This window comes from Triticum aestivum, chromosome 7D (genome assembly GCF_018294505.1).
Source record: "Triticum aestivum cultivar Chinese Spring chromosome 7D, IWGSC CS RefSeq v2.1, whole genome shotgun sequence".
NCBI lineage: Eukaryota > Viridiplantae > Streptophyta > Magnoliopsida > Poales > Poaceae > Triticum > Triticum aestivum.
The window spans coordinates 178,483,658-178,555,746 of record NC_057814.1 but is presented as its reverse complement, the minus strand read 5'-3'; the positions used below and the strand labels follow the sequence as shown (position 1 = coordinate 178,555,746).

General features: G+C 45.7%; 1 protein-coding gene, 1 long non-coding RNA gene and 1 pseudogene across 8 annotated transcripts; all 3 read left to right on the top strand.

Annotated features, from left to right (window-relative positions):
* The first annotated feature begins 31,727 nt into the window (after positions 1-31,727).
* Positions 31,728-32,803, top strand: LOC123170135 (nuclear transcription factor Y subunit B-8-like). Its single transcript, XM_044587976.1, has one exon. It carries the CDS (start codon positions 31,766-31,768, stop codon positions 32,657-32,659), a length of 894 nt encoding a protein of 297 aa, XP_044443911.1. The 5' UTR covers positions 31,728-31,765; the 3' UTR covers positions 32,660-32,803.
* A 5,396-nt stretch (positions 32,804-38,199) lies between these two features.
* Positions 38,200-38,829, top strand: LOC123170281 (nuclear transcription factor Y subunit B-9-like; annotated as a pseudogene).
* Positions 38,830-43,234: 4,405 nt separating this feature from the next.
* On the top strand, positions 43,235-49,174 carry LOC123169420 (uncharacterized). Of its 7 annotated transcripts, none has more exons than XR_006484804.1 (11): positions 43,235-43,646; positions 43,731-43,804; positions 43,932-44,037; positions 44,168-44,223; positions 44,999-45,062; positions 45,231-45,283; positions 45,358-45,506; positions 46,188-46,255; positions 46,351-47,568; positions 47,651-47,870; positions 47,960-49,174. It is a non-coding gene; the product is annotated as an uncharacterized lncRNA (long non-coding RNA). The 7 variants fall into 7 exon arrangements; XR_006484802.1 differs by having other exon boundaries at positions 45,358-46,255; positions 46,351-46,411; positions 47,401-47,568; XR_006484801.1 differs by having other exon boundaries at positions 45,231-45,251; positions 45,358-46,255.
* Positions 49,175-72,089: the final 22,915 nt, after the last annotated feature.

Below are 72,089 nucleotides of genomic sequence, written 5' to 3'. Positions count from 1 at the left end.
CCTAGATATTCTCATAACTATGCTCAATTCTGTCAATTGCTCAATAGTAATTTGTTCACCCGCCGTAAATACTTATGCTCTTGAGAGAAGCCACTAGTGAAACCTATGGCCCCCGGGTCTATTTTCCATCATATTAATCTCCCGACAACAAGCTATTTCTGGCACCGTTTTTATTCTTTGCATCTTTATCATAAAAATACTAAAAATATTATCCTATCATATCTATCAGATCTCACTCTCGTAAGTGACCGTGTAGGGATTGACAACCCCTTATCGCATTGGTTGCAAGGATTTATTTGTTTGTGTAGGTGTGAGGGACTCGTGCGTGGCCTCCTACTTGATTGATACCTTGGTTCTCAAAAACTGATGGAAATACTTACGCTACTTTGCTGCATCACCCTTTCCTCTTCAAGGGAAAACCAACGCAGTGCTCAAGAGGTAGCATTGTGCCGTCGTATGATTCAATGTTGACGGGCTTGAACCCCTCGGGGAATTCGTGATCCACCACCTCGTCTGTGAAGCAGAGAGGGTGTGCGGAGCCTCTATAGCGGGCCGCATCACGGTGCAGCTCTGATGAAGTCCGTCTGCAGTATTCGGCCCTCGCGATCCGTAGATCGATCTTGTATGTCATGCTCTATCGTCTAGGATCTGCCGGAGGTCGTAAGTGTGACCCCGAACTCTTCCGTCTCTATTTTTACAAGGTGGTGGGGCAGGCTGCTGTTCGGCCTGAGCTGCCGCTATATCCCGGCCGCAGGGTGGCCGGTCCGCCGATCTATCCCGACCACGTGGTGGTTGGTCCGCATTGTGCGAGGGGGGTACGGGATCTGGTGCTTCCTCGTCGAACTGAGGTAGCCATCTACGTTTTGGGTAGCTCTTGGCTGGGCGCTTGAGGCCGTATTCTTCAGCTGTCAGGACATCAATCCATCTGTTGACGAGCAGATCTTGTTCGGCTTGAAGCTGCTGCTGTTTCTTTTTCAGGCTCCTTGCTGTGGCTATGAGCTGAAGCTTAAAGCGCTCCTGCTCCAGGGGATCCTCAGGCACGATGAAATCGTCGTTGCCGAGGCTTGTCTCCTCTTCGGAAAGTGGACGGTAACTATCGTCCTCCGAGTCATCTTCTATGGCCTGTTTGTCAGGGTTATCTTGCCCGTTGTCGTTTTCTTCCTGTTCAGATGTAGCTCCGGCAGGGTCTTCGTTGTTTTCGTCATCGCCTGGAGTTCTATTTTCTCCGGTGCCAGTGTTGCCATCTTTTGAGCGTCGAGGCTTAGAGCGGCGTTTGGACTGTGTGTTGTCCGCTTCTGGCTCTTCTTTGTCGTCGCCAGATCCTTTAGGTGTATCAATCATGTACACGTCGTACAACGAGTTGGCCGTCCAGCGTCCAGTAAATGGCGGGTCTTGGCCTTGCTCCTTGTTGGCATCTTCGTCCATATCATCGATGTCTTCGGAGCCATAGTCAAGCACGTCGGTTAAGTCGTCGACGGTGGCTATGAAGTGGGTGGTGGGAAGCAAAATTCCTCGTCATCCACCTCTAATTCGAACCGAACATAATTCGGCCATGAATTCTCCTCCAAGGATAAGTTCTTTAAAGAATTTAGCATGTCACCAAAAGGTGACTGCTGGAAGAGGTCTGCGGTTCCAAATTCGAAAATCGATAACCGATCCAGCTCGGTGTCCGCAGGCGCTCCTGATTTGGAACGTGTAGGCGGAAACGAGTCCGGAGTTCCATTGACGCAAGTATTGCAGGATGTCGAGTCCGTGTGCGGCTCCAATGCCATGGACTAGGACAGCATAACAGCTGTAAATACTCAGAAAAAGATTTGAGACATCCTTCAAAATAGTGGCATGACCACTCAGCATCACAATATCAAGGTTCTGAGGCCAGGTATGAGCATACGGAAATGGTAGAAACTGAACTGAGACTTGAATCCAACAATCCTATAAGTCTCTATCATAGTAACTCGTCATCCTGATAGATAGATGAGAAGGCCTAGTTCTTAATCCCCGTAGAAAAGAAGAGGTTGACTCAGATCAGAAGGGCATAAGGTAAAGGAGTAAAAAGAGCCTTATGTTCCCTTCCACAATCAATTCCCTTACATAACTAAAGAATTTCTAGACTCAACTTCGACCAGTTTGGCTTGGTAATCCTACAGGCAGTCAGGCTCTGATACCAAAGCTGTCAGGACCCCGATTCCAAGTCACATCGATCTAGCCGGTAACACCTCATATCACTTTACGGCCTCACGCACGATATTCCTACGGGTGTCGCCTTACCATGGCCCGGGACCGTTTGCGCCTTTTGGCACACGTATATGATAGTGTCGCTAGCATCCATATGACAGATAACCCGGGCCGACATGACTAGTTGTGAACCCAAAGTGGCACTAACTTACGGGGACAGGCATACATGAATCAACATCGAGCATGTCGGTCAGCAGCGTGCGCATTCGGGCTGTAGCACTGGGCTAACAGGACTCCGGTGAACCGGGCTGTAGCAGGCTAGGCAGGACTCCGGATGTCACCGCGTGACATTTCCCCGAAGGGACAAACACAGGAACGAAGTGAATCACATGCCGGCCAGTCAAGTGTTCCGGAGCAGTAGTGCTGGGCTAGTAGGACTCCGGTGAACCGGGCTGTACCGGACTACTATGGCTCATGGAAGCACAAGACTACATTTCCCCATAAGAGAGGCTACCAAGGATAAACAACTAGGTCCGAGGGCAAAAGATCGTAGCTGAGGTATCAAGCTAAACGTTAAAGTCCACACGGAACTACTAGCGACACTAACGTCTCTCTGCAAAACATAAAATAGGCAAATGTGAGTACAAATGTACCCAGCAAGACTTACATCAGAACTAGCTACATATGCATCAGTATCAACAAAGGGGGTGGTGGAGTTTGACTGCAGCAAGCCAGCTTTGACTCTGTGGCTATCCTAAACTATTACTGCAAGTAACTCTTTTGAGGTGGCGCACACGAGTCCACATATTCACCATATCAATACACCACTATGGATCCGCTCCCGTCTTCCTACGAGAAGGCCATCCATAGCACTCACGCTTATCTTGCGAGTTTTAGAGTATCCACTTTCACTTGTCTATGAACTGTACAGGCAACCCAGAAGTCCTTTACCGCGGACACGGCTATTCGAATAGATGATGTTAACCCTGTAGGGGTGTACTTCTTCACACACGCTCTCGCCACTTACCGCCATGTACACGTCATGTATCTCAAACCTTCAAGCGGAAGCCTGGCGAGGGTATCGGCCACGGCCTACCTAAACACTCAAGTCTCTAGTCCAGGTTTATCGCCTATTTAGGTTCCATCCGCAGGGAGTCCCGCCGAAGTTTCCACATACGGCCCCGAACGATGTGAGCAGGGTTCCCGAGACACCAAACGGGCGCCCGATACACCGTGCCACGTGCCTACCGCATCACAGCCCACCCCGCGGGTCAGTGCTGTGCACGGCCTCCGGCATACTACAAACACCAGAAACTACATGCAACTCCTAGACAGAGGACAAGGGTGGTTAAGAAGCCGAGAGACTCAATTAAGGATCCCAATGTGTGGTAGTAGCTGTTCATGGATCACCAACACAGAACTCAGTTCCTGAGGACGGTTTCAATGAGACAACCCACCATGTACTCCTACATGGCCTCTCACCGCTACCTTTACCAAATCGTGTTCACACACTTAGCTCTCAATAGTAAGACATGTTCACACACCTCCAATTCATCCCCGATGAATCAGACCTGACTCAACTCTAAGCAGTAGTAGGCATGACAAACAAGCATGAATAAGTAGGCACATTAGGGCTCAAACAACTCCTACTCATGCTAGTGGGTTACATCTATTTACTGTGGCAATGACAGGTCATGCAGAGGAAAAGGGGTTCAACTACCGCAGCATGTAACAGTTGAATCGTTATTGTCCTAATGCAGTAAAAGAGAGCAGGAGCGAGAGAGTGGGATTGTATCGGAATGAACAAGGGCTTTTTGCTTGCCTAGCACTTCTAAAGATAGTATAGTTCTTCATCGGTGTCATCGAACTCATCATCGGAAGCACGTCTATCGAGAGGGGACAAATACCGGCAACAGAGAAGGAAAATACAATCAATGCAATGCACAATATGATGCATGATCATGACATGTCAATATGCTGTGTTTTGAGCTAATGCAACTAAAACCAGAAGGGTTTGGGTCATTTTGAACCAAAGGTTCAACCCCAAATTCAAATTATGAATTTAAATAGTGCCTTATCATGTTTGCACTAAACAGCAAGGATAAGTTGCTTGAACATGCATGAAACCAGTGCATATGGATAGACTGGATTTTTCTGATCATTTTTCATACATAAATTATTTCATTTGGAGTTACGGTTTATTTTCTATGATTTTTAGAAATTTAAACAATTTTCTGGATTTCATAATTCATTTCTGAAATATAAATCGCCAGAAAATAATTATGAGGTCAGCATGATGGAAGCGTGGCGTCAGCAGGTCAATTGGGCTGCCCCTGGTCAAACCTGACCAGTGGGACCCGCGTGTCAGTGTAACGAGGCAAGAACAAAGGCTGACCGGTGGGTCTAGGTCAACGTTGACGTGGCATGGTCAAACTGATGTATGGGGCCGGCCGGGTTAATCTAAACTAAACAGAAGATAATTCTGGGGTTAGTTAGGGCATGGGCCCACTAGTCAGTGGCTATAGGGGTGATTAGTTGGATCATTAGCACTAATTAAGTGTGCCACATCGGCAGTCGCCGGAGTTTCGCCGGCGGCGACCATTCCGCACGGCGGAGGCACAGCTGGGCGGCGCTAGGGGCTGCGGCTAGACGTGAAGAGACCACCAGGAGGTAGCTCAAGCTCGTCCGCATCCAACGGAGTAGTCAGCAGCGGCTGGGGGTGCGTTGTGCTCGTCGGAGATGAGCTTACGGCGGCGGCCGGAGTTCGGGCAGGTGCGGGGACGCGGCTGCAGCGCTCGAGCGAGCAAACGGAGTGGCTAGGCAGCCTCCTGGAGGCGCCAGGAGCGTGCCAGTGCCCCTGGAGTGAGTAGGAGAGGCTCTGGAGCGTGGGCTCGCCGGCCATGGCGGACGGCGACCTCGGTTTCATGGGCGATGAGGCTAGAGGAAGAAATCGAGCAGGGGAGGATGGGGGAAACGACCAGTAGCTCACAGCGCGTCGCCTAAAGTACTCGTCAGCTCGGGGGTGGCTCTGGAGACGATGGAGTGGCGACGGCGATCGCCGGCGCTGGAGCTTGAATATGAGGCCGATGGCGGCGATACGGCGCGTCTCCGGTTGCTTGGCTCGTCGAGGAGGCGTAGATGACGGAGGCGGAGCCCATGGGCACGTCTGAGGGGCGCGGGGGTGGCTCTGGGCGACGCAACGGTGAACGGCGGCGACGGCGGCTCTCGGGTGATGCGAGGGAGAGAGCCAGAGAGGAGGGGGAGAGGCACTGGGAGAGCGAGAGAGGGTCGAGGGGGAGTGCGTGGCACTCGGGACTGTCTCCAGCGACGAGCTAGCAAGCAGGAGGTGGCCAGGCGCGTGCCGGAGCTTGCCACCGAGCTGCTTCGTGCGCTGGCACGGGGAAGAAGACGGGAGTGCCCCTGGTGGGCTGGGCCGTGAAGTTGGGCTGCCAGGTAAGGCCAGGTCAGTTCTTTCTCTCTAGTTCTAATTTTGTTCTGTTTTTCTATTTTCTGCAGGTTTGTAGCTTTTCTAAAAATGCTTAGGCACTTTCAAAAATCACCAAACTGCTCATGCCCACGTTTAGCATATAACCAACATGGAACATTTCAGTTTAGGATTATTTGGACATTTAAAAAAATTTATAGCATTTAAATGCCCAAATGCAATTAACATATGATTTAATCCAGTGACCTTAGGATGACCTAGGAAATTGTGCACCATTTTTGTCAGAGGTTTAAGACCAAGGCAAAGATGATGAACATTTTAGAAGGGCATTTCAGGTTCATAGAAGATAATTTTAGTAAACCCTAGTTGGTTTCAGGGGGTGCTGGGGGTTCTGTCATCCCCATTTCATATTCATTTGAATTTAAACATGATGCACACATGAAGCTAGCCTAGTGCATTGCTAGAAATTAGGGATGTGACATCCCTGTGCTCATATTTCAAAATCCTAGAATCTAGTAATTTCGTGTGCCATGCATGTTGTAGAGCTATCATATGTCTCCCGTCATTTATTTCTCACCGACCTGCTATCTGCTACCTTTACACTATACTACTGGTTCACACACTTCACCCAAACTCACACTATTATTTTTTTATGCATGGGTATTTCAGACTCTGACGCGGTGTTGATGAATACAATAAAGAAAAGGCAGAAGTCGCTCCAGTGTAATTCGGAGATAAGCACTAAGCGTCTCAGCGCTCTAAAGGGTGCAGTGCCAGTAGATGGAGACAGTAAACGTAGCTCTGCAGTTGATGATCTCATTTGCCACACACAACCATCCCAGATGCTTGCTTTAACTTCGCGCTGTCAAATGTGGTCGCATGTTGCATATGGTGTCTTGCTTGTATTGCTTCCAATTTAGTTAAATTGCATCAGCTTACTTTACACATTATACCTTTGATAATGACATGCCTTCCTGTTTTTGATACATACTACATATGTCTATTAACCATGTTCGTACATAAAACTAATGCTCTTTTGTATCCCTCATCAATCACTTATGATGAGACAGTCACCGGAGTGGGTTACTGTGAGACGCGCTACTCGTTTAAACAGTGCAGTGTCATCCTCCCCACATGATTCTCAAGAAACAACAAGGCTAAATGAAGATAGTCAATGTAGCTCTCTAGTTGATGACCGCAATTCCCCCACACCACCATCACAGGTGCTTGCTCTTACTTGGCAGTGTGATATGTGGTTGCATGTTGCATATTGTGTCTACCTTGTAATGCTTCTAATTAGGGTAAATTACATCTACTTAGTTAACACATTATACCTATGAATATGACATGTGTTCCAGTTTTTGGTACATATTACGTCTTTGTATTAACCATGTTCTTAATCAAACTACTTTTCTTGTGTATCCCTCATCAATCACTTCTGACGAGATACCTTCAAGTTGACAATGTAATATTGGTTGCATATTGCATATCATTTCAAACATGTATTGCTTCTAATTTGTTGAAGTGCCACTTATAATGAGACACATGTAACTTGGTAGAGTGAATTTGGTTGGATATTTCATATGGTGTCTAGATTGCATTGCTTCCAATTTGTTGAAATGCCTTTTGCTTAGCATTTTTCGTACATATTCCATCCTCCTACAATGTGGTTGGCATACATAAAAGTTGTGTTCGTCAGTATCATGCATCAACGAATTTGGAAGTGCGAATTTCATTCCTTTTTCTTGTGTGTTTACTTGGCAAGGCAAAATCTAAAAGGACGAAGGCACGGAATGATGCTGGTCCTCTGGAGCAACCGAAACAGATGATCTCTCCAGATTCTCTTGCTTCTCCTACTACAGATGATATCCTTAGCTTACACATTATACATGTGAATATGACACGCCTTCCTGTTTTTGGTACATACTGCATCTGCCTATCACACCATGTTCTTACATCAAACTACTGTTCTTGTGTATCCTGCATCTATCGCTTATGACGAGACAGTCACGCCCGTGGGTTAGTATGAGACGCGCTACTCTTATAAAGAGTGCAGTTTCATCCTCTCCACATGATTCTCAAGAAACAGCAAGCCTAATTGAAGATATTGAACGTAGCTCTGTACTTGAAGAACGCACTTCCCCTACACCACCATCGCAGGTGCTTGCTCTAACTTCGCAGTGTGATATGTGGTTGCATGTTGCATACGGTGTCTAGCTTGTAATGCTTCTAATTAGGGTAAATTGCATCTGCTTAGTTTACACATTATACCTGTGAACATGACATGCCTTCCTATTTTTGGTACACACTACATCTATGTGTTAACCATGTTCTTACATGAAACTACCTCTCTTCTGTATCCTGCATCAATCACTTATGATGAGACACCTTTATTCGTTGCATATTGCATATTATTTCTAGCCTGTTGCGATGTATTGCTTCTAATTTGGTCAAATACATTTGTTAGGCCACCCTTTTAATTTGGCAGAGTGATATTGGTTTCATCTTTCATATGGTTTATAGCTTGCATTGCTTCTAACTAGTTGAAACACGTTGTGCTTAGTTTACACTTTATACATCATACATGTCAATATGTCATGCCGTCCTGTTTTCATACATATTCCATCCTCCCATCATGTGGCTGTCTCACATGAAAGTAGTGCTCATCAGTATCATGCATCAATGAGTTATGAAGAGCAAATTTTATTCCTTTTTCTTGTGGGTTTGACTTGACAAAGCAAAATCAAAAAAGAGGAAGGAAAAGAGTAAGAAAGGCGATGATGGTGGTCCTCTGCGGCAACGTAAACGGAGCATCTGTACGGATTCTCCTTGTACTGCTAGTGCATTACAAGTTCCAAGTCTCAGCTCCCCTACTCCACCATCCAAGGTGTTGCATATGGTGTCTAGCTTGTATTGCTCCTAATTAGTGTAAACTGCATCTGCTTAGGTTACACATGATAAGTGTGAATATGATACGCTTTCCTATTTTTGGTACATACTATATCTGTCTATCACACCATGTTCTTACATGAAACTACTCTTCTTGTGTATCCTGCGTCAGTCACATATGATGGGACGCCTTTAAGTTGGCAGTGTGATATTGGTTTGCGTCTTGAATATGATTTCTAGCATGTAGTGCTTCTAGTTTGATGAGCGTCACCTATGACGAGGCAGTTTTAACATGGCAGAGTGATATTGATTGCACCTTCCATATGGTGTCTAGCTTGGAGTGCTTCTAATTTGTTGAAGTGCCTTCTGCTTAGTTACCACATCATAGGTGTGAATATGTCAAGCCGTCCAGTTTTTCGTACATATTCCATCCTCGTATCATGACTTTGCCTTTCATCAGAGTAGTGTTCGTCAATATCATGCATGAATGAGTTCTAAAGAGCGAATTTTATTCCTTTTTCTTGTCGGTTTGACCTCACAATGCAAAATTAATAAAGCGGAAGGAAATTGGTAAGGCAATGGATGATGGTGGTCCTTCCGAGCAACTGAAACGGAGGGTCTCTGTCACGACCGGTTTTCCAATAAAATGTTTATTGAGAAACCAATCCCTTTTACGGACCAGTAGAGAAGAATCCTTCTCTCTGGTAGACAATTTCTTGATCATAGAAGAAAAACCAGGAGTACTAAATATAATACAAGGTTGAGCGGAGACTGCTCAACAATTTATTACAAGCACGCCGATATTACACATAAAGGCGGATATGGTGGCATAACTACTGACTCACAAAAAAGGCGGTGGTGGATATGTCACAGTGAAGTGGGTGACATGACTCCTGAATCTAACAGCTCATCGAGCGTCGGAGTGAGGCTCGAGGATTCTTATTGTGGGTGGCGGAAGCGTATATAATACAAGTGACCAATATCCAGGATCGCACGGGACTGACTGGGACTCCTCTAGGCGTCGGACTCACTATCAAACTCTTCATCCATGAGATCGCCTTCGTCAACATCTGGCCAAATCAACAAGCCAGGTGAGTACTATGAAAGTACTCGCAAGACAATTTGGACATAAGATATAACAAATGCAAACATGACGCATATGAACAGATTAATAATGCGCTCTCAGATAATGAAATAGCAATGCATGGGAAATAAAAAGGAAGTCGGGCGGTAGTCCTCCCGAAATCCCAATGTAATACTGAAGGCCAATCGAGTGTCTGAATGACTCCTTGAAAGGATACAAAATAAATAACAATGCCGCAGTCGGGCATCAAGGCGACACCACATAAAGGGCTTATAATGGAATATAAATGACAGTGCATGCCACAGTCGGACGTCTGAGCGACATCACATAAAGGGATTATATCAAAAGTAAATAACAAGAGTGCCACAGTCGGACGTCTGAGCGACATCACATAAAGGGCTTATATCAAAAGTAAATAACAAGAGTGCCACAGTCGGACGTCTGAGCGACATCACATAAAGGGCTTATATCAAAAGTAAATAACGAGCGTGCCACAGTCGGACGTCTGGGCGACATCACATAAAGGGCTTATATCAAAAGTAAATAACGAGCGTGCCACAATCGGACGTCTGGGCAACATCACAAAAAGGGCTTATATATCATACTTAATATTCCAGTAGCTCATGAAGTTAAATCATTTCCAAAGTAATACTCAGGTACGAGATAATAAAGGGTTAGTCCATCCACAGGAATAACATTCAACCGGGTTTACCACTCAAACGTGTTCACCAGGGATTACCACGGAGACTGACACAGGGACTGACACTGAGACTGATATGGACATGTTGACGAAGGTCCTTGACCATGGACACGTTGATTCGGAAGGTTTTGACTCTGCAGAGCTTGTACTATTTAACCACAACCAACGGATTTCAGTAGTCACAAGGGACTAGTTCCGTTTACGGTATTTTAGGAGAAACACATCTAACCAGTACACACCCATTCCACATTCCGATGCCAGGAATCACCCCAAGCAACGTTCAAGAAAAACTTTGAGACGGGGAGGCTACAACCTCGCGTAGCATGGGATCAAATTTATACCGCGCGCTCTAAGGGGTGCCCCCCTCTCGGTCCCAACAGGAAACACCCATGGCCCCTGACCGGATGACTGGCTTTAATCCAGGGCCATGGAACCCTCATCCCGGCCCCTCTATTTGGTGTGTACAAGGAAAGAGGTTTGCAACTTACTAAACCGTATTCTTTGCAGAAAACATGTGGCAGCACGGGAGGGGACGAACGGTAACGTGGCTCGGTCCACGTTAACGTCGGAGTTTATCGGATGACATAAGACTGGCATGCTACAACAACACCATCTTACTACCTCTCATGTCACCACACAGGTCATCTCTCATCAAAGATCACAGTAAACTTCGAAGCACACGGTTAGTTGCCTTGCATGCAACGTAACACTCACCGATGCTCATATGCCATGCACAAACCATTCAAGCAAACATGCAAAATACTCATCATATCAAAGGTTCAAACATGCTTGCCTGGTTCGGAGAAATCGGAGTCTAGCTCGGCGAAGTTCGCGGCTCCGTCACCTCCTCTGGAACCTACGGTATAATGAAAACGTATACTAATGTGAAAACCGTTGCGTGTATAAAAATTGTTCCAAAAAATTTCCAAATAAATACTATAAAAAACTAGACAACAATATAAGACTGACAGAAAAAGAATCAATCAAAAAGCATCTTCTGTTAAAAAGATATAAGGGTTTTAGTCCAAGGACTGATCTGTGATGAAACAGAAAAGATCCAGGGGCTTGTTTGAGAAAACAGAAAACGGTTCGGTATGAAATACGCCAGCCCAAAGAGAAAACACATTTTGCCCGAAGGCGCTTTCAGAAAACGGTTCGAGGGAGAAAGGAGAGAGGCTGACGGGAGGGTCCCACCAGTCAGGTTCAAATCTTCCAACGGAGCTCGCCGGCGCCCGAAGGCTGCGGTGGTCGCCGGCGTTGAACCACGGCGAGGCAGAGTGATCGGAGGGTACCTACGGGTTCAGGGTGTTCTTCCGCGTCGGTGGGTGGTGGACTTGACCGTTGGTGAGCACCACGTCGACGGCGACACTATCTCCGGCGGACGGTGGTTCGGGCGATGGTGGAGCTCTCTGGTGGGTGCTGCAAGCTTCAAATTGATGCGCGGGTCAGAAGGGTGGATGCACTAGGAGACTACTGGCAAGAGTTGAGGGGTAGGGGTGCACGCACGGGGGTGAATCGAGCTGGGTCCCAAAGCGGGTCGAGGCGGCCGGAGTTGGGGAAGAAGACTCCCTCGGGGCTCTTCCAGTGGCTTGGCGTGGTACTGGTGGTGTGTAGAGGTGGTGCGGGTTCGAGTTCGGGCTCGGGGCCTCCTTTTATAGGCGATCCGAGGGGGTGGCCGTGAACGGGATAACGCCGGCGAGAAATTACGGCGAGGCAGAGGTTGGACAGGGGGTTTAGGTGGCTAGGCATCACCGTGGAGGATCACTGGTGCCATTCCTCCGCTAAACCTCGGTCGGGCTTGGTGTAATACGTCGGTCCTCGACGGAATGACCGTACGGGCACGGCGGCGGCAGGGAGCGCGCTCCGCGCCTACCAGTTCACGACGGCGGACCTACAGCGTGCACGGGTGAGTGGATGGCCACGCGGTGGCCTCTGGTGGCTTGGGCGGCGCTGGACGGCGCCGTCCGACGCTGCGCCACTCTGGCAGCCGCAAAGGGCGCTGCTGCTGCCATTCACGGGGAGGCGCACCTCCACCAGCTAGTCGCCGACGCCCGCAAGCTTCCAAGCGATCGTGCGGCGCAGGGATAAGAAGGAGGGGACAGGGAGCAAGGCGCCACTGTGGCTACTGGCGAGATCGAGGAAAGGTTCTGAAGAAAACGACAGCAGCTTCTAAAACTGTTTACTGAACTTTCTGAATTTGACAGTAACAGTGTCCTTCAGGTGTTCGACGAAATGATTTGGCATGAAGAAAAAAAATTCTGGAGCTGGGGCTTGGTGAGGTGACCTCTAAATGCATCCAGAGGTTGCCTGAATTTTCGCAGATTTTTAGGAGGATAAAACAAATGAATTTCATCAAATTTCACAAATATGGTCCAAACTTGCAGCAAGCACAATTTGAAACATTTGAACTGGAGACCAGTGGATCATCATGGATCTTGGTTGAGGGCTCTAAGGACTAGCCAGGGAAAATGGTTTGGAGGCAAAACTCAAAGGAGAAGAGGTAGTTCCTTTGTAAACCTCCAAGGATCAAAGTAGAAGGCAGAAAATATTTTTGATAAGAAATAAATGGAAGAAAATCATGGAGGAGTTCCACTTGCTGGATTTGAAGTATATCTTGACACAAAGATGGGGAATGGCTTTTGGGAGGGGATTTCCACTTAGGTCATGGCAAGAGGGGATTTTTGAAAGGGGAAAAGATCACTCCAAATGTCATAGGGCTATTTAAAAAGATTTTCAAAAAAATTTCCCAAATGAAACACATTTGTGATGAGTCAACATAAGATGGAAAAACCTCCAAAACCAAAGATCAAGTTTTGGGTGAATCCGAACAAAATACTTGTCATAAAAGGAAAATTTTTGAGAGGGAGAGTTCTTTAGAAGAAACATTTAAAAACCCTCCTTCAAATCAAATAAAGATTTTGATAAAACCAAAATAAATTTTTTGGGTGTTACAGTCTCCACAGATTCTACTCCGCCATCCGCCCAACAAGATTCGCAAGACAACGCAAGGCTAGACAGTCAACGTAGCTGTGTAGATGATGAGCACATCTCCCCTACTCCACCATCACAGGTGCTTGCTCTAACTTGGCACTATTATATGTGGTTGCATGTTGCGTACGATGTCTAGCTAGTATTGCTTCTAACTTTGTTGAATTGCATCTGCTTACTTTACACATAATGCGTGTGACTATGACACGTGTTCCTGTTTCTAGAACATACTATATCTTATCACACCATGTTCTTACATCAGACAACTGTTCTTGCATATCCCACATCATTCACTTATGATAAGGCACCTTTAAGTCGCCACTATGATATTGGCTATGTCTTGCATACTAGCATGTACTGCTTCTAATTTGTTGAAACACCAGACAGTTTGAACTTGGCAGAGTGATATTGGTTGCACATTTCATATGGCGTCTAGCTTGCAGTGCTTCTAATTTGTTGAAATGCCTTCTGCTTAGTTACCACATAATGTTTTTGCCTTTCATCCGAGTAGTGTTCGTTAGGATCATGCATGAATGAGTTCTGAAGAGCGAATTTTATTCCTTTTTCTTATCGGTTTGACTTCACAATGCAAAATCGATACGGCTGAAGGAAATTAGTCCGGCAGTGGATGATGGTGGTCCTTCGGAGCAACTCGAACAGAGGGTCTCTACAGATTCTACTCCGCCATCCTACCAACAAGATTCGCAAGACAACACAAGGCTGGACAGTCAACATAGCTGTGTAGATGATGAGCACATCTCCCCTACTCCACCATCACAGGTGCTTGCTCTAACTTGGCACTTTATATGTGGTTGCATGTTGCGTATGATGTCTAGCTTGTATTGCTTCTAACTTTACACAAAATGCCTGTGAATATGACACTTGTTTCTGTTTCTAGAACATACGTGTAGATGATGAGCACATCTCCCCTACTCCACCATCACAGGTGCATGCTCTAACTTGGAACTATTAATTGTGGTTGTGTGTTCCATATGATGTCTAGTTTGTATTGCTTCTGATTTTGTTGAATTACATCTGTGTAGCTTACAACTTATACCTGCAACGATCACTTACCCATAAGACACATTCAACTTGGAAGTGTGATGTAGGTTGCATCTTGCATTGTCTTCTAGCTTGTACTGCTTCTAATTTCTTGAAATGGCACTTACGACGAGACACTTTTTACCTGATAGAGTGATATTGGTTGCATGTTCATATGGTGCCTAGCTTTCATTTCTTCTAATTTTGTTGAAATTCCTTCTGCTTACTGTTTTCATACATATTCCCTCCTCCTATCGTACGTCTGAATATGCAATGTTGTCTTCTCTTTGTATATATTCCATCCTCCTATCTTGCGCTTGCCTTACATCAAAGTAGTGTTCATCTGTATCATGCATCAACCAGTTATGCAGAGCTAATTTTATTCATCTTCCTTTGGTTTTGACTTCATAAGGCAATATCAGAAAATAGGAAGGAAAAGATTAATTTAGCGGATGTTGGTGGTCCTCCGGACCGACGCAAACATAGACTCTCTAGATTTTCCACTGCCACTGCTAATGAAGTTGAAGTCCCAAGTCTACATGATGAGTTCATCTCCCGTACGCCACCATCGCAGGTGCTTGCTCTAAGTTGACAATGTGATAATTGGTTTCATGTTGCATATGTTGTCTAGCCTGTATTTCTTCTATTTTGATTAAATTGCACCTGCTGAGTTTATACGTTATACATGTGCATATGACATGCCTTTCTGTGTCTAGAATACACTTCATCTATCAATCATATCATGTTCTTACATCAAAGTACTGCTGTTGTGTATCCCGCATCAGTCACTCATGATTGGACGCTTTTAACATGGCAGTTTGATAGTGGTTGCATCTTGCATTGATTTCTACGTTGTACTGCTTCTAATTTTTCGAAATGCCACTTATGACAAGACACTTTTAACTAGGCAGAGTGATATTGGTTGCATCTTTCATATGGTGTCTAGCTTGCATTACTTCTATTTTCTTGAAAATCCTTCCGCTTAGTTTACACATCGTAGCTGTCAATATGTCACGTCATCCTATTTTTTACATATTCCATCCTCATACGGTTGTCTTACAACAAAGTATTGCTTGTCTGTATCATGCATCAATGAGTCCTGAAGAGCGATTTTATTCTTTTGTGTTGTGGGTATGCCTTGACATGGCAAAGTCAAAAAAGAGCAAGGAAAATAATATAGTAGGGAATGGTGTTACTCGTCAGGTGAAACGGAAAAGGATCTGCCCTTGAGATTCTGCTGGTACTTATAGTGCAGTAGAAGGTCCAAGTCCACCGGCTAAATCTACAAACACAGTATCACCTGGTCCACCAGCTGCAGCATCCGCTTCAACTGTACCAGCATCTCAACGAGTTACTCGTTCATTTGATCTGGAACTGGCCAGTTCCCAAGCTGCATTTACACCTAACACTACTTCCGAAGCACTGCTAACACAACAGGACTTGGCAAGATCAGATGAACCTCATGAGCATCAACACCAAGACGGTACCTGACCGAGTCAAGTTGCAGTTGCATGCTCCTTTATATGTACTCTCACGGTTTGATGTGCACTAACACTTTCCATATTTGTTGTTGAACTAGCACCACGGCGCAACGAAAACAGACATCAGAGATAATGCTTGACAGATTAACAAAATCTAAAGGAGGAAGAATGGAGATCCATTTTGAGGCAGGTTTAAAAAGGCCACGTGATGCTACAGAGTCAGCCAAGTTAGTATCAGAGGCAGCCATTGCCGTTAGGTGTCATGCACGTATCCTTACAACGTGGATCCAGTACAGGAATGAGAAAGACAATACCCAGTTTAACACCTTCCTTGACCATTTATCCGTAAGTAATGTTATTCATCGCAATTTGTAATATTGTCTTGCTTTGTCCCATACTTTCTAGCTTCCTCCTAATAAGACTTACATTCTTTTTTCAACAGATGAGCTTCAAGTTGGATCTGAAAGATGATGCAACCAAACAAGCATGCACTCATGTTTTTCATTCTGCTCTGCGACAGTATCGGTACCACCTTAGAAAATCTCACTTTGAAGGCAAGGCTAACAATGAAATCGCCCAAACATCTCAAGTGGAATATATTACAGATGAAGACTGGACAGCCCTTGTTAAACACTGGTCTGATCCAAAGTATCAGGTAGGGTATATGTATTTAATCAGACCACATATTGAACTTGTATTTATGTATGTGCCTTACAAGTGTATCTTCTTCTAGGCTAACTGTTTGAAGAACAAGACCAACCGTTCTAAACTGAAATTCGAACAGACAACAGGATCTCGTAGCTATATTGCACACAGCGAGGCTCTTGTAAATAGCTGCTACTTCCTTCTTTTTTCTGTGCCATATTATCGTATCTATATTGGCTTGTTCCAAATACAGAGGAAAACCCGTGCGGACCAAAAAGAACCGGAACCGAATGCAGTGCAAATCTTCAAGGATTGCCACACCAGCAAGATGAAGGGCATGAGCACACCAATTTAGGCCGCTGTTGTAAGTCCTTACTCCTCCTGCCTTTGAACTGATTGGTACTGTGATGTGTTCATTTAACTGCTTGGTTTGCAGCCAATGTCAGTTACTCTGTTCAATTTTATACAAAGTTGTCTTAACGTATCATTTCACCTTACATGGTTTAAAAGAGATGAAGGATATTCTTTTGGTCTTGATCTGTAATCTAGTTGTGATGTTCACGTGCGCACACAATGATAGAATAGCTTGTTTGTTTTATATCTGTTTGCCCATGATATGAATGATGTCTCTTTATCCTAGATTAAACCATGTCTCTTTATCCTTAGATGTCAACGAATGTGAGGAAATAGACAATACAGTACGCATGCTACATGGACATATGTTCCTAAAGTGATTTTATTATGTAGTTGGCACTACAATACATGCTAATGTATTACAGTAGTTAACCAAAATAAGTTATGTTTAAACGTGAAACCTACTTTATTTGTTTTTGTCTCATTAGTAACTTATCTGGTACACTAATCTACAAGTTCAAACTTTCAGCAAGCTATGGAACAAATGATTGAACAGCCACAACCACCTGAAAGTGACGAGGCTACCACAGGCACAATGTCACCTCTTGCTACAGTGCGTCAGTATCTCTCCACTAACAGTGCAAAAAGCACATTCCTTCGTAATTCTGGGTTGGTTGTCAAGGTAACGTCGTCCAAATCGCCTACTGAACAAAATCTTCCGGCTAGACAAAGTGATATATCTGTGCTCCAGACACAAGTCCAATCCCTAATGGACGTTGTGTCAGAAACAAAAATAGTGGTTGACAAACGTCATGAAGATATGAATGGTTTTGAAACCATACTATCAGACATTTGCTTCGTTGTTTAAGAGCAATGGCGGAAAAAAGGGAAGATCGTGCTGCTCCATCAGATTCTACAGCCTGAAACATAAGCACTCAGATCAAATGATCTGTGCTTCTATACATATGATGGTGCTTTTATCTGCAAGGACTGTAAACTCTATGCCAACAGGCCTTTTGTTGTATGGTTGGAATTTATTTTGTTGTGATACAGCATTTATGATGCTGCCAAAGGCTGCAGTAATTATGACGCTATTTTTGTATAGTGTAGGTTTATCTTAGTAATGTATTCGTCCGAAAGCTTCGTAGGAGCCCAACATGCCAACATTCGTCGGGCCCATTTCAATTGGGCTAAAAACAATTCTGGGCCGAAATTTGCATGTAGCCCACTAAAAATATCTAGGCCTAAATCAGCATAAGCTTTCATATTTTTCAGGTAGGCATGTGCCCATAGTGGGCCTTTAACAGGCCTAAATATAACTTGGGCCCTCAGTAATAATAGGCCGTTTACATGTGTAAATATCTCGAGCCCATAAAAAACATGGGCCTTTAATAGGCCAAAAGGTAGATTGGGCCCTGATTGCAGGCCGAAATGGTGGCCCATTTACAATGCGGATCGTCCACAGGCCGAAATTCAGACGGGCCGTAAATGTGCCGACCTACTACACGAGCCTTTAATAGGCCGGAAGTTCGGTCGGGCTTGATTAGTGTCATTTTTATATGGGCCGTTAGTAGGCCCGATGTGGCGTTGGGCCACATATGGCCCATGGATTTCGTTCGACGTTAATAGGCCCAAAGTCACAACAGGCTGAAAGTGGGCCAAATCTATAGCGGGCCTCTAACAGGCCGAATGTCAGACATGGCTGAATATGACCCATATCCTTCACAATCTTCTATGGGACGAAAGTTTCAATGGCCTATAAATGGGCCCAAATGAAGCAAGCCCTTTAACAGGCCGGAAACACACCGGGTCGTAATTCGGCCCAAATTCTTATCGGACTGTTAACGGGCCAGAAGTGACCATGGGCCGCGATGATGACAAGTTTAGGACGGGCCGTTGACAAGCCGATTTGACACTAACCGTACGGGCCTTAACTGAGAATGTTGGGCCTTTAGCAGGGCCGGCCCATTATGGCCCGCTAAATCTTGTGGGCCATTTGTTGGGCCGGCCCATTATGGCCTGCTAAATTTTGTGGGCCATTTGTTGGGCCGGCCTATATGGCCCGCTAAATTTTGTGGACCTTTAGTTGGGCCGGCCGATTTAATCTTTATGGGCCTGTTTTGGGCCGGTCCACGTGTCAACGTATTATAGGCGCATCTCGCCCATTGGATGAGTGACACCTGTCCCAACGGTGAGCAAACATGTGTTTCCTCCGGCCAATGAGTATTTTACACATGAAAAATCTCCATTGGTCCGGGCTGTTAACGGATTATCGGATCCAAAACCGGACCCGATAGCTTAACGACGTTCCGTTACGGTGGATGCCACGTGTCGGTCACCCTTAACGAAAGCACTTCCATGACGCGGCATTTATTGTCATGGAAGTGAACACTTTCGTGATGATAATTTTGGTAATGTCATGGAACACTTCTACGACAGCACAGGTATGACTATCTTGATTCTGTCATAAATTTGTCATGGATGTACATGCATGACAGAAAACGTGACCTACTGTGACAAACACGTATCATCACGGAAGTGTCTTTTTTTGTAGTGTGCTAACCATCCTTTATGACTGGCCACTGATGATGAGCTCTCGGGTCTACCATGTTTGATTTTGTTCATGGACACTCTCAAGTGTTATGTCGAGTGCACAGAGAAGAGACTGTTCTTTACGAGGTTAGATGCTCTATAGTCCTCCACCACTTGTCCTCTAATGACGATCTACATGATATCATAGATGTCGTCATGTGAGAATATTCACTGCAGCTTATTTCGGTCCCATGCATCTTAAGCAGATGACAAACATGGTTGATGCCAAACATATGCCTCGCACGAAGTGGCTTAAGATTGCCTTGCCTTGTGATCTGTTTCTCCTTTTAGATGTAAATCATACATTGCTTTGTCTCCTTTGTGTCATATCACGCCTTCAATAGTCATGACCAGAAATAAACTTCACCCATGTGAACAAGCCCCCATTGGGGTAGGACACTATCATAAACTCTCCATCTATAAAATAGCGGGCCTTCAAGATTTAGGCACAAAGAGAGCTTAGACTTGGAGAATTATCCACTCTTGTTTAGCTAGAAGAGTTTGACTGAAAGCCTAAAAGTCTCAAAATCCCATGCCCCTCCCGTTTTTGTGTGCACATCTTGTCCCATGCAATCCAATGTACCCTTTTCTTAGCATAGGTTGCTCCCCACCAAAACATTGAAGAGATCGGTTACAGGTTTCGACACATTTTCTTGGGGAGTTCAAAGCAACTCACGATGTAGGCAGGGGTGGCTTGAAGTATGGACTTGACAATGACTTCATGGTCCTTGAACTTTCCATTACTAGTACAAGAATGGGCATTAGCAACAAACCCGGTAGCGGCTACCGCCAAGCGAAAAAATCTGCATGTAATAACCTACAAGAGGTGGTTATTGTTGTTATACAAAGCTCCAGAGATGGACACAAATCTAAAACCGCTTGTAGGAGAGACTGGAGACAACCGGTACTACACATTTTCACCATCGCACGTGGTTTGATCCTAGGAATTGCATGCATATAGTGAGTACCACGGGGCACGTTCTTTCACTTCTATTTGTGTACGGGCTCCCGACACCACCCTTCACTTTTCATCAATTTCCCTTTCCCTCCCCAATCTATGACCAAAGCCTAGCAAAACCCTAGCACCACCGCCACAACGTTCACCTCATCAAGCATGCCAACTCTTGTATGATTCTTCGCTGGCGACCGCCATTGACCTAGTTTTGCTTCGAACGAAGCCGCGTTGTGGAAAATCCACTCATCTGTAGCAATGTGTTGGGAGATCTTTTGATATGTGATGGCAGATCCAGTCCGGCTATGCTGTCGACTGAGGCGGCTGATGGGGGGATGGGGTGGAGTTTGCGGCGAGGGGAATGCATCCGCCGTTGACCTCCACTGAGGCCTACCTAGATCTCCTGCACGGTGAGCTCCCAAGTGTTACAGGCCTTTGCGTTGATGGATTTTTGTATGGTTAGTTACTGCTTACAGAAATATGTTTCAAATTTAGAGTTAAGTCAAACTATTCTAATGGTGTTGCACTGGACTATAGACCGAGGACGATACTTGCAACCTTTATAGTTACCTAAGGCATGGCTCGCTTTGTCTTGTATGTGTTCAACAATAACTTAAATTCTTTAAGTCATGCTAGCCAATGCAGTTATGCCATTGATGTCGACAATTAAGGTTTATTATGTTATCGGAGGTCTGTATCTTTTTCTCTCTTGCCTCTAGATTATATACCTCGCTTGATTTAGTAAAGCTCAATAAATGTTGTTGCCCTACCTATATATACCTCACTCGACGTAGTAAAGCTTTGTAAATGTTGCTGACCTACCTACATACCAATGTGTAATGAAACTCAACTAGATCTAAATGAAATATTTTTCTTGTAGCTGCTTTATTTTGAATAGTTGCACTGCCAAATAATTAATGAAATGAAGAGGAAGGCTCGTGGGTAGGCCCTAGCATCAATGTGTTCACATTTCTTGAGGAAGGCTCATGGGCATTTACTTTAACGTCTTCACCATCGCTAGTGGGGAAGTTCCAACACTTGTTCTTACGGCTGCGCCGATACTTTTTGTTCCCTTCCTTTACCTTGCACGACCCCGAGTCCTCCTAGCTCCTCTTCTCGGCGAGCCGCATGCCTTCCCCAGAGCAGAACCTGGTCACCATCTCCATGAGGACAGGCATTCTTTTTAGCTTCTAATGACTGTGGTCCCTTGCAAGGAACTCCTCGTTGGAACCGTGCTTGAACACCACCATAGCCTCAGCATTGTTGCGCATGATGGTCTCATTTTTCTTCTTGAGGAATCAAGTCCAATAGCTGTGTACTATTTCCTTCTCCCCTGCCTCATGTTTGTCAGGTCATTAGTGTCCGCAGATCGGACGTATGTACCTCGAAAGTCCCTCAAGAACTAGGTTTGAAGGCCTGGCCAGTCCCTGATTGAGCCGGGTTGTAGGGTGAGCAAGAGGAGGAGGAGGGAGGGGAACCATGAGCAACATTAGGTGCCTGGGGTAAAACTGAGCACAACTAAGTAACAAGGGGCGTGAAAATACAAATCCCTTAAAAGTAACATGAAGGAAGTTGCAGGTAGAGACCCGCTCCGAATGATAGAGGTGGTTCCAGGGAGGCAATTGTCCGCGGGTGTAAAAAATTAGAGGCAGTCCATAAGCTGCCGCGCTACTTAGTATTAGAGACACATGCTTTCAGGCAGAAGCAGGACCGACGATGGTCCATGTATGAAATTTGTACTAGTGCATCCAACCGCTTTGGGTAGTATTCTCTGACATGTTTAAAATTCACTTCTTTGGTTCATCCTACTACCATTTGGAGGACTAGATATTCTTTTGACCCCGAAACCGTAGAACAATTGTTCTAAGGTAATTTTCATTTATATGTAAATATGTTCAAAACAAACAGAAAAGGAAAATACAGGTGCTACACTCCACTGCATATCCTATTCTAGTTTTTTCCAACATTAGAAAAGAGTGTAGAAAGGACTAGATATTTTCACTAAGGGCTTCAGATTAAATCTCAGTAACTTGTTTCATAATCACGTTATCATCATTTTAGCTGTTTTACCAAAGAAGATGGAAGAGTGTTGGAAGTACCTTTTGGAAAAATGCCAACTCATAATCCTTGATGATATTCCTAAGAACGGCAAAGCTGGATGTTGATGCCTCCAAAAAGCCTCTGACCAAAGGCTCATAAATTGAGAAACGTGCTATGGCCCTTAGGTGTTTACTCTACGAAACCTATCTTTTTACACATCCACTTTCACTATCTCGTCTAGCCAATTACATAGTGATGTGCCAAAAGATTTACATCGTTATCTAAGGGGAGTTAAGTAACTTGACTCATGCTTCAATCATTTCAAAAACCATCTTTTTGCGGCCTTCTGTCTCCAACATCTTCATTCAGGACGATCACATTGAAATCAAATTGTCACGTCCCATCATCTAGCACATGTTTCTAGTCGCCCTTGCCGCCGAGGTGCACCACGATAAGTATTATTACCTATTTCCTTGAACCGAGCCTAACGGTGCAGAAGTACTGATTTTCCCCTTTACATCTCTCTGTCAGAAGTACTGATTTTCATCGACAAAGTCAAAGATAATTTCCAATGTTTCTTTCTCCGTTATAATCAAGTCCTTGGTCCTTGCTGATTGTTAGGGACCTCCCCTGGACCATACTCGTACCTGGGCTTTCCCCCTTTGACAGCTCATGGGGCCGGGCGTGTCTATGCACACCACTCGGCTACAACCTACAAGTACCCGGAAGCAGGCAATGAGGACGGCATCCAGTGGATCACGGACGAACCGGCGGCGGCTCCTTTCTCCTACCTTCTTCTTTACCCTCGTTGCAAGCTTCCTCTGTTCTTCTCCTCCATCGTGTAATTCCTCTGTAATCGCTACTCTGTATTGCTACTCGTGAGAGAGATCGATCTATACAAGCTAGCTACCATCACTACTCTTACACTGATAGTCGAGCCTCCTGCTCAAATATTTCCCGTCAGTTGGAGACCGCAAGGAATCCCTGCTTGCCGGCCAATCTGTCACCTTGTTCTTTGTCAGAGTCACCATCCCTCGCCCCATCTCGCAGCCCCCTAGCCTGCAACATCGAGATCACCAGAACCATCCAATAAAAGGCCAAAAATCGTTGTTGACTCAAGCACCACTAGAAGATCACCATCCCTGAGAGAGAAACTCTAACCCTAGCATTTGCCTGGCGATTGCTGCCCGATTACCCTTAGTACTTTTTTCTAGTCGTGGTGGACCCACTCTACAAACGATGATAGGTCCATTCCTAGAAAAGATTGTGCCATGATGTAATTAGGAAGGCACATTCAGAACAGGAAGAGTAGTAGCTTACTTGGTTTGTTCTGATGCATGGAAGTAAGAGGTCTTGATTTAACCCCATACCTCCTTCGAACATTTTAGTTCCTTTTTGTACCCTTTTTGCTTGTACTTTTCTCTAGGTATTGTATCTTATGTTCTCTTTCACTTGCATTTTTTTAAGTTACTACGTATACATCTGGATAGATTTTTTTATTTTCATATCTGTACTTAAACTTGATATCTTTTGAAACAAATGAAGTTGCCGCTCATACCTTTTTGGTTTGCGACTTCAGGCGCACATGCAATTATGGTTCCTCTACCTGCTGTTTGTGTTGCCACCTGTCCACCAGCCTCCTGTCTCCTGTGGTCTTCGGGGCAAGGAGGTGCGATGGACTGTTGCCCTTGGCGGCGGGAAGGATCCTTCTCATTTTTATGCCTTTTCCGTCCAGTTAGGGTTTGTGTACTTCTTAGTAAGGTGAGGTGACGATAATCCCCGAAGATAGAATAAGGTTCTCCTTGCCTACTCCGCATTCGGCGGCTTGGTTATCATAGTTGAAGGGCATGTGGCGGTGTGTCTCCAGCGGATCTCGTAGGATTCAGTCGGTGTCGTTCTTCTGTGAACCAGCTTGGATCTTGTCTTCATTTGTGTGCCTCAGGTTGGATCCTTCCGATCTACGATTCTCTTCATCGGCAGCAGTTGCTGTTCATATGCACCCTCTTCAGCATGTGTTAGTAGTGCTAGTTTTTAGTTTACGGGTGTATAGAAATGCTTAGAGGATCCAAAAGTGTCAGTTTATGTTGGAATTGCTTTGCTCTGAAACAACTGAACCACCTGCTTTCGCACCCGGGGGGGGGGGGAGATCCGGAGCAATTGCCCTAAGTATCTGGAAGATATCTCGATAAAAGGTCTTAGCACCGGTCTCTCATATATGTAATCCAGTTTATCCGAAGTATCGCAATGGTGTAAGACCGACTAGGAGTAGATCGGAATCAAACTAAGTCAAAGAACACCTGACATGAAAAAAAATTCTCCAGAAACTTATTGAATTTAAACCAACCTTAGAAAACTGAAAAGAGTCTATGGACTCTTATATTATAGGGAGATGCTAGACGAATAAAGAGCTCTTGCTGCTCCACCCGCAGCGCTTCCTGCCTCTCCTCCAAACCCTCTATGCGCTCTCTGGTAGCGCGAATGCGCCGATGGTCCTGTGGGTTGTGGGAGTTTAGCACGACGACTTCTCGACTGACTACCACAACAAGTTTTACCTGACTCCAATTAGCGAGGGGCGATGATAGAGGCGCGCCTTTCGCTCGCTCCAATGCTTGTAGTCGTCGCTAGGTGATCTACAGACTTGGATGCAGTCTTTTTTACTTACCGAAAAAGGCTTTCGGCCCGCTTTATATATAAAGCAATGATCATCAACAACCTGGTACAAACGCACGCCAACACAACACACACACCCAAGGCAGGATAGAAAGGCTCTGAGCGCAGCAATATCACCGCAAGCCCCACAAGAGCTACCAGAGTCCTCACCCGCGAACACGCCACCGTAAAGAAATGAAGCCGCATACGATGAACTGTGGGCTCCAAGGCGTTGCCTTCTAGAAGGTAACGACACCGGAGTGCCGCCACCGCCCGACCCGAGGGTCAGAGTTTCCCCTGGAGCAACACGACGGGCAATGAAGTCCGTGACGACACCTTCAAGAAGATAGAGCGGGTTTCACCCCGGCCAACACTCACCACCACTGAACACCACACCCCGGCTACCATGCCGCCCACATGGCCATGGTCACCAGGCAGCACCAGGTCACGGGCTATGTCGATGAGCACCACGCTACCACCACCAAGGCCGCTCCCCCGGCATCAAAGACCTTGACACCACCTCACCCGAGACCCGCCGCTACTCCAACCAAAGAGACGAGTGAAAAGGTCCGCCTTTGGCACCCCTGGGCGGCCCCCAGCGCTGAGACCCAATAGGCTGGCCACAACCGGCCTCCATCGACCCGTCCTATTGCACCGGGCGAGATGAGTTCAGTCCTGCTGCCAGGCGCGAGACGAGCTCGGTCCTGCTGCCAGCCGCGAGACGAGTTTGGTTCCACAACACCGGGAGCGAGACCAGTAATGGACCACGTCTGGGAGAGGACGAGCCCTTCGACTAAGGTAGTGCCTGGATGACGAGGAGGGGGATCGAAGGACGATACAGGCCGCTCACCAACGGGCCGACGTCGGAGATGTCCAGCCGCCGCCGTGAAACGACTCAGACCACCACATTAGCCACCACCATGCCGCGGCAGCCCACATCCATGCCGGGACCCCGATGGAGAGCTCTGTGCCACCCATGGGCCATATCCGAGCTGATCTGGTCGGTAGCACCGCTTCCTGCTGCAGCTGCGACGCACCACCGAGGTCCATGGCCATAGACACGACCCCACCTGGCCGCAGGCCGCCCCTGCGCCGGCCCTAGGTCAGCCGCGCCCGCCACCCAGCCACCCCAACGGAAGCTCAGATCCGCTGGAGAAATCGCGCCGCCCCCCACATCACCTCCATAGAAGCAACGCCCGCAGAGCACGCCGGCCCCCACGTCGCCCAACAGCTCTCCACGCCGCCTCCCGAGTCGCCGAAGAGGCTGCCAGCGCCGCACCACCACATGAGGGGGCCGCCCCGCGACGACCCTGCCTCGCATGAGGGGAGACAAGGGCCCTGCCGCCGCCGACGGTGGTGTGGGGGAAGCTGGCAGCGGAGTTAGGTCCCCCCCCCCTCCCCCCTCCGCCACGGGAGCGGGTCGGGCGAGCAGTATGGGTGGGGCTCTCAGGTACATGTTGCCTGACAAAATAAACTTGATATCGTTTAACGTTGTAAAGTCACCGGACCCCAACTCGGCACAATAGGAAATAGAACTAATCTTTGCACTAGGCTCACAACATAGTGCCCGTTCCTCTTCTTTATTGACTTTGCTATTCTGAACATTATATTGGATTTTCTTCTTCTGAATACACATCTCAAAATTTCCACATTAAAGAAAGGAATACACATCTCTAAAAGTTGGGGTCGTCATTATTTTGGTGGTCATTATGTTATAGCTTTGTTGCCTTGTATACGATGTACCATTTCAGTTTTGAAATGACCTGTATACGCAGCGTGAGGTAAGAAAAAACAACTACGACATTTGTACTAGTAGCACTCAACGGCTATAATCACATTTATACATGATTTGTCGTTGGCTTGCATACGTTTAGAAGTGCAAGCATTAATTTGCTTGCATATCTTTTATATTACTCTCTCCGTTTCTAAATATAAGACCATCTAGAGATTTCAATATAGACTACATACGGATGTATATAGACACATTTTAGAGTATATATTCGCTCATTTTGCTCCGTATACGTTTGGATGTGCAAGCATTAACTGCATGCATATCTTTATATAGTATCAGTTAATTTCTTCTACTAATGTCCTTATGTTTCTCGTTGAGGCCAGCACCAGATAGCATAAGATAGCACCAGCTGGCTCCTCGTTGAGGCCACCCACATGCTAGCTTTTTCTTATAAATTGTGGAATGGATGTTGTATAACAACCGTAAGGACAACATAGATCTAGTAACACTAGTGAGACGAGAAGCGATGGATGGAAGGCAAGGCAATGACCGTGTCAACAAGGCAGTAGAAGGTAAAAGGAGATAAAATTAGTTGATTCTTCTTCAGATCATCTGTGTGAAGTATTTGGTTTTTGTAACTGTGTGTTGTTCAAATATATTACTAATCCGTGAATGTCCATGAACAAGTTATTTAAAATATCGCCTCATCCTCTGTTGGTTCCCGCGTAATTTCAGATCCAATTTGTTGCAAATTATTCTTTTTATGATTTTAATCTACACTAATTTTCGTTATATGAATGGAAGTTTTAAAAAAAAGTTGCACAACGATTCTGGAGATAAAATCTCGTTTAGGGCTTGCTTGTTTAATCCTTTTCTCAAGGGGATTGGAGAGGTTTGAAGTGGATTGGGGAGGAATTTGACCTCATGAAATTTAATCCCTCGCAATCCCCTTTGATCCCTCTCAAACCCAATACAACCGAGCAAGGCTTAAGATTTTGATCTACAATACTTTTCGTTATATGGCTCATGTTTTCTTTTTTTTAAGAGAAGGCTCATGCATGTATAATTAGGATATGATCATTTTTATGAGTAATATTCATTGCATAATTAAGATATGATCATCACGTCCGTAAATCTATAGGCTTTTATCCAACTGCATCTATAGCTAATAATCTACGCAAGACTGGTATCCAACATGCATCTTAAAGTGTTAAGTAAAACCAGACTATTGCAATGAGTATGATGACATGAAGTAGATGATATATTGTCTTCACTATGTGTTCAAAGGGCAACTACGCAACCATATAAAACCCCAAACTTGGCAAAAGAAAGAAGAATAGATCAGAGAGCATATATGAATAAGATTTATTTAGCAAAGAAACCAAATATATCTAAAAAGATTCATGAATAAATTTGATCATAAAATGACAATACATCATATCCCAACAAACACACCAACATATTACATCAGATGGATCGCAATCATGTAGGGAAGCTCATGAGATGTATTGAGCAAGAGAGAGGGAACCATCTAGCTACTGTTAGGGACCCATAGTCCAAACGAAACTACTCACGGGCGATCATGACGGCCTTCAAGTTGATGGAGATGGCCACCGTGAAGAATTTCCCCTCCAATAGAGTAACGAAAAAGGCCTCTAGGTTGGACCATGAAGAAACAGAGGTGTGCGGTGGCAGAAAAATCGGGTTTACAAATCACGAAGGGTTTCGAAGGTATATAATGGCACAGGGACCGAGAGGCGGTGGATCGGAGGTTAAGCAGGCCCACATAACCCCACCACGCTCCCCCTCCTGGTGCGTGGGTCCCCTGTGTGCCCCCTGGCCTATGTTGGAGCTCCCTTGAAGCGTCTAGACTTCATATTTTTGCTGATTTTTCTGAATTTTTTTGGTCCCATAAAATTGATTTTCATGGAAACTCCAAAAACAACGAATGGCACCAAGAAATTTTTGTCAAAACTGTGCCAAAATGGTATAAATATAGCGTGAAACAATAAAAAATTATAAATACGTTTGAGACATATCTGTTGCCTACTCACCATTTTCTCAAAAATAGTTTGAAGCACAAGACAAAAATGCACTTTTTGAAAAGCTACACAAGCTTATCTCTTAGCATGCTAAGCTAAATTCACGTTCCATCGTGTCCAAAATATGGATATTCATCCACTATGGTATAGCAGTGATGTATGGGGTATGGAAAATGCGGAGTCTTGTGTTGAAGGGTAATGTGCCATAGAAATTTGAGTCTTTGCTTGGCGAGCGGTGTCGAATAGTCTCATTGTACATGTTAATAGAAAAAAAGCATCGGACAAACGCTTATGGGGTGTGTTTCATATGTGATTCTGTCGAAGAGTATGTTTTACATGCCATAGTAACGTGTATGAAGGTGTGCACTTTACGCTTGGGTCTCTGTAACATTTGGAATTTCCCATATGAGGATGTTTCAATAAATTCAAGTGTGGATTGGTTGTTGTCTTACTGGACAGAGTTGATACTTCCACTCATTCCAAGAATTTATTTCTATTCTAGAGGGCCTGGCCCTTAAGGAATAATGTGATTTTTGGAGAGGAAATGCGTCTATCATGGCATATGTTAATATTTTGGACAACTATTGGTCATTTTTTTCTTTGAGTTTTACTATGTCTTCTTGGTACTTGAAGTTTAAGACAAATCACTGGTGTTCCGTAGCAATTTAGTGACAAACCAACTTCTAGAAGTCAATTGTTGGAGCCACTTCCGATCGATTGTTTCACTAAGTTAAATGCGGCCGCTAGCTTTGTTGCTCAAAATGTCCAGTTGGCTAGCCCGGTAGTTATGGGAAGAGGCTCTGAGGGCAAGATCTTGGTTTCAACCATGGATTTTATGCATATTTGCTCTAGTGCAGAAGAGGTTGAGTTGCGTCTATGCCTGGTGGGACTTTACATCGCTCTCACTTTGGACCATCCTATTACCCCGAAGATTGATTACATGTTTGCTCATAGGATTTTTTTTTTTCTAATCACTCTTTGAGTGGATCCACTTTGGTTGGTTTGAAGATAGAGGTGCTCAGAATCTCTTGGCTACTACTGAATTTCAATCCAACCGAAGTAAAAAAGAGAGAGGCTACTAAAGTGGCTCACGAGACTGACAGGTTCTGTTTTAACAAGTCTAATGGTATGTTAGTGTGTAGTATTCCGTCCTGTGTGATGTCTTTGGGTGACATTGATTGTATCAATATCATTAAGTGCGAACCAACCCGTGGTTGGATGGTTATGAGAACAGTGGTATCCCCACTTCATCAGGGTTCAAGTCTTAGATTTCTTACAGGTGCTCGCATTCTAATGGATTTATTTCAAGCCTTCTGGTGATGTGCGTTAAGTGAGAGGAGATGCTCCCGTCGACTACGAAGGCGTCTGTCGAGACTTCGTCAATCTCAAGATGATGTGCCGGCTCAGTATCTCGGAGGTGCTCATAGGGGTAAGGTGTTCGTGCGTGCGTGTGTTCATAGGGATGAGTGTATGTGCGTATATATGAAAGTCTTTGTATTGTGTCCAAAAAATTCATTAAGTAATATATTGGGTTTTTTCTAAAAAAGAACTTGAGGTCCTAAAACCTATGTGATCAAACTGTGGTAAAGTAGATTTTTCTCTTTTTTTTTGTTTGCAAGGAAATGAAGTGGAAGCCATTAAATTTGTCATTCAGTTGTTTCACAATATAGATTTGTTGGCAGCATCTTGGAGACAACAATAAAGTATGTGAAGATCTTTTTCACAAAAGAATGGGTGGCTTATCATTTGGGCCTGCGCCTACCCATATTTTGTTGAGGCTCCACGGTGTGTGAGATCGCTGATACTACTCGTTTCCATTTGACTCAGGAGCAATCCAATCATAATTCATAGGTATTCAGCTAAATATCAAAATATATTGGTAAAAAAATGTTAATATGTTAATATCACTTTGTCTCCTAGGCACGATATAATTAAGAAGAGAAATTCAAAATAGGGGGATTACAGTAGCTTAGTAAGTTGTTTCTTATGCATGGAAGTAAGAGGTCTTGGTTTAATTCAGTATCTCCTCCTAGCATTTTATTTCAGCTTATTTTGTAACTTTTTTTCTTGTACTTTTCTCTTGGTATTCTTTCTTTTTTTCTCTCTCTCTTTCACTTCTATTATATATTTTTGACATTACTACACATCTCTACAGAATATTCATTTGCTTATAATTTTATTAAAATTTTGTAATTTTACAGGTTTATTTTAGATTCACTCTCTTTTTCCTTGCAATTTTATAGATTGTATTACAGATTCAATCTCTTTCGTGCTTGTAGTTTCGTACGTTTTCTTGTTCTGGATATCCATCTTCAAAATCCTGTGCCGCCATTGATTTGGTTGTCATTACGTTGCAGCTTTGTTGCTTTGTGTTCAGGGCATGTACAATGCATCGCCCCAACTAGCTGCCCCGCAGGCCACGTAGACTCGGGTGTAAGAGGCGGTGGCTTCTCAACAATGTCAGAGTTGTCTGCAGAAGGGGCTGCTGCTTGGCCGCGAAAAGGAAGGGAAGCCTGATTGTTGCATGAGTGGATGAACAAGGATAATCACATGGAGCGATTGCGTCACCAGTACAATCCTATGTGGAGGGGATGAGACCAGCATTTGCTATAGCCTCCATAGCCCATGCCCTTAATGTGCCATTTCAGTTTCAAAATGACCTGTCTACAGATCATGAGAAAAGAAAAGAAAAACCACGGCCCTCATCACCAACGGTTATAATCACATTATACATATGATTTATCGTTTTCCTATGATTAATAGCCTCATGCATGAGTACATGTCTTTGCCAGAACCACTCAATGGACACTTGTCGTTTGATCTGTAACACAAAGGACAGCTAAGCCAGCACCTAATACCTATCTCCGCCTATTTAACACACTGAAGCAACTCGATCAGAAGCACAGCCCTAAAGTCAAGTGCGACTACCTGCATTGCACCTTGGCTAGCCCTTGCCATGGAGAACGACGGCGTCCCCAACGGACCAGCGGCGCCGGCGCCTACCCAGGCGACGCCGGTGGTGCGGGAGCAGGACCGGCTGATGCCGATCGCGAACGTGATCCGCATCATGCGCCGCGCGCTCCCTGCCCACGCCAAGATCTCCGACGACGCCAAGGAGGCGATCCAGGAATGCGTGTCGGAGTTCATCAGCTTCGTCACCGGCGAGGCCAACGAACGGTGCCGCATGCAGCACCGCAAGACCGTCAACGCCGAAGACATCGTGTGGGCCCTAAACCGCCTCGGCTTCGACGACTACGTCGTGCCCCTCAGCGTCTTCCTGCACCGCATGCGCGACCCCGAGGCGGGGACAGGTGGTGCCGCTGCAGGCGACAGCCGCGCCGTGACAAGTGCGCCTCCCCGCGCGGCCCCGCCCGTTATCCACGCCGTGCCGCTGCAGGCTCAGCGCCCGATGTACGCGCCCCCGGCTCCGGTGCAGGTTCAGAATCAGATGCAGCGGCCCGGGTATGCTGCCCCGGCTCCGGTGCTGGGTCAGAATCAGGTGCAGCGGCCCGTGTACGCTCCCCCGGCTCTGGTGCAGGTTCAGATGCAGCTGGGCATCTATGGGCCCCGGGCTCCAGTGCACGGGCACTCCGTCGGAATGGCGCCCATGCGGGCCAACGTCGGCGGGCAGTACCAGGTGTTTGGCGGAGAGCATGTCATGGCCCAGCAATACTACGGGTACGGGTACGAGGAAGGAGCATACGGCGCAGGTAGCAGCAACGGAGGAGCCGTCATTGGCGACGAAGAGAGCTCGTCCAACGGTGTGCCGGCGCCCGGGGAGGGTACGGAGGAGCCAGAGCCAGAGCCAGCAGCAGAAGAATCGCAGGACAAGCCCGTCCAATCTGGCTAGCCGCATGGGCGGCGTGCGTTAGCTTCTGGGTCCTGCATGTACTGAAATAATTTGCCGTGTCGATCCGGCCATGGTTTGTGTGTGCGTACTGCTTACCTAATATGGGTTTGTTCTCTAGTAATTCATGTACTCCTTAATGTGGGCTTGTCCTCTAGTAATTCATGTACTCTCTGTTGTTGAAGTTATCGTCGCTTAATTTGGTTTTTTCTTAATTTGGCTACTCGTAATTGATGATCGAGTGAAAAACCGCATTTTTTTAAAAAAGGGTTTCAGACTCCTGCATCATTGTATTTTGCGTTGCAAATTAGACCTTTGTATGATGTCACGAACATGTCATATTCACGGGTCATACGATCTCTCACGCTTAAACAGAAGTAATACTCTCTCTATCTCTCTATCTATCTATATATCTATCTATCTATCTCTATCTCTCGCTCCGTCGCTATATGTACATACATATGTGCGTCGGTTAGCAAATGGTCATGAATGAGTTTGGAGTGACATACGTACTTCGAAGCCTTTGGCCGGTGGTGACATCTTCTGCGCATGCATAGCTGAGTGTCTTGCGTTGGTGTACTGATGGGGCGCGTGCTGCGGGCTGGCGTGGAGCGGTGGAAAGGGCATCGTCGCGCGGCATGATTGATAGACTTGTGCCAACTTCCCTTTCAGCAAACACGTGCATACGCAGGGGAAAAACGCATCAACGTGTGCCGTGGCCAGCAATACTACGGGTACGGGTACCGGGAAGGAGCGTCGGCGCAGGTAGCAGCAACAGAGGAGACTGTGCCGACAAGGAGAGCTCGTCCAACGGCGTGCCAGTGCCGAATGCAGGCACGGGGGAGCCGGAGCCAAAGCCAGCAGCAGAAGAATCACATGACAAGCCCGTCCAATCTGGCTAGTCGCATGGGCGAGGCGCGTTAGTTTCCGCATCGTGTGTGCTGTAATAATTTGCGGTGTCGACCCGGCCATGGTTTGTGTGTGTACTGCTTACCTAATGTAGGCTTGTTGTCTAGTAATTCATGTACTCTTTGCTGTTGAAGTTATCGTCGCTTAATTTGGTTTCCCTTACTTTGGCTACTCATAATTGATGATCCGGTGAAAAACTGCATTTTCTCCGGAGGGTTTCCGTCTTGCATAATTACGACATATTCCCTCCGTCTCATAATATAAGACGTTATTGCATCCAATAATGAAGTATGATACAGAATGCAATACACAATATTTTGCGTTACAAATTGAAGGTTCTATAACGTCACGAAGATGTCATATTCATGGGTCATACGGTCTCTCACGCTCAAACAGAAGCCATACTCTCTCTCTCCATCTATCTATCTATCTATCTATCTATCTATCTCTAGCCACATGTACGTGCGTATGTGTGTCGCTTAGCAAAGTGGTCATGAATGAGCTTGGAGCGACGTACGTACCTCAAAGCCTTTGGCCTGCGATGACATGTTGCGCGTGTAGCTGGAAAGGGAACTGCCTGACATTGGTGCACTGATGGGGCGCGCGCCCCGGGCTGGCATGGAGCAGTGGAAAGAGCATGGTTGCGCTCGGCGTGATCGGTAGACTTGCGCTCTTTCCTTTTTGTTTTGCGACTTCAGGCGTATGCAATTATGGTTCCTCTGCCTCCTATTTTTGTTGCCACCTGTCCACCAGGCTCCAGTGGTCTTCAGGCCAAGGAGGCACGAGGAACTGTTGCCCTTGGCAGCGCGAAGGATCCTTCTCATTTTTATGCCTTTTCCATTCAGTTAGTGTTTGTGTACTGCTCAGTAAGGTGAGGTGATGATAACTCGGGCCCCGAAGATGGAATAAGGTTCTCCTTGCCTACTTCACATTCGGCGGCTCGGTTATCGTAGTTGAAAGGCATGTGGCGGTGTGTCTCCAGCTTGGATCTTGTCTTCATTTGTGTGCCTCGGGTTGGATCCTTCCGATCTATGATTCTCTTCATCGGCAGCAGTTGCTGTTCATATGCAACCTCTTCAGCCTATGTTAGTAGTGCTAGTTTTTTTACGGGTCTATAAAAAGGCTTAGAGGATCCAAAAGTGTCTGTTTATGTTGGAATTGCTTTGCTCTGAAACAACTAAACCAACTGCTTTCGCAACCGGGGGGGGGGGGGGGGGGAGATCCGGGGCAAGGAGCCTAAGAATCTGGAAGATATCTCGATAAAAGGTCTTAGCACCGGCCTCTCATATGTGTACTCTAGTTTATCCGAAGTATCCCAATGGTGTAAGACCATCGACTAGGAGTAGATCGGAATCAAACTATGACAAAGAACACCTGATATGAAAAAAAATCTCTATACACTTATTGAATTTGAACCAACCTTAGAAAACTAAAAAGAGTCTATGGACTCTTATATTATAGCGAGATGCTAGACGAATAAAGAGCACTTGCTACTCCACCCGCAACGCTTCCTGCCTCTCCTCCAAACCCTCTATGCACTCTCTGGTAGCACGTATGTGCCGATGGTCCTGTGGGTTGTGGGATTTTAGCATGATGACTTCCCAGTGACTACCACAACAAGTTTTGGCTGACTCCAATTAGCGAGGGGTGATGATAGCGGCGCGCCTTTCGCTCGCTCCAATTCTTGTAGTCGTCGCTAGGTGATCTACGGACTTGGATGTAATCTTTGTTACTTACCGAAAAAGGCTTTCGTCCCGCTTTATATATAAAGCAATGATCATCAATAACCCGGTACAAACGCACACCAACACAACACACACCAAAGGCAGGATAGAAAGGCACTGAGGGCAGCAACATGACCCCAAGCCCTATAAGAGCTACTGGAGTCCTCATCCGTGAACAAGCCACCGGAAAGAGATGAAGCCACATACGATGAACAGTGGCCTGCAAGGCGATGCCTTCTGGAAGGGAACGACACCGGAGTGCCGCCACCGCCTGACACGAGGGTCAGAGTTTCCCCTGGAGCAACACGACGGGCAATGAAGGCCGCGGCGATGCCTTCAAGAAGGGAATGAGCTTCGCCGCCGATGATCCGTCCGAAGATAGAGTGGGTTTTCACCCCAGTCAACACTCACCGCCACCGAACGCCACACCCCGGCTATCATGCCGCTTACATGGCCGTGGTCACCAGGCAACACCAAGCCACGGCCTATGCCAATGAGCACCGCACTACCACCACCAAGGCCGCCGCCCCGGCATCAAAGACCTTGACACCACCTCACCTGAGACCCGCCGCTACTCCAACCAAAGAGACGAATGAAAAGGTCCCACCTTTCACACCCCTCGGCGGCCCCCAGCGCCGAGACCCAATAGGCCGGCCACAACCGGCCTCCATCGACACATCCTATTGCACCGGGCACGAGATGAGTTCAGTCCTGCTGCCAGGCGCGAGACGAGTTCAGTCCCATAGCACCGGGCCCGACACCAGTGATGGACCACATCTGGGAGAGGACCAGCCCTTCGACTAAGGCAGCGCCTGGATGACGAGGAGGGGGATCGAAGGCCGATACATGCCCTCACCGATAGGCCGACGTCGGAGATGTCCAGCCGCCACCGTGAAACGACCCAGACCACAGCCATGAGCCACCACCACGCCGTGGCAGCACAAATCCATGCCGGAACCCCGATGGATAACTCCGTTCCACCCGCCGGTGGCTATAGGCGAGATCCTAGCTGATCTGGCCGGCAGCACCGCTTCCTGCTGCAGCTGCGACGTGCCTCCGAGGTCCATGGCCATAGCGTCCCCACCAGGCCATAGCCCGCCACTGCGCCGGCCCTAGGCCATCCGCGCCCGCCACCCAGCCACCCCGACGGAAGCTCAGATCCGCCGGTGAAATCCCGCCGCCCCCCACATCACCTCCATAGAAGCAACGCCCACAGAGCACACCGCCCCCCATGTCGCCCAACAGCCCTCCAAGCCGCCTCCGCAAGCCTCCTGAGTCACCGAAGAGGCTGTCGGCGCCGCGCCCGGCCCAACGCCGTGCCACCGCACGAGGGGGCCGCCCCGCGACGACCCTACCTCGCATGAGGGGAGACCAGGCCCCCCCCCCCCCCCCCCCGCCGCGGGAGCGGGTCGGGCGAGCAGTCGGGGTGGGGCTCAGGTACATTTTGCCCGACAAAATAAACTTGATATCGTTTAACGTTGTAAAGTGCACCGGACCCCAACTCGGCACAAATGGGAAATAGAACTAATCTTTGCACTAGGCTCACAACATAGTGCCCGGTCCTGTTGATGTAAAAAAAAGTGGCCGGTCCTCTTCTTTATTGACTTTTGCTATTCTGAACACTATATTTGATTTTCTTCTTCTGAATACACATATCTAAATTTCGGCAAAAAAGAAAGGAATACACATCTGTAAAAGTTGGGGTCGTCATTATTTTGGTGGTCATTATGTTATAGCTTTGTTACCTTGTGTATAATGTACCATTTCAGTTTTGAAATGACCTGTATACACAGCGTGAGGAAAGAAAAAACAACTACGACATTTGTACTAGTAGCACTCAACGGCTATAATCACATTTATACATGATTTGTCGTTAGCTTGCATACGTTTGGATGTGCAAGCATTAATTTGTTTGCATATCTTTTGTATTACTCCCTCCGTTTCTAAATATAAGACCTTTTAGAGATTTCAATACAGACTACATACAGATGTATATAGACACATTTTAGAATATAAATTCAATCATTTTGCTCCGTATACGTTTGGATGTGCAAGCATTAATTGCATGCATATCTTTATATAGTATCAATTAATTTTTTCTACTAATGTCCTTATGTTTCTCGTTGAGGCCAGCACCAGATAGCATCAGATAGCACCAGCTGGCTCCTCGTTGAGGCCACCCACATGCTAGCTTTTTCTTATAAATTGTGGAATGGATGTTGTATAACAATCGTAAGGACAACATAGATCTAGTAACACTAGTGAGACGAGAAGCGATGGAAGGAAGGCAAGGCAATGACCGTGTCAACAAGGCAGGAGAAGGTAAAAGTAGACAAAATTAGTTGATTCTTCTTCAAATCATCTGTGTGAAGTATTTGGATTTTGTAATTGTGTGTTGTTCAAATATATTACTAATCCGTGAATGTCCATGAACAAGTTATTTAAAATATCGCCTCATGCTCTGTTGGATCCTGCGTAATTTCAGATCTGATTTGTTTCAAAGAATTCTTTTTATGATTTTAATCTACAATAATTTCCGTTATATGAATGGAAGTTTTTAAAAGAAGTTGCACAACGATCCTGGAGATAAAATCTCCTTTAGGGCTTGCTCTTTAATCCCTTTCTCAAGGGGCTTGGAGAGGTTTGAAGTGGATTGGGGAGGAATTTGACCGACAGGAAATTTAATCCCTCACAATCCCCTTTAATCCCTCTCAAACCCGCCCTTAAGATTTTGATCTACAATACTTTTCGTTATATGGCTCGTGTATTCTTTTTTTAAGGGAAGGCTTGTGTATTCTTATACATATGGTTTCCGGTCATACATGTAGTGTAACATAGTATAACGCACACGCAGGCTAGTCGGCGTTCTGGCCCAACCACCTAGAAAACATCATGCGAGGCGCCCTGCCGATGGACCCGCGCGCCAGGATCCACCCAGACGCCACAGCCCTCGTGGACCAGTGTGTCAAGGAGTTCATCAACATGGTCACCGTCCAGGCCGAAACGGAGCGCGGAAAGGACGGCAAGAAGAAAATGACTGGCCTCCACGTGATCAAAGCTTTCGACACCCTCGGCTACAGCAACTACGTCGGGCCCCTCACTGAGCACCTCCGCCGGCACCGCGAGGTTAAGGGCTACGTGGGAGTTGGACGCGGCAACAAGCGAGCCACCGCGCAGCGGCAGGCTGCGACGGGGCAGATGGCGCCACAGCCGTCCGACACCGCGTTGGGTCCACCGCCGGCAGGCATCACGGTGCAAGGTCAGTTGCCGCCGGCCGCTGTGACGACGGCAACGGAGGAGATGGCACCACAGCCGTCCGTCTTTATGTTGGGTGTATCGCGGCCGGACGGTGTCACGGTGCAAGGTCAGGCGTTGGCTGCCACTGTGACGACGGCGACCGGGGAGATGGAACCAGCAGCACCACAGCTGTTCGGCTTTGCATTGGGTCAGCCACCTCCACAGAAGCGTGTCCGTGGCGGGTGGTCCGGAGATGCGCTGGCAAGCAGCTCTAGCATGCCACCAGCGTGTGATGACGAGTGAATTAGCGTACCCCTGCTCTTCCTGCTGGCTATAGATGGGATGGGAATATCAATGAGAGGTTATTGTAAACTTGGCATGATTGTTGCTGTACTGTACTATTGGTGTTTGGTTGTGGTTTTTAATTCCTGGTCACCATGTGATTTTGTTTTCTTGCGCTCTCACCGTTAACGTTGCTCACCATGATGTAGTTTTGTTGTTCCACAAATATAAGGATGGTCGTTCGTTCACACATCAGTCTTAACTTACAACACAGACGGTTGTGCAAGACGATGGGGAAGAAGAAGAAGCGGCGAGGCGAGGTGGAAGACGGATGAGAACGAGAAGTCGGGGGACCTCACCGGCGTCTCTAGAACACCTTATTTAAGTAGCGTGGAGAAAGTTGAAGAAAGTGTAGCGGTGCCAATGCGCATACATATGAGGCGAACAACCGCAGTGGTGAAAAATTATAATCCTTCTACTCCCTCCCTTGAAAAACATAAGAGCATCTTCAATAGAAGATGTAGATACGAAAATACCTAACTTTTGCATCTCCGAGGGCCAAAAACACCTCTCCAACAGATGGTGTAGATGAAAAAAAAAACATCTCCGCCTTCTGAAGATGTAAACTACAACACCTCGCGATGCAAATTTGTATCTCCACTTACAGAAGATATAAAAACGCGACCGCCCGCCAACCGCCCAACTGCCAGTTCCTTTCCCTTTCGCGCGAGCAGCCGCCACCCGCCCGACTCCGCCGCCGGCCAAATCCGCACCAAATCGACGCCGCCGCCCCCCGCCCTACGCCCGCCGTGCCCGCCGTGACACCCCCCAACCCCGTCCCCCGCCGCCTGCCTCGTTGGCCTGCCGCCTGGAGCCGCCGATTCACTTTCTGCCGCCGCTGAGTTGAAGCTTCTCTGGTGGCTGCGGTTGGCCTAAACTCCTTCCCCGGCGAGATCTACGATGGGGTAGGCTTCATCCAAGCCTTGACCCCCCGCCAGAGTTACTGGAGGCGCACCACTCCGCCCGCCCGACGGCCGCGAGGCTCGGCCGTTTTTCTGGCCGTGCGAAGCCGCCCGCCTGCCGCGCGGAGCTTCCGCCGACGTGTGTCCAACTCTTCTGCCGTGCATTCGCCGCCGCCCGCACCCACCACCGCCGACGGCTGCCCAACCTGTAGCCGATCGATTTCGTCCAGTCGGCAAGCAAGGTGTTTGACAAAATTCCCGAAGGTAAAAAATGATGAAACTTGACATTTTTTTGTTAGGGGTGGAAAGTAGTTTGACGGTGATTTTCCGCATTGTAGATGAGCTCATGTGACTCATCGTTGGTGGATGATTCCTCGTCGGATGAGGAATTTGATTTAAACAAAGAAGAGGACATTGCAATGCTAGTGGCAATGCACAAGGGGAAGAAGCCAAAGCACAGTGGTTCCGTGTCTGGTGGTGCGTTCCACTCGGAGAGAAAGGATTGATGCGCACACGAGGTTGATGTGCAACTACTTCGATTAACCACCCGTTTTGCCGGAGAGGTACTTTCGACGCGGGTTAAGAATGTCCAAAGACTTGTTCATCCACATGTGTAATTCCGTGAAGCAGCATGATCGATCCTTCGAGCAGAGGAGGAATTGTGGAGGGTTGCTTGGACATAGCACCCAACAGAAGGTCACTACCACATTGTGCATGATGGCCTACGGTGTTCCTGCAGACTACATTGATGACATTTTGGGGATGGCAGAGAGCACTTCTATCTTCTATGTTAAACAATTTGCAAATGCTATTGTAGAAGTGTTTGGTGCAGAGTACTTGAGATCTCCCAATGCTCAGGACACTCAGAGGCTGTTGGAGATGAACAAAGCTCATGGGTTTCCAGGTATATGCTAGGGTCCATCGATTGCATGCATTGGAAGTGAAAAAATTGCTCAAGAGCATGGCATGGACAGTTCAAGGGTCGTGGGAAGGATGCCACTATCATTCTTGAGGCCGTTGCTGATCAACAAATATGGATTTTGTATTCATATTTTGGGATGCCTAGATCTTGCAATGATATTAACGTGCTCGACGGATCACCTCCTTTTGCCAAGTTAGCAAATGGAGGAGCACCACCGGTGACCTTCGAAGCAAATGACCAGACATATAACTACGGTTACTATCTTGTAGATGACATCTACCGTAGGTGGAGTACTTTTGCAACCAAATTGCAGAACCCCAAGGTAAGAAAGAACTCATCTTTCACAATGCGCAAGCGGCGGCTAAGAAAGATGTTGAGAGGACTTTTGAGATTTTGCAATCCCCATTTTCTATTGTGGAAGGACCATCTAGATTCCGGGATCAAAAAACCATTTGGTATATCATGACTACTTGTGTGATCATGCATAACATGATCATTAAGAATGAGCATGGACAGTGTTTAGATTACACCTTCTATCACTTGATGGGCATACGCGTTATACCGATGAGAAGAGAGGAACGAATCAAACGCTTCATGAAGGTGTACAATGAAATTAGAGACTCCGATGTGCATGATCAACTTCAGAAGGATCTGTTGGAGGAGTACTGGAAATATCATGGCGAGAGAGGCGCCTAGTTTCATTTATTTGTTTGTGTATTGTGCAAAACTATGTTGCATGTGTGTTGCATTTGATCTTGTGGATTTGATGAAATATGCAATAGTTGTATATTGTAGACATGTGCAATTTTTAAGTTGATTATCTGATGTTTTATTTCAATTTGTGCGGCTGAATAGCGGCTGTACAACACTTTAATAACAGCTATAGCAGTCGCGCGGCCGCCGGCCGGTTTTGCATCTCCAGTTTACAGCACATATTGGAGTTGCACTTTTACATCTACGTTTTGCATTATCTGTTGGAATTGGTCCTTTTTTGTAGAAGCAAAAACCATTTTTTGGAGATGTAAATTTTTACATATCCAAATTTGCATCTTATATTGCATATGCTCTAAGGTGTTATAATTTTTGCCTAAATCAAAGTTTTCGGAGTTTGATGAAATTTTAAAATAAAAATATATTAATAACTACAATATTGAAAAGTACACTAGGAAAATAATTTTCATGCTGGCTTTATTGTTTTGATTATTTTTCAACACACCTGATAGAACTTACTCTCTCCATCCTTAAATAAGTGTAAGTTTAGCATTCAAAATTGGTCCACAAAAGAGTATACTTCTATCAATATTCAGTTAAGAACCAGGCTCACCTACACCCGGTCAAGAAACAAGCCACAAAAATTTCAAAAAAATTCAAAAAGTCCAAATAAAATTCGAGGTAGATAATTTGGTGCGTGAGATGCGCTCCAATAATTTGGACATATGAGTAGCTCAGAAATAAAATGCAAATTGGATTAGAACAGTACATGAAAATAATTTTTTTACAGACCCCAAATTTTTCTTTTTGGCTAGAGCTACTCAAAGATCCAAATGATCCGAAATTTGGAGTGCATCCCACACATCAAATTATCCATTGTTCATTTTTTGGATTTTTTGAACTTCTCTAGTATTTGTTTTGAATTTATCTTCATCACGGTGCAGATGAGCCTAAGCACAAATGACTGCTCTCCTTCCTTCTATCTTCTCAATGCACTTTCAAGTAGAAAAAATGTTTCTCTTTCATCACACATGAATTAAGACCAATAACATTTAACTAATGGTCTCCTCACTTTCCATATGCACGTAACTCATTGGAGACGGGGTAGTTAAAGATGAGAGAGACGGTGGCTTGCACCTTCCCAATTCATTTTCTACTCAACTCTATAATATGTCTTAAAATTTCTATATGTACACTTTTTGAGGACGGAGGGAGTAAAAAGCATTGACTTAGGAAAAAACTTAGATGCCTTACAATTTGTATGTAAGAGATGGACTAATAGAAAAACATACTACAAATTAGTCTACTGTTTAAATGTCTGAGATCAAGTATGGTATACTTTTGTCAAATATTTCTTGAGTTTTATGACTCTGGGTATCATCGCGGCATTGATATTATGAGATAATATACTAGGTTGTTCCATTTAAAGATGTATGCATGGTGTTCGAAACATGGGATGCGTATGGGCCGCATACAATAGCAGGCGCGAGCTACGTACATTGTGTTAGTATTGCACCACATTGAACATATAAACCCTCCTAGCCAACCCGCCATTCCAGCACCGTCCCGGTTTCAAATTCATCCAGCCCCCACGATCTGCCTTGCTGTCCACTGACGTTGTACTTTCTATCTCGCTGGTATATATCTGGGCGTTCGTTTGTCTGTACGTTGTGTGTTTGGGTTACAGTGGATGACGCTTGGGCCACCCTTCTGCATGGGCCCTCTGTTACAGTCACGGTGAGTGTGTGTGCGCACGTCCAGCTCGAAAAGAGGATGGGCCTCAACTATCGTGGGCTGCAGGGCATGCGGTCAAAACCTAGCCCTCAATCCCCTTCCGTCCTGAGCACCGCACCCCACGCCCCGCTCCGTCTCCTCCCTTGCACTCCGCCGCCGGCATGGCCCTCCTCCCCTCGGTTTCTCTCCTCTTGGCAGAAGGACGGCGGGCGTTCAACCCGGCACGGGGAGCCATGGGTGACACCTTTCTTCCTCTCCAAAGCAAGGGAAGGGGAGTGGAGGCCCCAGATCGAGGAGCGGAGCGACGCCCAGATCCACAGCGGCACCGGCACCAGCGCGCCATCGTCCACGTGGTCCTCGAGGAAGGCCATGGATGGATGGGGGCGGAACCCTAGCCCCACACCCACCCATGGATGACGATGGAGGTGGCCTTCTCTAGGTCGGGTGGGGAGCCAAGCTTGCAGTGGCCCTCGACACCCGCGACGGGCTGCAGCACCTAGACTTCAAAGGTACGCACGCACGCCCTCCATCCTCCTCCCCTCCCCTCTTCTTCTTCTTCTGGATGACCCCTGCGGTTGGATTGGTTTCTGCAGGCAGGCCATCACAATGGAAATGGAAGGATGATCACCATGGCAGGCGTGCAGGTGCAGGCCATCGCCATGGCCCCGTATGTTGTCCTACACTATACTTTCCTGAAGCATGCATATGAAACAAATCTCTCGAATACTACTACACAGATTTCTCTTTTGTGCAACAACTAGATTTTCGGGCACTAAAATTATTGTTTGTTGCAGGCACGGTTTACACAAACACAGCCTGTTTCAATGGCTCAAACTGTTGGTCCTCCCATGGCAATGTTCCCTGCTGGTGTTCATGGAGTTAGTCAGCAACTTTTTTATGGTCAGCAAACTTCAACTTTATTAACCCACTACAGGAGAGCAGAGTTAACTTTTCCCTGATGCATCCAGACCTTGTCAGCTAGCTAAAGTTGATTTTCATTTCTTGATTTTTCTTTACACGATGTGTGTAGATATGAGAAAGAAGAGAATAAGAAGAATCCTGAGGAAGATTTTGGTGAAGAACAAGGTGGATTATCTCTCTCTCTCTCTCTCTCTCTCTCTCTCTCTAACAAAGTCACGTTTGTTCCTCATTTTGATGTTATGATTTAATTTATTTTGCTTATATTCCAGTGACCTATTTTCTATATAGAATGCATCTTTTCTAAGAAAGAGAGAGAGAATTGGGGGATAGTGGCATTAGGACTTAAATTCTTTGCCTCCAGCAAAAGAAATTATTCCTGTATGCCTCCCTTTTTGTTTTATACTCCCTCCATCCCGAAATACTTGTCGGAGAAATGGATAAAAATAGATGTATCTACAACTAAAATACATTTAGATACATCCATTTGTCCGACAAGTATTTTTGGACGGAGGGAGTATCACTTTTTTTAAGTTGGATAGATATCACATAATCGTGGCCGCAACTAATATCCAAAATTCTTAGTGTCAGTACACTAAGATTTACCTTGTTTTGGTATCAAGAACTATCTATGCTCAACATGGTGTCGAGGTGTATATAGCTGCTGTGGTGTCTGCGGGTATTCTCACGCCCACCTCTTTCCCCTCTCTATATGAACCCTTTCATCAGCTTCAAAATGTTTCAAGAAAATTCACACATATCGATGGTTCATTATTATGACTTTGCAAGTTCACAGAATAATCAATCATTGATGACCGTAATTTTTTTAACATTTGGAAGCATGAGGAAACTTGTAACAGAAAAATAGAGCAGATGAAATATAACTTTCTCACTGGTTAATTTCTATTCTAGGTGGTATGCATAATCATCATTTTCTGTGCAGACTTGTTTCACCGCAACCCCCACAAAAGGAGCAGCCTGGTGAGGAGGGAAAGCATCACCGAAAGGTATATATTTCACGTGATCTTCACTATGCGTGAAATGACCTTCTAATTACTGAATTAGTGCTGATTGTTCTATCATAGACCGGACATGCTGAATAATGGTAGTATGCGTGTGATGTATCTACTCTTTTTTCCCTTCTTCGGTTTAATTTTTTTATGTGCTAGCTGCAGATTAGGAGGTACAAATGACAGGTACATAAGCTCCTTCAACTATTTGATTAAAGGTATAATTTGACTACTCTCTTCTTTCTTTTTCTCTTCAAGTTCTCACGGTTGTCTCTTTTAAAACCTCAAACAGAGAACATTTGGTTTGGTGCTGCCAATATATGTGTTGGCTACAGAGCCATAGAAATAATAATTGATGGTCAAATCCATCTCTGCATTTAAAGGAATCAGATTGCACAGATCGTCCATTCGTGGCATCTTGTTGCGTTCAGGGAAGATTTGGTACTCTTTTGCCCTTTCTCTGCAATACTTAGCTACCATCTGCAGTTTTTGTATCAACCAAAGGATTGAGTTAAACTCTCCTTTGTCATAGTCTGAGTGTTTCACAGTTTAGTGGTAACTGACTTTTGATGTTAATTGCTAATCAGATAGTAATATACTGATGTAAATAGGACTCTTTCAGAAAGTCACTCCATATAGTTGAATTTGAGGTTTCTCTAATGATTGGTGTTACACAAAGATCATCTTGCTTCGATGGCAAAATTGATGGAGAGTTTTATTGACCCATCTTGTATTTTTGGGCATGGTTATGTCGGGTGATATATACTATTCGCATAAACAGCACCTCGTTGAAAGTGTTGTTCGGTCACTTTCAGGCTTTCCGCTTTTTTGATTTTATCATATACAACACTTTCAGAGCAGGAGATACACGAATCTCCCTGATATTTCATTTATTTCCTTCAGCAAGTGGATGGCTATTTTTACTGCTTCAGGTTTAGATTGACATATACTCTTTGTTGGTATATACCATTTTTTGCCTATCTCTTGCCTATTCCGCATGATAAGCAAGCCCTGCACTTCTATTTACTATTAAGTGCCAACTGAATTTCTAATAATGGTGTTTCGGGGATGATACACTCCAACTGTTATCTTTGCTGTGTTTTTGGATGGACTAATCTGAAGATGCTGGCTAGCTTGCATTGCCATCATATAGTCTAGAAGCAAGGGCAAGGATTACAGGGATAATAAAGGTACAATGCTCCCAATATATTTTATTTTTTGGCGAAGTTTTGGTGCTTGCATAAGAAAGTAACACCATCATTATACCTACTGCTCTTTTTTCCAGGCAATTCACCATCCGGAGGAAATGCCAACTAATATTTTTTGGTACTATTTCTGTTACCGAGGTAAAATTACTACTACTTTTTGAAAGCTTTTTTGGTGCATGTTCTCCTTTCTTAATCTTGTATTTGTTCAAATTTACATACCCGAGCTTGTAATCCTTATTACCCAATGAATCTCACCATTTTATCATTTTCCTAAAAATTTATACTCACATAGTTCTGTTTTTCATATGGGTGATCTTCTGTTGCCCTGATTTGGTGCGCATATAGCATGGGACATTATAGGCTTATTTTATTTTCTCTTCGTTCATGCACTAATGTGTAAATCTTTTGGTTATGCCCTTATTATTTAGTCTAGAGCTATGCAATGACAACCATGACTTTAGTGTTCAGGTGAGTGCCATTTATACACTAAAGAACCCTTGACATCTTATCTAAATTCTTTAAGGCTAGATATTAGGTATGCCCAATTCAGGTGAGTGCCTCTTCTGACTATTGACTGTGAATTGTTGTAGTAGGACTCCGACTTTCAAAGTTATTAGGCATGTTGACATGTTTTTATTTTAGTTTGTACAGTTTTGTGTTATGGCTACAGGTTGCTGCTGCAAGAAACTACAGTAAATTCTGACAATGCATAAAAAAAAATCAGATCTAGCATAGTTTTTGTATTTGGATTTTGTAACTAATTGTGTGATGCCTTATGTTAAAATGCTTATTTGTTCTCGAAGTAGGCCAACGACGGCAGATAGCAATGACACAAATGCATATCAACAATTCCAGGGAAGTGCATTGGTCAGGATGCATATGTGTGTGTGTGTGTGTGTGTGTGTGTGTAATCATTTGCGATTTAATTGGAAAATACACTTCAGCATCTGAAGCACTCAGCTAAATATTTTATACTACAATATACCCATCTCGATGATTAGAGCAGGCCCAGCCGCTAATTAGTGCTAATTAGTACTCAAATGTTGAATCACTCAGCTAAGTATCAACACTACCCTCGAGACTTGGCTATTAGCATAGTAGCAACGAGCTAACAAAAAATTCTACAGATTCATCAAACACCGAAGGAGGTTAGTTTTTACCTATGCAGCAATGGCGGCCACCATGGTCTTGTTGGAGCCTCCCTTGCCGTGGAAAGTCACAAGCTTCAGGGAGTGCCGGCACAACCTGAATAGATGCCACCTACACTGGAAGAAAAAAAATTGAATTATATAAAGGTTGGTTAGATGCTTTTGGTTGTGCTGATGATAATGGATATCATGCAAACTGCATTCTCAACTGATTTTTGTTCCTTTTTAGTGAACCATGCTACAATGGAAAAGAACCATGCGATGAAAAAAGAAAGGCACAAAGAGCTGTTGGATGATGATTTCGATGATTATGACAACGACCATTATTAAGAAAGGTATTTCTTATATCTGTACACGATTACATGGTATTCCTTATAATGATCATTGGGAGAAGCACGACTACACTCGCAAAATCTTTGTCAGGTGTCTCCCGCTTACGGTACATGATGGTATAGCTTCATAATCCTGAACCAGTTATGTTCAACACAGTGAACATGAATGTACTTCTAACACTTTCTTTGTCGTTCGTTTCTGGCAGCCTACCTTAGTAGATTCTTCAGTACTGAATTCGGACCTGTGGAGGAAGCAATAGTAATTACCTTTTCTAGGAGTACTGAATTCGGACCTATGGATGAGATTCCGAGATTCAGTGTCAGATCATCTGTCTCAAGATCACCACTTACCGGCGATATCACTGAGAATGCTCCTTATAACACCGGCAGTCCACATGGTGATGCATGCAGTGAGAGCAATGTCCACAGCCAGCATGATGATGAGTGCAGCAGAAGCAATGGCGAAAGCCTGCCGGATGGTGAATCCACCTCAAATGGTAGCTTACTTTATGTGATTACTGTGAGCATAGTGAAGTATGATTTGATCGAGTCATCTGCAGCAAAGCCTAATTTGATTGTGTCTGGACCTCCTGAAAAAATCGAACAAGGACCATTACAGAAGCCTGATTTGGTCGAGTCCGCACCTACAAAGAAACTTGATTTGATTGAGTCCAGTACCCCTAGGAAGGCTGATTTGGTTTAGCCTGGGCCTGCAGGGGAGCTTCATTTGGTTGAGTCCAGACCTTCTAGGAATTCTCAACTGATTGAGCCTGGACCTGCAAGGAAGCTTGATTTTAATCAACCCTGACCAACCACATGCTTTCTTGATCATCCTGTTGAAAGGCCAGCCATCACTCCAAGCAGCTACGAGAATGAAGTGAGATTCTCCTTCCACTCACAGTGGGTCGCGGATACAAGCAAGGGCGGCGCCATCTGCCGATTCCACAGCTCCGAGCTGCAGCGGGAGCTGCTAGGCCGCCTGAGATGCAGATGGAGGCGTAGCTCCTCGAGCTGCCGGGTCGCTAAGATGCAGATGGAGCCGGAGCACCTCTGAGCTGCAGCAGGAGCCGCTCCGCTGCCTAAGCTGTAGTGTGAGCCACCGTGAAGATGGAGCCCAAGGTGTTCTCACTTCAGTACAGTGGGGAGAGGAACATGACGCATACCTTGAACTGGTCGATGGAACCAAGACCAGTAGCATTGCTAGACACGTGGTCAGCGTTGCGCGTCGTGGTGTCAGTTGGTGAAGTCATGCTAGACACGTAGACCAGTAGTCATGATTGGTAATATTCTTTATCTTTGAGGTCTATGATGTTACTTGAACTGTAATTCTTGTGGAGCCTTTTGGCTTCTGGCTTTAAATAAGCTGTCTGGTTGCCTATGTATAGTTTCGCACTACGAACGCAGATACTATTGATACTAAACTGTGTGCTCAAAACACTACTATTGTATCTGACATTATATACACGTAACAGTACTCCCCCTTCCGAACATTGTATTGTTTCCATCTGAAAACCGGTCTAAATTAATACAATTCATATTACATTGTCATCTACTTACTCCCTACTAACATCGTTTCTAACTAGGTTCTTGAGCCATCTACATCTACTTACTCCCTACTAACATTGTTTCTAACTGGGTTCTTGCGCCATTGGCACAACCGGGTCATCTAGTAGTAAACAAACATAGCACTATGAGCATGTGTTTACCTGACCCCCAACTTTTCAGACTGAGCCAATGTTTTGGTTGCCCCTCGAGTTTTTATGACCGTGGATTTCCCTCGCGGTGAATTTGTTTGCCAATAATTTTGGTACGCACGCGTTTTGGTAGGGCTGGTGTACGCAGGCATAATCCAAATGAGCCCTAATGTTTTTAATGTAAAATCCAAACACTTGACTAGCTACATTCACGGTTGCGAACTCTGATGCTTTTTAACCCTAAGTAGTTTTGTGTGTGCATGGTGCAACATATGTGATGTGTAGCAATAACTTTCACTGTAGTCATCACTTCTCCTCTCGCGGGAGTAGGATTTTATTTGTGTGTGAATGGTGATACTACTTTTGCTCTTAAATAGGAAGACTACATCAGATGCTATATATCATCCTCCAGACCCCTTCATGTCAAGCACTTTAACACTACTGTAAGGAGCACTTGCACATTGGCATTATTATGTTTGAGTTAGCACCTATCTTCACTAAAGTAGCTCCCTGGTTCACGCTATGATCACGTCAATATACTAAAGGTTGTGTCCATCAATTAATGTGAAGGCTAGGATCTTTACCCTCTTTATAAAAACAATCAATATGGCTGATTCTTAGAAGGCTAGCTTATAAGGAAATATGTCTACAAATTAGACTTGTTTTCATATGTAATCAACCCTGAGTGCATTATTGGGTACATGAAACTTTCATAGAATGTATAGTCGTACATATCAATAGAGTAATGAGCATAAAGACACTTGAAAGTGAATGATTGTGTCTGGACATAATTAGCCGATTCGAATGCATATATGCATACTAAAAATTAACTTGTTTGCTATATGTGACAGAATTGACAACATGTTCTTGTTGTCACACCTTGGTGCTCATGAGATTATGCGTAGAATATATAGGATATGTCATGCACCACATCGCTCATTAGATTTTTTGTTCAGTTAATTAGCGAGAAATCTTGGCTAGAAAGATCCCTTGTCATAATGGCATTTGTTAAGATCATTAGATTGCTTTGCTTGCTCTTAGATATGTTTGAAAAAACTTACATCACTTCTATGAATTGACAAGTTCTAGTTAGTCATACCTACACATTTTTTTCCGTCTAAAATTTGATAAAAATCAAGGTTACCATACATCCTGCTATCTAAAGTTTTAATATATAATTGCTATTATGGAACATAGATGATATACCTGTTTGTTCCTATTAAATATGCATGTTTATACGTGTTCCAACCATGGGTGGTGTATAGGCGGCATAACAATAGCATGCGCACGCTACATACATTATGTTAGTTATTTATCGCTCAACTAACTAACGTAGCACCAATCATAGGCAAACAAACTATCTAGTGATTTGATCACGTCACCAGTGGACCTAACCTTGGCTGACACTAAGATTCATGAAAATAAACTCCAAACACTAGACTAGCTAAGTTCACGGTCATAAATTATGATGCTTCTTAACACTAGGTAGTATTATGTGTGCATAGTACGGCATATGTGATGTGTAGCTATAAATTTCACAATATTCATAACTTTTCCTCTCGTAGGCACCGATTTTTTTCAGTATGTTAATGGCGATACTGGTTACTTACTATCTTCTATTCTTGAATAGGAAGATTAACATTAAATCTTTAATTTGGCTTGTAGAAGCATGTCATGCACTTCAACACTACCATGTGGACCACGTGCACATGGGAATTACTATGTTTAAATTTTCACTTATCTTCATTGAAGTACCTCCATGATAGATGATGTGATCACGTGAATATACCGAAGGCAGTGTGCATCAATCCATGCAAAGGCCGGGTTTTTTTTACCCTTTTTAAACATCAATTTGCCAAATTCTGAGCAGGTTAGTACAAGGAAATATATCTATGGGTTGGATGTCTTGATCTAATTCAACCATGGGTGCACTGTTAGGAAATACAACTTATATAGAGTGTATAATCATAAATATCCGTAGACTAATCATGTATAAAAAACAAATGTAAGTTGTTGATTCACCTACTTGCGCTCTGTGTGTTTAAATCGATATCAAACATATGAAAGTGAATGATTATGCATGGACATGAACAATTGATTTGAATGCATAAATGCATGCTAACAATTAACTAACTTGTGATACGATGGAAGCGATGACTTGTTCTCGCAAATTGGTCCTTGTTAGATTCTCCATACAACATATAGGGTGTATGTCATGCACCTCATTAATCATTAGAGTTTTACTTCAATTAATTAACAAATACTTTGATAGAAACATGCCTCATCATATCCACATTCATTTAGTGCATTCAAGTAAATTCTAGATTCACTTTGCTTTTATGGGATTATATATGTTTGAAAAATAACCATTAGTTATGTGAATAGAGAAGGTTCTCATTAGTCACACCTAACCAAAAATTTCCATTTGAAATATGAAAATGAATCATGGTTCACAGATGTCATAGATCCCACCCGGACCTCTAAAGTTTGAATACATAAGTTGCGTACTAATGCCCACATAAAAATTTGGAAGCGTTTGCCCATGAGTTGACGTCAAAATATGGCTAGCACACAATAAAAGAATCCAAGAAACTTGGTTGTGATAGGATAGAAGCGACAACACAGAGGTATATGTGACATCGCGTGACAACACGTTGGTGCTCAAAAGCTCACTAAATTAAGAGATTCTCCGTATGACACGACAAAACCTTTGTCCGCTCGGGGTTCAACATATGCTGACAGGAAAAAAATGACACATGTATGCCCTAAACGCTCCACGGTGGTCTCTCAGCACCACACAACTCCGCCTTCTTCCCAAAATTTGATAGTGCACCATTCTCATTAGCTTTGATCTAGTTGTTCTCGGTCGGGAGCCACCGCTCACGTTGAGCTGGAGTTGTCACTCTCATGAGAGTTGGATGTCTCTGCTCCCATTCAATCATCAGATTCAGAACTATGTTAACTATTGCATGTGGTTCCATGATACATCTTCCTTCCACCTCTCTCGATTCACCTAGCCATGCCAAGATCCAACAATGAAATGTACTACGTGAGAACAACGATGCATATTAAATTAAATTGAAATTTTTATGAGTATGAATATTAATTGCATAATTAAGATATCATCATCACGTCCGTAAATCCATAGTCTTTTATCCAACTGCATCTATAACTAATAATCCATGCAAGACTGCTATCCAGCATGCGTCTTAAAGTATTAAGTAAAACCAGATTATTGTATTGAGTATGATGACATGAAGTAGATGATAAATTGTCTTCACTATGTGTTCAAAGGGAAACTACACAAGCATATTTTTATCCCTCGTGGCAACAACACAATACAAGACTTTTCCACTTTCTATCACTTGGTAGCTTACTTGCACAGTTGAACCCAACTATCATACACAACTCCCTCTTCAAGATCAAACCCCAAACTTGGCCAAACAAAGAAGAATAGATCGGAGAGCATATAGGAACAAGAATTATTTAGCAAAGAAACGAAATATATCTAAAAAAGATTCATGAATAAATTTGATCATAAAATGACAATTCATCGTATCCCAACAAAGACACCAACGGATTACATCAATTGGATCGCAATCATGTATGGAAGTTCATGGGATGTATTGAGAAGCAAGAGAGAGGGAACCATCTAGCTACTGTTACGGACCCATAGTCCAATCAAAACTACTCATGGGCGATCATGACGGCCTTCAAGTTGATGGAGATGGCCACCGTGAAGAATTTCCCCTCCGGCAGAGTACCGAAAAAGGCCTCTAGATTGGATCATGAAAAATAGTGGTGTGCGGTGGCAGAAAAATTCGGGTTTACAAATCACGAAGGTTTTCGAAGGTATATAATGGCATAGGGATCGATAGGTGGTGGATCGGAGGTTAAAAGGGCCCACCACGCACGCCCGCTCCTGGTGCGTGGGTCCCGTGTGTGCCCCCCTAGCCTATGTTCGAGCTCCCTTGAAGCGTCTAGACTTCATATTTCCGTTGAGTTTTTCTAGATTATTTTTGGTCCCAAAAAAATGATTTTCATGGAAATTCCAAAAACAACAAATGGCACTAAGAAATTTGTGTCAAAACTATACCGAAATGATATAAATATAGCATGAAAAAATAAAAAATTTATAAATACGTTTGAGACATATCTGTTGCCTACTCACCATTTTCTCAAAAAATAGTTTGAAGCACAAGACAAAAATGCACTTTTTTAAAAATCTACACAAGCTTATCTCTTAGCAAGCTAAGCTAACTTCAGGTTCAAGCGCGTCCAGAATATTGGGTATTCAACCGTTATGGTATAGCAGCGATGTATGGGGAAAGGAAGATTTAGAGTCTTGTATTGAAGGCTAATGTGCCATAGAAATTTGAGTCTTTGCTTAGCGAGTGCCGAACAGTCTCATTGTACATGTTAATAGAAAGAAGCATTGGCAAAACACTTGTGGGGTGTGTTTCATATGTGATTCTGCCGAAGAGTATGTTTTTCATGTCATAGTAACTTGTATGAAGGTGTGCCTTTTACGCTTGGGTCTCTGAAACATTTGGAATTTCCCATATGAGGATGTTTTGATGAATTCAATTGTGGATTGGTTGTTGGTCTTACTGTACAGAGTTGATACTTCCACTCATTCCAATATTTTATTTCTATTCTGGAGGGCCTGGCCCTTAAGGAATGATGTGATTTTTGGAGAGGAAATGCGTCTATCATGGCATCCGTTAATATTTTGGACAACTATTGGTCCTTTTTTTCTTTGAGTTTTACTATGTGTTCTTCGGTACTTGAAGTTAAAGAGAAATCACTGGTGTTCCGTAGCTACTTGGTTACAAACCAACTTCTAGAAGTCTGTTGTGGGAGCCACTTCCGATCGATTGTTGCACTAAGTTAAATGTGGATGCTAGCTTTGTTGCTCAAAATGTCCAGTTGGCTAGCCCGGGATTTATGGCAAGAGGCTCTGAGGGCAAGATCTTGGTTTCAACCTAGGATTTTATGCATGTTTGCTCTAGTGTAGAACAGGTTGAGTTGCATCTATGCCCAGTGGGACTTTACATCGCTCTCAGTTTGGACCATCCTATTACCCCGAAGATTGATTGCATGTTTGCTCATAGGACTTTTTCTAATCACTCTCTGAGCAGATCCACTTTGGTTGGTTTGAAGATAGAGGTGCTCGGAATCTCTCGGCTACTACTGAATTTCAATCCAACCAAAGTCAAGAGAGAGGCTACCAAAGTGGATCATGAGACTGACAAGTTCTGGCAATGTGCATTAAGTGAGAGGAGACGCTCCCGTCAACTACGTAGGTGTCTGTCGAGACTTTGTCAATCTCAAGATGATGTGCCGACTCAGCATCTCGGAGGTCCTTATAGGGGTAATGTAGCGACCGGACCCGAATGGATCAAAGTCTATGTGCTTAAGTGTCATCCCTGGATCGGTATGCTGACACACACAATACTCGAGGATTTATAGCAGAAGTAAATCACATGTATAATGTAACGTAAATACTATTACCTTAATCCATATAGCGGAAGAAACAACCAAACTATGGAGTCCCAACAACACCAACAACAAAGTTGAGTGTAGACATCGTAACCCTAACGTATCACTTACTCATCGTAAGAATCCTGCAACATGAGACGTTGCAGCCATGTAGGTCAGTACATTGATGTACTGGCAATTTCACACCATAGAATAATAATGAGAATGTCTATCTCTATATGCATATTTGGCTGTTGGAGGATCTAAGTTTAATTTTTGCATAAAGCTAATTTTATTTACTACTAAGTTAAATTACCCATATTGAGAAGGTAACCCCAACTCAATCCCAAGAATCACCAAATCATTAATAACCCAACAATTTCATTAAATAGAGTGATGAGATCAACCAATAATTCAAATACCAGATACTCAAAATGTCCATAACCGGGGTTACGGCTAATCATGATTAGTTTGTACACTCTGCAGAGGTTTGCGCACTTTTCCCCACAAGACTCGATCTCCTCCGTTGAATTTATCGCACTACCTGATGTTTGAGAACCGGATGATCGAGACACAGTCTTTCTGAAGAGGTCCCCTTAACCGATAGATAGGCTGGTACACCTACAATTCCCCTACATCTGCTAGCCTATCATGGAAAGGTTTCCCACAACTTACTCAACTATGCCAGAGCCCATAATGGCATTTGGCTGCACATGGAAGTTTCTAGCATGAATAATCTTATGATCCCTTTGAGCCTGGGTGGCATTCCATAGGATGATCACACGGGTCCCCCGGGATCTCCTAGGACAACACTGGATTCCCCAGGTGCCCGGGCAAGCCACTGGTATCACCAGGGTTCCCCAACCATTCCACCCAGATGTGTGTTAAAGTAGCCACCTAAGTTTCCCTTAGTTATTATCTCTCACAACTTGCATGATTCTCACATACCAATCCACGTCTACCAGCATGGCTAAGCAATAAGAGCATAACGTATAATCCCGGGGTGATCAAAGGTAATAGGTTCCTACCACATCAACTACATAGCATAACCACATGTTCCCAATCCTACTTATGCAATCTTTGAGAGTCGAAACCAATGCATAAAAACTGGGTATAAAATAGTATGATCGAAGTGTGAACTTGTCTTGTACTATTGATGAAGATTCTTCGCACTCATAATTCCTGTTAGTTCTACTCGTCACACTCCGTTCAATCTATCGTGAGCAAGCAATTATAACCACACGTAAGAAATCACTCATAGATCCAAAAGAACGCAGAAAACACTTCAGAAAACTTCAAAAACCATCAAATGAAAGCTTCTAGACAAAAAAATATTTTTAACAGTAGAAAAATTATGTGATTTTGATCTTAACAAAAAGTACATGTCAAGAACTTCGATTTGCAAAAAGAATCAATTAATCGGAGTTATAAAACTTAAGTTATAGCCAAAACAAGTTTGAATTTGAATCTGATCTAATTCAAATTTAAAATTTCAAAAAGTTGATTTTATACGTTCTCTGGATAGATGAGATCATAACGAAGAATTTGGCGTTGGTTTCGTTAGATTTGGATAAATGGGCAAAAGGTTATTATCGTTTGAAAACTAGGGGCTAATCTGTAAAATAAAACCTAGCGAATAGGTCCCTGGCTGAAAATAAAAAGAAAAAGAAAAAATCTACCGAACGAACATTCGCTAAAGAACCTAATTCAACAAAACCGTTTACTAAACTAGTCTAAACACAAACTGTTCTATAAATATAAAATAAAACGAAACGGGTTTAGAAAAATGAAAACTAAACCGGATCGGTTCGGCGGTGTTTTCCTGTGAGGTCGGCGGTTCGACGGCGGCGGGTTTCGACGGCGGCGGCTCTGCGGCGTCGGCAGCTTCGGCAGTGGCGGTGGCTCCAGCGGTGGTGGCGGCTCCGGCGGGCGGCTGCGGGTGGCGGGTGGAGCGGCGACAGTGGCTCGGCTACAGCGCGGCAACGAGCGACGGCGGCGACTCCGGCGGTGGGCGGTGCGTGCAGCGGCGGCGACGATTTGGGAGGAGAGGAGGGGGTCAACTCCGGCTATATGAAGGTGGGGAAGGCGGTGACTTGCATGGAGGAGGGGGCAAGGCGACGGAGGAGTCCGGGGCGGACTCGGTGCTCCGATGGCGGCGAGGTGGCGTGCGGGCGAGGGACTCCCGCCCGGAGGTCGGGGACGGTCGCGGGGCTGGGCTGGGCCGCGGCCTGGCTGGCGAGCTGGGCCGGCCCTGTTCGGCGAAGAGATTTTTTTTAACTGATAACAAAATAAAACAAACCACAAATAAAAAAATATAGGCATATTATATATCCAAATTTTCAGAAAAAGATTTTCTAAAACATGAACATTTTTCAACGGCAGTTAAATTCTACAAAAAATTAAATAAAGCAAACAGTGCTACTGTTGCAATCAAACCCCATAAAATCATTTTAAAAATACCAAAATGATTTCAAATTTATTTTCTCCTACTTTTATATTTAAGGGAATCATTTTACCCTATTTTCCATATATTTTATTTTTGGAGAAAAATAACTTGAATAAAAACCATATACCTCCAAATTGAAAGTGGGTTTCAAAATAACTACAAAAGGACTTCAATTTGATTCTTTGAAACTTCCAACTCTCTTTCTTAGCATTTGAAGAAGTCATTTTATCTTCTCTCATGAAACTCATTGAGTTGCATAAAGTTTCCGAATTTGAAATATTTTCAAATGGAATTCACATATTTTCAAAAACCCTTTTTCATTTAATTAAATGGAAGAAGTCATATCATCTTCACTCTAGGGTTTTGTGATGAAATAAATTTGAATTCATGCAGACCATAAATGCAGGGTGAAAGTTTGGGAAAGTCATTTCATTCCCTCTCATTCAACTTCCAAAAAAGTTTCAAATTTCACTCAGTTTCACACAAGCAACCACACCACAATCAAACAAACAATCAAAACTATTTATTTAATATAACATTCCAAAATTTAGAATTTTGGGATGTCACAAACCTATCGCCCTTAAAATGAATCTCGCCCTTGAGATTCCGAGAGGCTAGCAAGAAATAGGTTAGGTTCGGGGTCTTCTCAAAATACATCGATCGTCACAGGGGGTTTGGGGTGCTACCACCCTTAGAAACATGGTTACGGTTCCATCACAACTCAGGTTGTACATCCTTAATGTTGGTAGTGTCGATCTTCTCAGATTCTCGGGAAAATTCATACTCTGGCTCTTCCGGTAATGGCATAACCCTTTTTTTCTCAATTCTTGTGTCCTTTCATCTTGGTAAGGTTCTTCTGAGACTGGTTCTTCTTATCTGATAGGTCTGGCGCCAACACTAAATAGTTATCGATATCTCATGGGGGTCAAGAATTTATGGTTTCTCCTATAGGAAATGGGTCTGGGATTCATTCTCAGCGTATGACCTATGATTGGCAACAGCTGCCTTGTACAAGGGAAAAATTGTCATACCATTCTAAGGTTCAATCAGGCTTAATATCGCCGTCTCTCTACTATGGGTAAGTCACTCAGATTTACCATCCCGTATAGCAGAGGCGAATAATAAGAGTAAGTCGGCATGGTGATCAATCCATTCCGCACCCAAATCATTACCTTGTATGTGGTTTAGTGAATCTCGCATTCTAACACTCGGTCATCCTCACAAGCATTGCAGAATTTCTCTTGTCGGCGAACTAAGTTCGGATAAATCCATGGATTCTGCAAGCCAAACAAACATCTATCAGTCCTTCACAACTCTCAGGTTCTGCGTTACTCCTATAAGTTTGTGTGTTGATAAAGTCGTAACTTCTTCCAGTGTTTTTCCTTCAGCAAGAGTGTGCTTGCTTCTTGGCAGATCCTGGAGCCTGTGGGTTACGGCCCAACTCATCACATTTATAGCTTTAACTCATCCTGGGGTTACAATTGCTCCATATTACCAACATTATACCTCCTTTATATCCAATAGTACTTCATCCCTTGATATTCTTGGGGTATCCCACATATCAAGATAAAACTCATACTTATTTTGTCCGATGTCCACTTCATGGAATATCATTATCTTTTCCAGGGGTCAAGGGTCCTCACAGGATACTACCACCCTTGAAATGCACAAATTCATCCATAGACCATATTTCTCATATCCTCGAAAATGGTCAAAATCTTTCTTCATAGAGTAACTACTCATAAAATCCAAATCAGTACCAACGATGCTAACTTTATTGATTCTCAAATTGTTACAATATCCTGCATTTCCATTACATGCCTCAACTCAACACCTGAATATAAAAGAATTGTTCCCACTACTGCTACTATATTCCTCACAGACTCAACTATTTGACACGAATATCCTCATTGGGACAATCTCTGGCAAAGTGCCCTGCTTCGTTACAGCGGAAACATATTACTTCTGACGAGTCTCGAGGTTTCCTTGTGATTGAATAGCCACCTTGGGTCCTCGACTTCCTTTTTGGGCAACCGCTGAAGTAGTGCCCTGAATCTTTGCACCTGAAATATGTGATATGACTCAGGTCCTTCTTGGTAGAAATTGGGTTGTTCCCAGAATCCAATATTTCCCTTCCTGGACTTTCCCGTGCCAATCAGGGCTTCTATTCCCTGTGGGTCATACTCTACTTCCACTGTCGGGAATGCTACTAGATCCCCCTTAAGACAATTCCGGGAGATGTGTCCTTTTTCTTCACATGAATAGCATGACTTGGTGTAGGGTCTAATTGGGTCTTCTTCGGGTGTGTCCTCCACCTCTTCCTTCATCACAGGTTCTTCTAAAACCTCCATGAGGGCTCCTTTCATTGCTTCTTTCTTCTGCTGGATGGTTCTTTGAACCACGGGGTAAATGTGACACTGAGTAGGGTAGTGGGTAGTCCCTTCACACAAGAAACAAGTAATTTGCCTAGTTGGGCATTCTTCAGCTGGGTGACTTTCTTCACAATGAGGGCATTCATCCTTATGTTCTTTATGGTTGTGTCCTATTTCTCCATAGATCTTGCATGCACAAGGTTTCTTCATACCATTTCCATAAGGCTTCAATTTCTGGGACACAAGAGGAGACCTTTGCAGAGTCAACTTAAATTCTTTCCAAGTGGTTACTCCTTGCCATCCATTGATGGTTTGGTACATCCTCCACCAAGTAGCAGCACCGCTTTCAAAGCACCGAAGAGCATGCTGGGGCATATCCTTTCCGGCTATAGTGTTGTTCTTCATGTGATCTTCCATGTTAGGAATCCATCGGTCCGTCTCCAGTTGAGTCATCGGTCCAGAAAATATTAGTTCATCTCCATTCATCCTCTATTGGTTTCAAGGGTTTTGGGGTGAGATAAGAGAGATAGCGAGGGATACACACAATACAAACAATAGTTTTGAAGAGAGAGATTTTATTTTGTGGCTGTCGGAAAAAACCAAACAAATGACAGCTCACAATCGTCGCATCTAACGTGAGTATATAACATGGGTTTGGTCTTCTTCTGAACGTGCTTGCTGATCTTCTCAAGTTCTTCTGCGAGGTCATTTCTGTTGATGTGAAGTCTCTCGTGATGTCCTTTAAGATTCTGGGGCTGCGTTCCAAACTTCCGGGTTTCAACATCCTTGGCATGAACCATGGTCCTACTATCCTTCAGTTCCCGACGAATCTCCGGTGTCTCGAGGTTTTGCTCCGCTAGCTTGGCTACTTTCATCTTCTGGGTCCCGAGTTCTTCACGAAATGCTTCCTTGTCAAATACGACTTCCTGCAGGTCCATCTTAAAATTCTTGATGTAATACTCCAGACCCTGGTGATACACCAACTAAGGTTAGAACTTCATCTTTTGCTGATTAGGTGCTCCATTAGCCCTTTTGTCATCCAATCCTTCCGAAGAAATGCATGCTTAACTCAGCACGGTGACAATAGCATAAGCGGGCGATAACATCATGGATAGCCGTGTTTATGCCCATGTCATTTCCATGAGCTATCATTCCATAGTTGATATCTCATGCCTTTGGGTTTTCTTGACAACAACTTTGAGTTTTAACGCTCCATGTTCCGGTCTTTCACCGACACACCTTGATCTTGGGTATTGACAGCTTCAATAGTCTGCCAAGTTCCATAAGGGTAGCCTTCCTAGGTCATACAAATCTGGAAATTCTTTAGAGCCTTTAATTTCTCCTAGTCTTCGGAGTCTTCAACCGTTGTAGTTTCCCTTATTCTAATGCCTAGTAAAATCCTCTTTATTCTGAAGTGGTCTTAGTTGTCCGATATCTTATACTTCTTGGAGTGGTCTCATCAGTCGAATCTTCGTGTGGTCAAAAGGGGAAAGGGTATAGTCTAACTATTTGAGATAAGAGGAAAATACTTAGTAAAGCTTAGAGAAGATGAGAGTTAAGGTTCTCTTTTGAAAATAAAGTTTTAGAGAAATCCTTTCCTATGGGCTTGCCAGTTTCTATGGGTCACGTCCTACAGTCAACATGTGCTCTGCTACCATCTTATAGTGAACCGACCCGAATGGATCGAAGTCTCTGTGCTTAAGTATCATCCCTGGATCGGTATGCTGATACACACAGTACTCGAGGATTTATAACAGAGGTAAATCACATGTATAAAGTAACGTAAATACTATTACCTCAATCCATATAGCAGAAGAAACAACAAAGATGTGGAGTGCCAACAACACCAACGGCAAAGTTGAGTGTAGACATCGTAACCCTAACGTACCACTTACTCGTCATAAGAATCCTGCAACATGAGACGTTGCAGCCATGTAGGTCAGTACATTGAATGTACTGGCAATTTCACACCATATAACAATAATGAGAATGTCTATCTCTATATGCATATTTGGTTGGTGGAGGTTCTAAGTTTAATTTTTGCATCAAGCTAATTTTTCCCTACAACAAAGAAATAAATTTTATTTACTACTAAGTTAAAATATTGAGAAGGTAACCCCAACTCAATCCCAAGAATCACCAAATCATTAATAACCCAACAATTTTATTAAATAGAGTGATGAGGTCAACCAATAATTCAAATACCAGATACTCAAAATGTCCATAACCGGGGACACGGCTAATCATGATTAGTTTGTACACTCTGCAGAGGTTTGCGCACTTTTCCCCACAAGACTCGATCTCCGCCGTTGAATTTCTCGCACTACCTGATGTTTGAGAACCGGATGATCGAGACACAGTCTTACTGAAGAGGTCCCCTTAACCGATAGATAGGCCGGTACACCTACAATTCCCCTACATCTGCTAGCCTATCATGGAAAGATTTCACACAATTTACTCAACTATGCCAGAGCCCATAATGGCTTGTGGCTGCACACGGAAGTTTCTAGCATGAATAATCTTATGATCCCTTTGAGGCTGGGTGGCATTCCATAGGATGATCACACGGGTCCCTCGAGATCTCCTAGGACAACACTGGATTCCCCAGGTGCCCGGGCAAGCCACTGGTATCCCCAGGGTGCCCCAACCATTCCACCCAGATGTGTGTTAAAGTGCCACAACATGCATGATTCTCACATACCAATCCACATCTACGAGCATGGCTAAGCAATAAGAGCATAACGTATAATCCCGGGGTGATCAAAGGTAATAGGTTACTACCTCATCAACTACATAGCATAACCACATGTTCCCAATCCTAATCATGCAATCTTTGAGAGTCGAAACCAATGCATAAAAATTGGGTATAAAATAGTATGATCGAAGTGTGAACTTGTCTTGTACTGTTGATGAAGATTCTTCGCACTCATAATTCCTGATAGTTCTACTCGTCACACTCCGTTCAATCTATCGTGAGCAAGCAATTATAACCACACGTAAGAAATCACTCAAAGATCCAAAATAACGCAGAAAACACTTTGAAAACTTCAAAAACCATCAAATAAAGCTTCTAGATAGAAACATATGTTTAATAGTAGCAAAACTATGTGATTTTGATCTTAACAGAAAGTACATGTCAAGAACTTTGATTTGCAAAAAGAATCAACTAAATCGGAGTTATAAAACTTAAGTTATAGCCAAAACAAGTTTGAATTTGAATCTGATCTAATTCAAATTTTAAAATGTCAAAAATTTGATATCATACGTTCTCTGGATAGATGAGATCATAACGAAGAATTTGGCGTTGGTTTCGTTGGATCTGGGATAAACGGGCAAAAATTCATGATCGTTTGAAACTAGGGGCTAATCTGTAAAATAAAACCTAGTGAATAGGTCCGTGGCCAAAAAAAAGAAAAAAAACCTACCGAACGAACGTTCGCTACAGAACCTAATTCAACAAAACCGTTCACTAAACTGGTCTAAACAGAAACCGTTATCTAAATATAAAATAAAACGAAACAGGTTTTTTTAAATCGAAAACTAAACCGAATCTTTTCGGCGGTTTTTACCGGCGAGGTCGACGGTTCGACGGCGGCGGGATTCGATGGTGGTGGCTCCGCAGCGTCGGCAGCTTCGGCGGCGGCGGTGGCTTCGGCAGCGATGGCGGCTCCGGCGGGTGACGGGCTACGCAGGCGGCGGGTGGAGCGGCGGCGGTGGCTCGGCTGCAGCGCGGCAACGAGTGGCGGCGGGCGGTGCGTGCAGCGGCGGCGGCGATTCGGAAGGAGAGGAGGGGGCGGGGTCCGGCTATATAAAGTAGGGGAAGGCGGCGCCTTGCATGGAGGAGGGGGCAAGGCGGCGGAGTAGTCCGGGCAGACTCGGCGCTCCGCTGGCGGCGCGGCGGCGTGCGGGCGAGGGACTCCCGCCCGGAGGTCGGGGACGGTCGCAGGGCTGGGCGAGGCCGTGGCCTGGCTGGCGAGCTGGGCTGGGCCGCGGCCTGGCTGGCGAGCTGGTCCGGCCCAGTTCGGCGGAGTGGTTTTTTTTAACGGACAACAAAATAAAACAAACCACAAATAATAATAATAAAATATATAGGCATATTATATATCAAAATTTTCAGAAAAAGATTTTCTAAAACATGAACATTTTTTTCAGCCGTAATTAAATTCTACAAAATAAATAAATAAAGAAACAGTGCTACTGTTGCAATAAAACCCCATAAAAATCATTTTAAAAATACCAAAATGATTTCAAATTTATTTTATCCTAATTTTTACATTGAAGGGAATCATTTTACCATATGTTACATATATTTTATTTTTGGAGAAAAATAATTTGAATAAAAACCATATACTTCCAAATTAAAAGTGGGTTTCAAAATAACTATAAAAGGACTTTCAATTTGATTCTTTGAAACTTCCAACTCTCTTTCTTAGCATTTGAAGAAGTCATTTTATCTTCTCTCATGAACTCATTGAGTTGCATAAAGTTTCTGAATTTGAAATATTTTCAAATGGAATTCAAATATTTTCAAAGACCCTTTTTCATTTAATTAAATGGAAGAAGTCATATCATCTTCACTCTAGCGTTTTGTGATGAAATAAATTTGAATTAATGGAGACCATAAATGCAGGGTGAAAGTTTGGGAAAGTCATTTCATTCCCTCTCATTCAACTTTCAAAAAAGTTTCAAATTTCACTCAGTTTCACACAAGCAACCACACCACAATGAAACAAACAATCAAAACTATTTATTTAATATAACATTCCAAAATTTAGAATTTTGGGATGTTACAGGTAAGGTGTCCGTGCGTGCGTGTATTCATAGGGGTGAGTGTATGTGTGCAAGTATGAAGCGTCTATATTGTGTCCAAAAAAATCATTAAGTGTTATATTGGGGTTTTTCTAAAAAAGAACTTGAGGTCCTAAACACTACTCGAACTAGGCTTTCGCCCCGCTTTATAAATAAAGCCAACATCCATACAGTCAAGTGCCGAACGTGAAGGAAGGTGTAAACAGCTGGGGCCACAGCACAAGCATGCCGAAAAAACTGGAGAGAAAACATAAAAGGCCACCTAGTGGCATGCTCCTAAGGATGTCTATGGAGCCGAAAGACGTCGCGCCGAAGCCACCAGCGCATCCATCATCAACCCAAACTGGTCTTGATCCCGCAGCCTAGCAAGTGGGTGCTAGTGCTGTTAAAAAGCCAGAAATTTGAAGAACGGATCAGAGGCCTGTCGCGGGAAGATCCGATCAATCACCATTTTATTGTGAGTAGTCCAAAGGGTCCAAGTCAATGTTGTGAATATAAGCCAGAATAGGCGGCGCTGGCGCCCAGCCTGGTTCGCCGTCGCCTGCAGAAATTCTGCCAGGTATCCAGCCTCCCAGTTGGGCCCGAGTGCGTCCCACACAAAGCTCCACAGAGCCCTCGTCGCCATGCACGAGAACACGATGTGAGAGCCCGTCTCCAGGACCCTACAGAGAGGGCAAATGCCGTCCCCGGGCCGTTGCGGTTACGGACCTCTGTCCCCGAGGGCAAGCGGTCCCGAAGCAACTACCATAAGAATATCTTTATTTTCAGGGGCACAAGAGCCTTCAACAGAGGGGAAAGCCACTATACAGCCGGCGTGCGGCGAAGCGCCTGATAAGCCAAACTAATGGAGAACTCTCCCGAACGAGAGAGACTCCAGGAGACATTGTCTGGGGACTGTGATCGTTCCACCGGGATGACGTCTCTCAACCTATTCCATTCGAGGGCCTCCTCATGTCCAAATGACCGTCAGAATGTGATGTTCCACAGGCCATCTAGACAAGCCGCGAACACTAGGATAGATAGGTCAGTATAGATCGCAAATAATCTAGGGAATTGGTATGCAGTGGCTCATTGCCCATCCAAGGGTCGAGCCAGAACAGAGTACCATTCCCATTGCCAAATACAAAGGTGACCCCAAGGCATATCTCGTTCTTAATCTTATGGATGCATTTCCAGAACTGGGATCCATCTGGGCGGGAGCACGCCAATAGAGGCGCACCCCGTAGGTATTTGGCTTGGATAAGCTGCAGCCACAGACCACCCTCTTCACGCAAGATCTGCCAGACCCAGCGTAGCATGAGAGCGATGTTCATGCGTTGAGAGACCATGATGCCTAGCCCACCCTAATCCTTAGGCACACAAATGTCCGCCCACTTGACCTTGTAGTACTTTGGGCGGCCATGGCCAGGTTGCCAGAAGAACCTTGCCAGCTCCTTACCAAAGGAAGCATGGACACCCTCCGACAGGATTGTCGGTGTACAAAAGTAGGGGCTCTCCTTTTGACCCCTTTCTTGTGCACGGGCAGTCAGAGCCGCGTGCCACGACCACCCTTAACAGGGCAGAGGAGGGAAGCTGAAGAGAAACCGAAGCACAAGACAACCAAGGCAACGCCAAGACCAGAAACACAGGAGAGCAAGAGGGTGAGGTGGACTCCCTCGGCAAGATCCTTGCCGAGGCAGCCTCCGCAGCCCCGGCAAGAGCCTTGCCGGGCCAACTTGCCCGACGCCAGTAGAACAAGCCACCCTTGAGCCCACGGGTTCCAAACACCACCAATTATCCATGTTAGGACCAAGGCTCGGGAGGCGCCTCTGTGGTGGCATGCAGATCTTCGTCAAGATCATAAACATGTGAGATCAGATGAGGACCAGAAGATGGCGACCCTCGGCTGGATCCTAGCCGAGGAAATCCACAAGACCCCCGGCAAGAGCCTTGCCGGGGAAGACTGCAACGCCACGGCAAGACCCTTGCCGGGTCCCCAGCAAGCCTCTTGCCGAGGGCATCAGCAGGGCCACTGCCAGGCCCGCGGCAGCCAAGACTCCACCACCGTTCCCGAGCAGCTGCTAGATCAACCAGCTGGGCAGGCACATGCGTGGCGACGGGCGGCCTCTACACCGACTCAGCAAGCACCTGCGTGGTGGGATGCGACCCTTCGTGAAGGCTCCACCACCGCGCCAGCCCAGCAGCTAGCCAACGTGGCGCCACAGGGCCTCGTCAGCTCGGGCGCATGTCAAAGCCAGGCGAGGCGGCGACAGCTGGGACGTGCTTCCTTGCCGTCCCCGATAAAGCAAGGGGCACGTCGGCAGCGCATTAAATGCGTTTGTCCCACGGTGCCAGAGGATAGACTCATCCATTGTACACCTTTCCACCTCATGTATGCCACTGTGGCGACCCCTTTGTGCCTATAAAAGGAGGCCTGAGGCGACCAGGAGGAGGATTCGGACCTTTTGGGCAAGTGACATCCCGCAGCTAGCTCAAGAACACAAGAACACTCTAATACATCAACCAAAGCAGGACTAGGTTATTACGCATCTCTGCGACTCGAACCCGAGTAAACGATCTGTGTGCTTCCTGTCAGACCCGCTCTTTGCACAACCGCGCGCCCGCCAACCGTAGAAGGGATCCCAGTGACCCCATAGGTGTCGTTTCCACCGACATCTTTGGCGAGCCAGGTAGGGGGCGCAATTGTGAAAATCCGTTCTAGCAGTTAGCCTAGCAATTCTTCATCGTCATGGCTCCCAACAAGAAGGCGGCCACGGCGATCGGTTCGTAGAGAGCCGGACGGCCAGTACCGGTGCGGGCGAGCAGCGGCCCATACCGGTGCGGACCGAACCCGAGGCGCAGCCCACGAGCACCAACCTCGCTCTGGCAGTCAGAGCCTGGAAAGCGGCATCGTTCGTGCGCGAGACGACGGGCCGCACACCGCCAAATCCAGAGACGGAACTGCCCCCCCCCCCCGCAGGCGGCACGGGGCTCTCCGGGGGCGGCGCCGTGCCACCCATGGGTGGCGCGGCGGCCTCCAAGTCTCCCACGTCGGCGTCCACAGCGCGCTCCTCCCACGGTGTGCGTGACGAGCAGCGCCACCATGCTGGAGATCCCGGATGCGCCGTGGGAAGAGTCCTGTGCATCATCTGCAGGACGATGGAGGCCAGCATGCCCACCGAAGTGCTGGCGAAAATGGCACGCAGCCGCTGGGCCGTGGTAGAGCTTCTTCTAATGTGGTTAGAAGTCGAAGCGCGCCACGGTCCACGCAGCTTTCGCCGCCACCCACCCCAGCATAAGCTTTGGCGCGCGCGCAACTACTCCTCGACTTCCCTCCCGCTGCAGAAAAGCTTGATGAGTGGAGAGCCACTATCCGGAGCCTCGTCGGCGACGCCAACAAAGACGAGCCACGGCCGGCGGGGCCCTCAGGCTGGCGCTCTATTGAGCCACCGCACGCCAGCGGTGGAGGGGCGGAGGCGCCGCGCCACGGTGCACTCTCCTCCTCCACGCCATCCACCGCGGGTGTCAGTTCGTCGTGATGATGCTTGTGATAGCATTTCCATAGCGTCGTCCGACCCACGGACCCACCGCGACCAGCGCCAAGTTCTTCGGGAGTGAGCCCATGAAGACGCTCGAACCACCATCGAGCCGGCACGATACACGCCACCAGTCAGATAGGCGGACGGGGCCCGCTATGGACCACCCAGTGCCGGGAGGCTCCGGTGGCCTACCTTACGAGGTGGGTTGCCCAGCCTTTACCCGTGAGCTGCGGCAGTTCCAGTGGCCGTCCCACCGCACGTTCAAGACCGACGTCGGCGAGAAGTACAACGGCAAGACCCACCCGTCGGAGTTCCTCAGCATCTACACCATCGCGATGCAAGCCGCTGGGGCTCGCGACGATAAGGTGCTTGACAATTACTTCCCGTTGGCCCTGAAACCCAATGTCATGTCTTGGTTGATGCACTTGCCGGCGGATTCCATTTCTTCTTGGTCGGACCTGTATCATGAGTTCGTTGGTGCCTTCACTGGAGGCCACCAAGCTCATGGCCAGGCGAGTAATTTGCATAGCGCAAGTACATACAGAGGTTCAGCCGAGTGCAATACAACATCCCAGATGTTCACCCTGCCGCCGTGATCAGCGCATTCCATTAGAATGTGCGCAACCGCAAGATGCATGAAGAGCTGGCAATGAACAAGGTCAAGGATGTGGCCGAACTTTACGTTCTGGCCGATAGATGCGCTCGAGCAGAAGAGGGGAGGAAGTACCCCGGCAAAGACGCCGGTGCGGAAACCGACTCTACCGACGAAGACACCGCCGCCCCGATGAAGAAGGGTCGGCGTCGCAACAGGAAGCGCAAGGGCAAGACCGTGCTTGCCGTCGAGGGATCCGACGACACCGGCGCCGCCAAGAAGGCCAAGGTAGACGACCCTGGCAAAGAGATTGCCGGGTGCGCGGCTTGCCGGGCCTTGGCGGCTGCCGACAAGCCAGGAGGCTCCGACAAGCAGTATTGCAAGATCCACCGCACCAAAGGGCACGACCTCGAGAACTGCCGACAAGTCGAGCTGCTTGCTGAAAAGCAAAAAACCGAGTATGAGAGGCGGGACAAGGAGAAGGGCCAAGATGGCGCTGAAGGATCCGGCAAGAAGCGTGGCGGCCAAGGAGGTCACCGCGGCAAGGATAACCAGCAAGAGAGGCCCGCTCGGGGCCGCGACAAGAAGCAGGAAGACGATGATTATGACGAGGACGACGAGTCCGGCGAGCATGAGTTTCACAAGGCTACGGAGGTCATGTGCGTCGATGGTGGCGCCTCGCTGCATACTTCCCACCGCCAGCTCAAGCAGTGGGCGCGTGAGATTACAGCAGCAGAGCCATCGTTCGACGCTCAGAAGCCACTGAAATGGTCCAGCACGCCCCTCATCTTTGACGCTGAGGACCACCCTGACCGCACTACTGCGGTTGGGTGTTTGCCGTTGTTGGTCTCACTAATGATACGCAACCTCAAGGTGAACAAGATGCTGGTTGACGGCGGGGCCAGTCTGAACTTGATCTCACCCGTTGTGATCAAAAGGCTGCAAATTCCTGATGGAGACCTCGAGGAAACAGGCACGTTTCAAGGGGTCAACCCAGGAAGAATCCAGCTGAAGGGGAAGGTCACATTGCCTGTGACGTTTGGAGGTGGGTTGAACTACAGGACGGAGAGGATTGTCTTCGATGTAGCCGAGATCCCCTTGCCCTACAACGGGATCCTCGGCCGCCCGGCACTAGCCAAGTTCATGGTGGCGTCGCACTACGCCTACAACACGCTGAAGATGCCTGTGCCGATTACCATCATCACCGTCCCCTCCTACAAGAAGGACGCGCTGATCTACACTGACCAACTCTACCGAAAAGTAGTTGCAGCAGCTGCCGCCAAGGCACTTGCTCCTGCCGCTAGAGCCCCGGGAGGAAAGAAGAAGACCGAAAAGTCCTCTCGCACCCACTCCGGCAAGCGCACCTCTTCGGAATGTTGTGCTACCGTCGAGGACGTGCCAGAGAGCTCCACCGGCAAGAGCAAGAAATCCAGAGCTGCGCCACAAGAGACCAAGAGGGTGTCCGTCAAGGAGGATGGCACGGGAGGGGCTTTCACCATAAGCTCCACCCTCGACAGCAAATAGGAAAGCGCGCTCGTCACTTTCCTGCTGGCGAATGTCGATGTGTTTGCATGGCAAGCATCCGACATCCCGGGCGTTCCCAGGGAAGTGATTGAGCACCATCTTGTTGTCTGTCCCCATGCACGACCCGTCAAGCAGAAGGTCAGGAAGCAAGCTTTGGAACGGCAGGGTTTCATCACAGAGGAGATAAAGAAGTTGGAAGCAGCGGGCTTGGTGAGAGGAGTGCTCCATCCGACGTGGTTGGCCAATCCGGTGGTAGTGCGTAAGGCGAACGGGAAGTGGAGGCTGTGTATTGATTACACATACATCAATAAGGCTTGTCCTAAGGACCCCTTCCCGTTGTCGCGCATTGACCAGATTGTTGACTCCACGGCCGGGTGTGATCTGTTATCATTCCTCGACGCCTACTCGGGCTACCACCAGATCTTCATGACAAAAGAAGACGAAGAGAAGACAACATTCATCACCCCATGTGGTACGTATTGCTTTTTACGGATGCCTTTCGGGTTGAAGAGTGCTGGCTCAACATTCGCAAGGGCGGTCCAAATTGGTTTCGAACCCCAACTACATAGAAATATGGAAGCTTATATGGATGACATAGTGGTCAAAATGAAGGACAAGGCAACCCCTGTACAAGACATAGAACAGACGTTTGCCAACCTACGCAAGATCAACCTCAAGTTGAACCCTGAGAAGTGTGTCTTCGGTGTTCCGTCCGGCAAACTTCTCGGGTTCTTTGTGTCGCAGCGTGGGATCGAGGCAAACCGGACAAGATCAAGGCTATTGAGCAGATTGAGGCACCCAAGCGGATCAAGGATGTGTGTCGGCCACTGGCTGCGTTGCCACCATGAGCAGATTCATCTCCAACTCCGCTGAGCGTGCCCTTCCCTTTTTCAAAATCTTGAAGAAGGCGGGCCCAATGGAGTGGATCCTAGAAGCCGAGGCAGCGTTGCAGGTTCTGAAGAAATACCTTTCCTCTACACCAATACTGGTTGCGCCTAAACCAAAAGAGACGTTGTTGTTGTATCTGGCGGCGACGAATCAAGTGGTCAGTGCCGCGCTAGTGGCGCAGAGGGAGGTCGATGAAGAGGCAGTGGCGACGGCGGGACTGGCGCATGGCAAGCCAGAGATTCCCCCGGCAGGGCCCGATGCCGGCAAGGCAAGGCCCCCGGTAGAGTCTGGCGCCATCAGGACAGGGCCCATGAAATCAAATGAGGTGGTGCAGAAGAAGAAGATGATGCAGCACCCGGTTTACTTTGTCAGCTCCCTCCTGCAGGGGGCTAGGTCGAGGTACTCTGGTCTGCAGAAATTGCTCTTCGGCCTCCTTATGGCCTCGAGGAAGCTGCGTCACTACTTCCAAGCACACGAAATCACCGTCGTCACCTGCCTCCCGTTACAACGGATACTGCACAACCCAGACGCAACTAGAAGGATTCTGGAGTAGGCCTTGGAGCTTTCAAGCTTCGGTTTGAAGTTTGAAAGTACTTCAACAATCCAGAGCAGAGTCTTGGCAGAGTTCATTGCAGAATGGACCTCAACGCCTGACGAGGAAATCCAGGAGACCACTCTCCCCAGCAAGGAAGCAAGTCACAACCGGATCATGTACTTTGACGGGGCTTTCTCGCTGCAAGGCGCCGGTGCTGGTGTGCTGCTCGTCGCACCCACCGGAGGGCACCTCAAGTATGTAATCCAGATGCACTTTCCCAGGGAGATGTCCACCAACAACACTGCTGAGTACGAGGGGTTGCTTGCCGGCCTCAGGATCGCGGCAGACCTCGGGGTTAAGAAGCTCATCATCAGGGGTGATTCGTAGCTTGTTGTCAGACAAGTCAACAAAGATTATTAGAGCCCGTTGATGGAGGCTTACGTAGATGAGGTGAGGAAGCTGGAGGAACGCTTCGAT

Coding starts and splice junctions, on each gene's coding strand:
- LOC123170135 (XM_044587976.1), top strand. CDS start 31,766: ATGGAGAACGACGGCGTCCCCAACGGACCAGCGGCGCCGGCGCCTACC.